The 68027-nt window shown below is 42.9% G+C and overlaps 2 protein-coding genes and 2 pseudogenes across 6 annotated transcripts; 2 read left to right on the forward strand and 2 right to left on the reverse strand.

Annotated features, from left to right (window-relative positions):
* The window catches only part of LOC138073399 (elongation factor 1-alpha 1 pseudogene), a 1379-nt pseudogene extending 1237 nt beyond the window's left edge, over positions 1 to 142 (forward strand).
* A 1585-nt stretch (positions 143 to 1727) lies between these two features.
* Positions 1728 to 10266, reverse strand: PSMD4 (proteasome 26S subunit ubiquitin receptor, non-ATPase 4). Of its 2 annotated transcripts, none has more exons than XM_068965437.1 (10): positions 10184 to 10266; positions 6029 to 6169; positions 4935 to 5049; positions 4474 to 4560; positions 4179 to 4247; positions 3750 to 3965; positions 3257 to 3365; positions 2979 to 3110; positions 2827 to 2894; positions 1728 to 1945 (listed from the first exon to the last, which is right to left on the reverse strand). In XM_068965437.1, the coding sequence occupies exons 1-10, from the start codon at positions 10207 to 10209 to the stop codon at positions 1775 to 1777; spliced, it is 1134 nt and encodes a 377-aa protein (XP_068821538.1). In that variant the 5' UTR covers positions 10210 to 10266; the 3' UTR covers positions 1728 to 1774. The 2 variants fall into 2 exon arrangements, with proteins under 2 accessions (XP_068821538.1, XP_068821537.1); XM_068965436.1 differs by having other exon boundaries at positions 3248 to 3365.
* Positions 10267 to 17326: 7060 nt separating this feature from the next.
* Positions 17327 to 56698, reverse strand: PIP5K1A (phosphatidylinositol-4-phosphate 5-kinase type 1 alpha). Of its 4 annotated transcripts, XM_068965433.1 has the most exons (15): positions 56260 to 56698; positions 39639 to 39670; positions 34357 to 34437; positions 31743 to 31873; positions 31185 to 31302; positions 30850 to 31002; positions 28478 to 28777; positions 25975 to 26180; positions 24627 to 24710; positions 23768 to 23816; positions 23479 to 23563; positions 22214 to 22360; positions 21893 to 22022; positions 19114 to 19162; positions 17327 to 18767 (listed from the first exon to the last, which is right to left on the reverse strand). In XM_068965433.1, the coding sequence occupies exons 1-15, from the start codon at positions 56339 to 56341 to the stop codon at positions 18765 to 18767; spliced, it is 1650 nt and encodes a 549-aa protein (XP_068821534.1). In that variant the 5' UTR covers positions 56342 to 56698; the 3' UTR covers positions 17327 to 18764. The 4 variants fall into 4 exon arrangements, with proteins under 4 accessions (XP_068821534.1, XP_068821536.1, XP_068821533.1 ...); XM_068965432.1 differs by having other exon boundaries at positions 18669 to 19162; XM_068965435.1 differs by lacking the exons at positions 21893 to 22022; positions 22214 to 22360.
* A 7908-nt stretch (positions 56699 to 64606) lies between these two features.
* Positions 64607 to 65051, forward strand: LOC138073840 (ubiquitin-conjugating enzyme E2 D3 pseudogene; annotated as a pseudogene).
* The last annotated feature ends 2976 nt before the right edge of the window (positions 65052 to 68027 follow it).

Raw genomic sequence — 68027 nt, forward strand, 5'->3', positions numbered from 1 at the left:
CTCTCCTCCCCCGGGCCGTTTTGCTGTGTGTAACATGAGACAGACTGTCGCTGTGGGTGTCATCAAAGCAGTGGACAAGAAGGCAGCTGGAGCTGCCAAGGTCACCAAGTCTGCCCAGAAAGCTCAGAAGGCTAAATGAATATTATCCCCCAAATCTGCTACCCGTCCTAATCAGTGGTGGAAGAACAGTCTCAGAACTGTCTCAATTGGCCATTTAATAGTAAAAGACTGGCTAACGATAACAATGCATCGTAAAACCTTCAGAAGGAAAGGAGAATGTTTTTGTGGACCATATGTTTTGTGTGTGGCAGTTTATTAGTTTTTAAAATCAGTACTTTTTAATGAAAACAACTTGACCAAAAATCTGTCACAGAATTTGAGACCCATTAAAGAGTTTAATGAGAAAAAAAAGAAAGAAATTCCTGTATGGGTGCATCAGGAGATATGTACAAAAACCACTGAGATCCTGTTGATACTAGAAAAATAACTAGAGGCAATGCAAGATCCATCTACAGGAAAATGGGGAGACTGCACAACATCCCCAGAATACATAACATCCATGAAGAATGAATACGCAGCCACTAAGTGCAGCAACTTTGAAGAACCTAAGAAACAAATTGGTTGTTAAAAACCATGTTCTGCAAGTCTCAGAGTATAGGACTTTTGTGGGGGAGGGCCTCAACACACAGCTTGTGGCATCTTAGTTCCCTGACCGGGGAATGAACCCAGGCCCTAGCAGTGAAAGAACCAAGTCCTAACCACTGGACCACCTGCCAAGGAATGCTCAAACACATTAAACATTCTTGTCAAGATTCTTTATGTATATGAGAAGACATGAAGGGAAAAAAATAATGTGAGATTCAGGATAAAAGTTCCAAGGAGGATGTGAAGAAGTGGGTTCAAGAAGGCTAGGTATGTGACTAGGTGTAAGTAATATTCTAGCTTACACTGAGCAATTTCAGATATGTTAACTTCTTTACATCTTACTTTATATATAGTTTAAGTATTTTATGTGTAAAATATTTTTTCAAATGTAATAGTAATAAAGGGAGAGATTATATGAATTGTGCATTCTATTTCATGCCCCACAAAATCCTGCCTCTAAATTTGGTGCTCCAACAAGATGAATCATGTTTCTCCTTCACAGACTTCCACCTTGTGAAAGGTCTCCAAGATCCCTGATATATGGTATTCTGAGTTTTTCACCTGTCTCCTGCTGTTTGCCAGCCCAACTAGTCTTTAAGTGACAAAAATGCCTCCACGCCATCAGCACACGCTATTCCTACTAAATGGAAACATCACCATCTCGTTTGCTGGCTGATGAACTTCCGGCCCCATTAAATGAGGGTTCAAATGTTGCCTTTGGGAACCTTCCCAGAGGCTACAAGGCTGTGGCCCTCTCTCCTCACTTCCACAGTGCCTTGTTCAGGCCTCTCTTTGGGCACTTGTTAGACGTGGGTAACTGCTTATTTACAGGCTGATCCTTTCCTAGATGCTGAATCCTCAATGGCCAGTACTGGCTTCTCTTCTCTGGGGCCCCCATGCCTCACACAAATGGCTTCCAGTAAAGTTCTTCCTAAGGAAGAACTGTCCTAGGTGGAGATGAGCAGAAGGGGAATGGTCACAGGCAAAGTTACCAGTGTTTGAAGCAAAAAAGCAAAAAAAAAGTTGCCAAGCTTTATTTAGGCCGCAGTGGTTACAGACAACACTTCCGACCCTTCCCCCTACCCCACCCGGCTTGGGCCCCTGGCCGGCTCGTCCCCTCCCTCCAGTCTCACTTCTTGTCCTCCTCCTTCTTGTCCTTCTTGCCATCTTTGGTGGCCTGGGAGGCCAGGGAGCCCATAGCATTTCGAATGGCCTCGTTGTTGGGATCCACGCCCGGAAGGTTCTCCAAGACACTCTGGAGGAATTCGGGGTCCTGCATCACGTCATAATCATCCTCCTCCTGAAAAGGGGGCAGTGTCAGCCCGGTGACGGGGGCTGGCTGCAGAGGAAGCCTGCGTGGAAGACGGGAGCGCACCGCCACACGAGCCCCTCTCCCCACTTGACTGGCCAAGGACAGGAAGGAGGGTTTAGGAAAATACCCAGTGCCTATACATAGTATGCTGGAGCAGGAAAAGGCAAGTGTTCTTGCCTTTCCAGTTCCGCTCCAGTGTTCTTGCCTGGAGAATCCCCACGGACAAAGGAGCCTGGCAGGCTACAGTCTACAACGTCACAGAGCCAGACACAACTGAGCAACTTAAGCACGTACAGAGTATGAGCTTAAAACACTTATTCCATTTTTGTTGTTGTTGTTGCATAGGCATGGCTTTCCAGATCTTAGTTCACTGACCAGGGATTGAACCCCGGGCCTCCAGTAGTAAAAGCCCTAAATCCTAACCACTGGACCACCAGGGAAGTCCCCCAAACATTAAAGTACCGACCAATTAGAGGAGAAGCCTGAGACACTGCTTTCTGAGCTCAAAAGATAAAAACAGATGGTTTTTAGGTTTCTTGCTATTAGACACCCACTCCCTGCTTTTGTTTTCCTGGAGCCTCTTTTTACCCTCCTGGAAGATGGCATCACTGAGAAGTGTCCAGACTGCTCCCACCAGCAAGGAAGGGAAATTACAGACACTTAAGACATTTCTCCAACTCTGGCCACATTCTCCTTAGCAAGGTTTACCCACAAGAAACATTACCTCCATGGGTTTCTTTCCTTCTGCTCTAGAAAGAGCTCATCTATGAAACCCTGAGACAGGAACGGTTCCAGCCCTAGCAGGCTGAGGATCTCAACACAGGGGACTTTAAGGCTGATGGCAGCATGGAGTCATCGCCGGCCCTCACCTTGGTGGGCTCAGATGTGTCCATGGCTGAGCTGGCATCCATGTCAGCTGACTCTGCCTGGCCAAACTCTGAGGAAGGAAGGTCAGTTTGCTCAGCTCCATTTCTTCCTGCAGCGTCTCTGCCGCGGCACGCCCACCCAGGCCCTGGCTCACCTGCACCCTGGAGGGACATCTGCATGGCATAAGCAATCTGCTCCTCCTCAGTCATACTGCTTAGGTCAGGGAGCCCCGTGCGGCCAAACTCCTGCTGGCTGATGGTCATCTTCAGAAGGGCATCGTCCGAGTCTAGGAAAAGGAAGACAGCGGCAGGGTGGAACTGTGCCCACCCCCTAGCCCACTTGTTTCCACACCGCCAGAACCCCAGCCCCATCTACACCAACCCTTCACAGAGCACCCCACAGTCCCGGGACTTCAGATTCCACCTCTTTCACCTTCAGTCCCGGTCGTGGCAATCCCGGCCTCAGCGGCAGAGGCGGCAGCTGCCCGCCGTGCCTCTTCCTCTTGCCGCTGCCGCTGTTCTTCCATAGACACACGCAGGGCCTGGCCAAAGGTGAGGAAAGTCAGACATTCTCCGGCCCTCAGTCCCCTGGGGCGCTGGGGAAGGCAGCTGAGGGGTGGGGACGGACTGTAAAGGGGCAGCTTCTGGTTTATACCCGTGGGGAAGCAGCTGGAAAGATGACAGATGACATAAGGGAAAAGGATGGGCTTGGGAGAAACCTGGGGTTTCGTGGGCAGAAGCGAAGACGAGAGTCTGACAGTGGTGCCCCTGGAGATTAGACAGAATTATGGGGAAGAGGGACCTAGAGGGGGTCTGGGAAAACAAGCAAGGGTCCTTAGGACTGTCTAGCCCTAGAGAAGCTAGATGCTGTGTGAGAAGGATCAAGAAGGACACCTGGGCTCTCCTGGAGGTCAGTGTTTGCTCACCAGGGCCAGCTCAGGATCAGCGCTGGGATCCACTCCAAATTCAAAGTCACTGGCACCAAGACCCAGCATGGCACCACCTTCCCCAGCCAGAATGGGCGAGCTGATGAGGGCATCGGCCAAGCTGGGCCCAGGAGGCACTGTCACCAGGTGAGAACCGGTTCCGTCTTTGCCATTCAACGTGTTTACAAAAGCGGTCAGCTTTTCTGTGTTCACCTCCTGGGGAGAGAAGAACCCGGGAGGCTCTCCTTCCCGCCCTGCCCCCATTCTCTGCCACCAGCTCCTGTCTGCAGCCCCTCACCCCCATGCAGACACTCCTCTAGGCAAAGACTGTTCTCTATTTACGATCAAAGCAGTCACTGGCCCCCAACCAGCCCTTACTCACCTCTTCCCCCAAATTGATAATGTCAACATTTACTTTCCCTTACTCACCTCTTCCCCAAAATTGATAATGTCAACATTTACTTTCTCCTTCTTGAGGCGTTTAGCCAGTTTCACCAGCTAGGAAGAAGGGGAGAGAAATGAGGAAGTCTGTTCCATACCACGAGGGAAGGTGACACACATCACAAGCATACCACTCCAAGGGCCCAACAGAAACTGAATTCTGCACAACCTCCTTTCCCCAAACTGATGGACCCAGTGCTTCTTCCTGACTCTCCCAAGAGCCAACAGAAGTCCCCTCCCAAACATGTGGTGCCCAAACTCCCCGGCTGTCACTTGGACTCACATCCTTCTCATTGTCCTCCACAGGGCTTCCCACAAAGGCAATGATTCGCATCTTGTGATTCTTGCCCTGCCGGTGCTTCAGGGCCAGCTTCAAAAGGAAGAGGGAGTTCTTGGAGTCAGCCACAGGAATCCCCCAGCTCTTTCCTATCACTCTCTTTCTTACGGCTTCCATATACCTTGAGCCTACCATCACACTCACATCAGATCTAACCCCCTCCCCCTCCCTTCCCTTCTATCTGTGCCTCTCTGTGGATAAGGAAGAGGGGTTAATTCTCCATTCTAGGGACTTCCCCTTCCAGATCCTCACCGATCATCCCACTATATCCTTTCCCCTCATTTCTCGACATCATCTCTCTTCCCTGGAGCTGGTTCTCACTCCAAGCGTCTGGGGGGGAATGAGTAAGGATGGAGGCAGAATCCCAAAGCAAGGAGGAACCGCCAGAGGGACCCAGCAGGACTCACGTGGGCCACGCGGATGCCAGTGCAGAAGGTGATTTTGCCCTTGGGCTGGACAGTGTGAAGCTTAGACAGGATGCGGCCAGTGTCTGGGGTGAGTGTGGTCAGCACTTCACAGTCACTGGAATGGGGAGGAAGCACATCTGTGATTTCAGGGTAGGACAACTGCCTCCAAACTGTGCTCAACTCATCTTTTCTTTAGAGACCGTGATGATAACTGTTCTCTATTTTTCCTAAACAAACATCTACTGTTTAGAGAGCAGATCTTCCAAGTTCTCATTACAAGGAACAACTTTTAACTATGTGAGACATGGATATTAATTAAACTTACTGCGGTGATCACTTTGCGATATACACATTATCGAATCATTATACCTTCAACTTACACAATGTTACATGTCAATGACATAAAACTAGAGAATAACTGGAGAAAACTGGAGAAAAATCTCTAATGTGTGGATATGAAACACAGAAAATAAGAAGGGGGTGATTTTGAGAGAAGCTGGCCTCTTCCAGTATTTCCCCCAACCTCTCTCATGCCATCTTCCTCTCAGGGGCCTGAGAATTCTCTACAATAGCTGGATGCTCCTTCTTCTCTCTCGTATCTTCATTTTTAGACTTATTTTCTGGCTAATAACATGAATGCTGGGATGGGCAGTCACTCACTTGAGGATTATCAGTTCCCAAAACAAATTACTTTGGGGGTAACACGGTGTGTGACATGCCCTGGGAAACTGACCCCAAACCCTTTTTATTGTCTTTAAAATATGGTGAGGACTGCCCTGGTGGCACAGTGGCTGACCATCCACCTGCCAAGGCAGGGGACACAGGTTCAATTCCCGGTCCAGGAGGATTCCACATGCCTCAGAGCACCCAGACCTGTGCGCCCCAACCACTGAGCCTGTGTGCCTAGAGCCTGGCTCCACAGCAAGGGGCGTGATGCTTTTATTTATATGAGTAGTGAAGAAGGTAGTCTAGGAAGGTGATGGGCAAAAGCAGCCTCAAGGAATCCACGAAAAGGCAGCCCTAGGCACCGCAGCGGGTCACAGACAGGAATCACCCCGCCTCCCCCGCACGCCCTCCCGCTCTGCGCCACCTACTTGGCCAGTGTGATGAGGCCCACGTTGTTCTCGGGGTTGCTGCGGGTCTTGGAGTGGCAGACTATATTGACGGCATCCTGCTGGGCCTGCAGCCGGGTGGGTAGGAAGTCCCCGTTCCGCATGTACTCACTGTTGTCCACGCTGCCAGGTTGGGGGGTGAAGCAGGAGAGATAGGCCACACTGTGAGACCTGTCTGAGACAGTCCCTCCAGGTCCAGGAACCACCCCACCACAACTCTCCCATGAGGGGTGCCACGGCATACGGCAGTGGCTCTCAGTCTTTGTGGATCAGAGGATCAGCTGCAACTTTTTTTTTAATATACACATGACCAAGCCCTCATCTAGACTTACTGACTCAAAATAACAAAAGGCAAAAAATCTTTTTAAATCTCCACAAGTAATTGTGTAAGTACCGAAGGCTGTGATCTACTAATGTACCATGTCCACCTTTTTATAAGCTGCCTTAAGTGTTATCAATCATGGTCGTGGAGAAACATGCTATCTGCTATTAAAATAGGAGTATTCCAAGGCAGGAAATCAACAGAGCAACTGAAAAATATTTGCGAAATAACACACACTTGGCACAGAGTGCAGGAAAGTGCAATCTAAATTATCTGGTTAAATGTTCAACAGCTTTGACAGCTGGACTGAACTGCAAAAATGAGGTTTCATAGATCTGGGGGTCTCACGTATTCTATCCCTATAGTTTTTCACAATCTGTAAGAATCCAAATAACATGGAATACAAGTGCCAGGTTCCCGGAGACCAAAAGAAGACAGGGAAGTGAGAAAGTTATCTACACCCCAGAAGAGAATGAATTCTTGACGAACTGAGGTCTGTCAAAACACTGAAAGCAAGCAGCATACTGAGAAACAGCTCATCTCTACTGGCAAGCTAAACGGGCTTGGAGGCGATTTTTTTCTTTAGTATCCTTCGCCAGGCAATAAACACAAACCAAAAATGATGAAGAGAGGTAATTAAGAAACTACTGGAAGACAAGTAGAAAGGGTTGGAAGGGTAGTGTTCAGGCAGGTTCAAATCCCTACTCTACTACTTACTAGTTCTATGATCCTAAGGAAGCGACTGGATTTCTCTAAAGTCCAGTTACCTCATCAGTAAAATGGGTTTTATTATACCTACCTGGATAGTGCTGGCTATGAGTATTAAACTCATGGAAAGTACTTAGCACAATGCCTAACAGTAAGCATGATACACAGACTAGTTCTTATAGAGGAAACTCAATCCATATAAAGGAGGTCAAGGGCGGACTTTACTGACCACGCTATATTCTTTTTTCCCTGATACACTGTTTCCAACTACTCTCCCAACAGGGAAATAACTGCCTTCCTAGCTTCAAATACAGTGGTGGCTAAACATATGAAACAATGGAAGCTTTGAGGATCATCCAGCTGTAATAGCTACTAAGTACAAAGGCTGTGAGCAAGACCAGCAGATGGATGAAGGCTGGAAGAAAGATGTCAGAGGAAGCCCTGGGAGGTGGGGGGGTGGGGGGCGGCTGAGAGGGAGGAAGAACCTGCTGTGCAGAACACGACAGCGGTCCTCATGCTGTCACGAGTGCATCAGAACCACTTTGAGGGTGACGGTGCTGGCAGTGTTAAAAACACAGATGCTTGCACACCTACGTGTGCACCCCTAAAAAATGCAGTTTGCTTTTCCCAACACTGAACTTTATACAGACAGGATAATACATGCATTTCCTGTGACTACTTTCACTCAACAGTAAGTAATTTTTCCCAATAAAATTTTATATCAAAATAAGGGCTGACAAAATTATCCAGCTATTCCATAAAATTTTCATTAAAAAGAAAAAAGAATACAGATGCCTATGCTTCCCTGGCTGGGAGTCTGAGCCACCAGACCAAGCAGAATCAAATATACACAACTTTCTGAGGGCCAGCAAAGCATGAGAAAAGAAGTGGCTTTCACTGCTCTTCTATGGCTGGGCTATTACAACAGGGTGCCAGTGCATCACTCTGGACCTAACCTTTCCTCCCATACCCCAAGCCAGATCAGCATTCTTAAACCCCATTTTGTATATAGCTCTGGCTCCACCAGCCTCAGAACGTTTTCAGTAGTCCTCTATTGAAGGGTAAAGGGCAGAATTCAGCCTCCTCAACCCGACATCTGTGCTCTTCTACCTGGCTGCATGCCCCTGTCTCCAAAAAAGGGAACCACCTTCAACCAACAACCTAATAATGAAGTCACGCTAGTCCATTTTCTACTCCCTAAACAAGCCTTGAGAATGTACACTTCAGCAGCTTTCCTTATGCCCTTCTCCTCACATGTAATGGCCTCTCCTTAACATTTGTCTAAGCCCCTTCAAGGACCCTCTTAAATTCTTTCCTGAGGACTTCTTAAGCATCATGGCAACTAACAGATGCAGAGTGCTGCAGTTTACAGAGCACCACGACACACACTGCCTACCCGTGCTATGAGAAGAGTAGATGTTACTATTCGCATTTTATAGCTAAAGTGAGAGATTTACTACATTCTCAAGAACATGCGGCTGGAAAGTACCCCAAACACAGGATTTTGGATTCCAAATCCTGTCCTCTTTCTACTCTTAACTTGCTTTCTTCCAGAGGCTGCCATATTTAGCAAATGAAAATACAGGGCTCCCAGAATTCCCTGGTGACACAGTGGTAAAGAGTTCGCCTGCCAATGCAGAGAACATGGGTTCACTCCCTGGTCTGGGAAGATCCCACATGCTACACAGCAACTAAGCCCGAGTGAGCTGCAACTACTGAGCCTGTGTGCCACAACTACTGAAGCTCCGGCGCCTAGAGCCTGTGTTCCACAGCAACCAGAACCCTGCAAACCCTCACCACAACAAACAGTAGCCCCGGGTCCCAGCAACTATAGAAAGCCCAGGCAAAAGCAGTGAAGATCCGGCACAGCCAAACACAAATAAAGAAGAGAAAATACAGGACTCCCAGTTAAATCTGAATTTCAGACAAACAACAGTAACTTTCTAGCGAAAGTATGTCCCATGCAATATGTGGGACATACACATGGCCATTGTGATATTAAAAATAATTGTTTATCTGAAATTTAAATTTTACTGGGCATCCTACGTGCTATCTGGCAACAGTATCTACCCAGCAAAAAGAAAACCCTTAGGTGTCTGTTCCATGCAACTGGGGATTTGTGTGTGTTTGTGTACTATTCTGTTTTCATTCTAGGCTCACACTTAGAAGAAACTCTAGAAACCTTGCAGAAGTGTGGTCCTCAGTTTTAACAGCTAGCGAAGTCAGACTGATGAGAGCTCACTGGATAAGTGCCGAAGCGTCTTTGAGTCAAATAATCCTGAGTTTAAACCTAGGCTCCACCATTTAACCTGCTGTGTGATTCTGTGTAAGTCATTTAAAACTGCTGAGACGCTGTATCCTCATCTGTAAAAGGGAGGGAGTATTGTGAGGCTTAAGTGAGATGAAGCAAATTAAATGCCTAACATTTAGAAGGTAGCTTAGTAAAGAATCTGCCTGCAGTACAGGAAATCCGCATTCGTTCCCAGGGTCGGGAAGATCCTCTGGAGAAGGAAATGGCAAACCACTCCAGGATTCTTGCCTGGAAAATCCCGGGGACAGAGGAGCCCAGCGGGCTATACAGTCCATGGAATCGCCAAGAGTCCGACACGACTTAGCGACTAAGCCACAAACACTTATAAAGTACTCTTGTAGTGCCTTTGACGGTAACACCAGGAAAAGCAAAGGAGTCAGCGACAAGTGAGTGGGGCGAGGAAGGGAGCTGAAACTCTCTTCCTAACACCCATCATTGTGAAAAGAAGAGAGGAAGGCAGAAGACAAGCACGGTGAGTCCGAGAAGCAGGACTCTAGCTAAAGACAGATGTAGGCTGGTCTAGAGAAGACGACGCTGTAATGGAGAAAAATAGCAGGGCCGGTCAATGACTGTCCGCGGACTGAGGGTTAAGCGGGGTACCTCGGGCCCGTCCGTCGGGAACTACCTCTGGGGCCCCGGGATGACTCAGGGAGTCGCTGGAGCTCCTTTCCTCCCGGCCCAAGGCCTCATCTCTTCCACCAGGCCCCCTCGCCCACCCCAGGCCCGCCCGGCCTCCGAGCTACAGGCGCCCCCGACCCAGTCCCGCTGCCCAAGGGGGCCCGAGGTGGCTCCTCACCAAACCATAGTGCTTTCCAACACCATCGTGCCTCCTTCCTCCCTCCCCGACCGGTTCTCCTAGACCACTAAACAACAACTCCTCCAATTGGCCCGGCGCGCATCACCAATCACTGATCTCGGTTGGGCCAGCTGATTCCGCCTTCATCCCCGTGTTGCTTTCTGGGAGTTGTAGGCGCCGCCAGAAAGAAAAAAAAAGTGGGAGCTGTTTGGGGCGGAGGGAGGGGCCAAGTAACACAAAAAAGAGGGCCACACCTCCACCTGCCCTGCCATTCAGGTTTTCTGGTGGCGTTCCTTGCAGAGAAGAGCTAAGAAATAACGTGAAGGAACTTCTGAAAGTGCTGAGGCTATGTCTATTCCAGCATCATCGTTTTTAAAAACTGAGGGAATGACTACTGACTACTGACTTTCCAGCTCCCCCGGTTCCCCATGGCACTTTGTTCATCAAACTACTAAGCACTTATACCTCTGAATTGGATTTGTTTGTATATCTGTCTTTCCCATTTCATTAAGGGCAAAAGAAAGTGAGTGTTAGTCGCTCAGTCGTGTCCCCCCTCTTTGAGACTCCATGGATTGTAGCCCGCCAGGCTTCTCTGTCCGTGGAATTCTCCAGGCAAGAATTCTGGAGTGGGTGGCAATTTCCTTCTGCAGGGGATCTTCCCCAACCCAGGGATCGGACCGATCTCCTGCACTGCAACCAGGTTCTTTACCGTCTGAGCCACCAGGGAAGTCCCCATTAAGGGCAAGAGAAGTGTCAATCTCTGCTATCCCTAAGTCCACTACAAAGCCTGACATATGGTAGGAAGGCAGAAAAAAAGTTTGATGAATCAATAATTTTAACTAATCTCCCAAAGAATGGGAGACAACCTAGTCAATCACTTTTGCTTTTTAATCAAATCACATTTTAGCGACTTCCCTGGCATTCTAGTGGCTAAGACTGTGCTCCCAGTGCAGGGGGCCCCAGGTTCAATCCCTGGTCAGAGAACTAGATCCCACATGCCACAACTAAGACCCAGTGCAGCACCCCCCAAAAAAGAATTACATTTTAAAATGTCTTAGGGATTTCCCTAGTGGTACAGTGATTAAGACTCTGCACTTTCAGTGGAGGGGCTGTGGGCTCATACCCTGGTGGGGTAACTAAGATCCCACATCTGTCATGGTATGGCCAAAAAATAAAAATAAAATTATTTTAATTAAAAATGCCTTGGCTGGAAATTCCCTGACAGTTCAATGGTTAGGACTCTGCACTGCCACTGCAGAGAGCACCAGTTTGTTCCTTGGTCAGGGAACTAAGATCCTGCATGCCTTGGCCTGGCTATAAATAAATAAATGCCTTGGCTTACCTACACACACACTCCAAAGAAAAACTGGAAATTCCAGGTGTCTATTTTGGAGGAAGTGGGGGAAGGAGCAGAGGACCCAGACATGACTACAGAGATGGTAGATGGAGATGCCAAGTGTGTTGGGCTCCAAAATCACTGCAGATGGTGATTGCAGCCATGAAATTAAAAGACGCTTACTCCTTGGAAGAAAAGTTATGACCAACCTAGACAGTATATTCAAAAGCAGAGACATTACTTTGCCGACTAAGTTCCGTCTAGTCAGGGCTATGGTTTCTCCAGTGGTCATGTATGGATGTGAGAGTTGGACTGTGAAGAAGGCTGAGCGCCGAAGAATTGATGCTTTTGAACTGTGGTGTTGGAGAAGAGTCTTGAGAGTCCCTTGGACTGCAAGGAGATCCAACCAGTCCATTCTGAAGGAGATCAACCCTGGGATTTCTTTGGAAGGAATGATGCTAAAGCTGAAGCTCCAGTACTTTGGCCACCTCATGTGAAGAGTTGACTCATTGGAAAAGACTTTGATGCTGGGAGGGATTGGGGGCAGGAGGAGAAGGGGACGACAGAGGATGAGATGGCTGGATGGCATCACGGACTCGATGGATGTGAGTCTGAGTGAACTCCGGGAGTTGGTGACGGACAGGGAGGCCTGGCGTGCTGCGATTCATGGGGTCGCAGAGTTGGACACGACTGAGCGACTGAACTGAACTGAACTGAAGTGTGTTGTAGACATTACATAGATATTGATAAAGTTTTAATGGATATGTTCAAAAGTTATTGGTGACCATTAAAGGTATAGGAGTAAAATCTCTGTATTACTAAGGAAAAAAAAATCTGTTACTATAATCATAGACAGGAAAAGGAAGAAAAATAAAGCATAGGAAAATCATTAGTGAAAAGTTCAAATATAAACAAAATATGAATGTAAGACATACCAAACTGACAAAAGGTAAAAAATAAAAGGAAAGGAAAAAACTACATATCAGGCAATAGTAATAAAAGAAAGCATGTGTAGCTATATAAATATTGTACAAATAGAAACCAGGGTCTCCTGAATTGCAGATGGATTCTTTACCAGCTAAGCTACTTAGAAGTCCAGGTATATACCTATTGTACAAATAGAAATCAACACAAATCGGTGAAGTCAAATCCAAAGTATTTCATAAAAGATAAGATTCAACAACAAAAAATGTTCTGATTTAATCAGGATAATGCAACTCTAAAGACAATTTGAACATCGGGAATTATTATAAATTAGTATTCTTCTAAAATGTATAAGTAGATAAACATTCAGCCCAAACTAAAGGAAGTGAATAGGAAGTGAATTAATACTGTCATCACTGTTTTGGGATTCATGATGTCTATACAGGGAGGTTGTCTGTCACCATCTCAGCTTTAGTCAGATACTTAACAGATTGTGACCAGTTTTTAATTACACTTTGAAAAGTCCTTGTAGATATTGCAAATACAAAATAAGGTGGTCATAAAAAAATGAGTTAGTAAATAGGTCCTATATGATGGATTTGATTCAACCTGGAGAATGCAGAATTTATACTCTCTTTATACAGATGTCCTGTTAGAACTATGTCAGAAGCTTTTCAATGAAGAGATATGTGAGTTGCAAGAATGATCATGAGATCATGAGAGGTGAAATCTGATAGGATCAGAGTTCAGTAAAACAAGAGCTCCAATATGAAAAAGAGCAAAAACAGTTCATTTACCTATGGGTCAGACACTATTCTAGGCACTTGGAAGGGAACAAAAAAAAAGCCTGCCTTTGTGGAGCTTGCTTTCTATGGGGGAAGGCAGATAATAAATAAGTCAGTGTTGAATAATGATGAAACTAGGGTGGATGTGTGTGTGTGTGTGTGTTTATATAGAAACAGGATATTAGGGAAGACTTACAATTGAAAAGAGAGCTGAAGGACACCTGGGGAAGAGAGAAAGTGCAAATGCTCCAAGGCAAGAGTGTATTTAAGAACACAACGGCCAGCAGGGACTAGAGCAGAGGGAGAGAAGAGATGAGACCAGAAAGGCAAAGGGAGAAGAAAGGTCGGATTACATATAGCAGTAAAGATTATTTTAAGGACTCTGAGATAGGAGCTGCAGGAAAGTTTCCGCAGAGGGTCTGTGTTCTAACAGATCACTCTGGTTTCTGCATTGAGAACAGACTATGGGGGAAAGAATAGGATACAGACCAGTTTGGAGACCATTTCAATGATCAGGTATGATGGTGGCTTTCTGTAGGGTGGCAACAAGATGTGAAAATAATGACATATGGATGAATTTCGCATATGTCATAAGATACACAACTTAGGGATTTCCCTGGCAGTCCAGTGGTTAAGACTCCATGCTCCCAATGCAAAGGTCATGGGCTCGATCCCTGGGTCAGGAAACTAAGATGTCGCATGCTGCTTGGCCCACCCCCACCTCTCCGAAATTCTAAGATACAAAACTTTAAGAATTTGCCGATGGATTTGATGGAGGATGTAAGGAAAGGGGGTGTTAAGGGGTTATTAGAGTTGGTTCTAAGCAACTATTTCTGAAGATGGGCTAGGAGGGGCAGGAACCAGCAATTCAGTTTGGGACATATATTAGGTTTAAGATGCTTATTAGACACCTAAATGGAGATGTCAAGTACGTGGGTAGATATGAGTTTGCAGCTCAGAAAAAAACTCTGGGCTAGAGATAGAAATTTGGGTTTTTAGTTGATCATGAGGTGATGGGGGAGTTGGACAAATGATACAGGGCCTTTAGGACTTTGAGAGTGAAGGTGGACTAAAAGAAGGGGCCCTACGATGGAGCCCTGGACTTAATCATACATCTTGAGGCTAGAGAGAAAAGGAGGAGCCAGAAAAGAGGATGGAGACGGAGCAGCGCGGCAGCACCTTGGTAAGAACAACCAGGAGGAGGCACGTGGTATCCCAGAAGCTAAATGAAGAAAATATTTATTTCTAGGAGTGAGTAATAAACTGTCAGATGCTGCTGACCTGTCAAGTAAGATGAGGACTGATATATTTAGCAACATGAAGGTCATCAGTGACCTTAGAGTTCAAGACAGATTGTGGGGTCAAAAAGCTATTTGTAAAAATTCATTTCTGAGACAAGTTTTCTAACTTTGATCACTGGATGTTAAGGAATTACTAATTTTTAAAGGCATGATAATATTGTTGTATTGTACCTTTAGCTCTTGACCTATATGTTGAAGTGTTTATGCATGAAACGATACGATGTTTGGGATTTTTTTTATTGGGGTGTAGTTGCTTTTGTCTGGGATTTTAAAAACAGTTATTTATTTATTTCGCTGTGCCAGGTCTTAGTTGCAGCATGTGGGATCTAGTGCCCCGACCAGAAACTGAACCCAGGCCCCCTCCACTGAGCAGTCTTAGCAACTGGACCACCATGCAAGTCCAGGTGAATCCCTGTGCGGAACTTAACGTAAGCCTTTGGAGGTGCAGAGAGAAGGGAAGGGTGGGGTAGAAGGTATAGATGAAACAGATTGGCCTTATTTACAGACAAGCAGTGAAGCTGGGTGATGCATACATGTCAATTTACTATATTTTTAGCTTGAAATTTTCCATAATAAAAATTTTTTAAATTCTTTTTAAAAGAGAGGAAAAATTGGAAACAGCTGATGCATTTAGTGAACTTTTAATGGGCCTCCTACATTGGGAGTGCAGAGTCTTAGCCACCGGACCACCAGGGAAGTCCCTTTGATGAACTTTTAAGAAATAATTTTACAAAAGATACTGATTTGTTTTTGTCTTTGAAAAGCTGAAGAATGAACAGTTTAATCTGAAACCTACTTTAACTAGCAACTCTTTGTTTAAAGAATGAATGAGACTCCAACTGTGGTAAGTAACTTGTTTGACTAGCTGAGATTGACATGTTCAAGAGTAAAACATTAGACTAGGATTTCCAGGTTATATATCCTATAGTTTGATTTTCCTCATTTTTGGAATAGGCCCTACTTGCAAGTGACTATAGATGGCAGGGTACAGCCGTAAGGTAGTAGCTGCTGCTCGCCACTAGAGGGGCCCTCTGACCATCAGAGGGTATCTAGCACACCCAGCAGTTGCCTGGGTAAGTTGAAGAGTGACAAGCTAAGATCAGCAGCAGGATCATTTTTCCCCTAAAATATGTTGATTTAATTCCTGTTTGGGAAAAAGTCTTCTTATCCAGTCTAAAGGAGGACTGAGCCTCTGACTTAAAATTCAAAACTGAGAATCCTCAATTCCTCCTTCATTCCAGTTAGTTGTTCTATTATAAAATTTATTACCATCTCAATTCTCTTCCTTCCTCTCCAGTTGGTATTGCCATCATCCTAAATGCACATTACTTCACACCTAAATTATCCATCTAACTTGTCAACTTTTTCTATCTGCTGTGATAGAACTGTCATCAGATTGGCTTTGGAATTCTTTTACATCTCACTTATGGACAGAAACATCCTACATTTCCCTCACTGACTGCAGCTTAAAATAAAAACCCCTCAGCTCAGCAGCCAGGGTTTCCAGTGCCTCCACCCATACTCATTCCAATATTCTCCCTCAGATCTCCCTCCACCGCTGCTTTCACCATGGCCTCTTCCTTGCTCTCTGCAACAGGCCATTCTGCTGGGAGGAGAGACAATGCTGCTGTCCTCGACTGCCAAGCGCTCGTGCCCGTTCTCATACTTCTAAGGCACTTGTGCTCAAGTGAAACTTTCCCCAACACTTCAGGCCCACAATAACCTCTAATTTTCCTTCTTTAAAAAAAAATATATATATTTTTGATTGCACTGGGTTTTCCCTGCTGTGCATGGGCTTTCTCTAGTTCTAGTGAGTGGGCACAGGCTTAGTTGCCCCTAGGCATGTGGAATCTTCATGGAGCAGGGGTCGAACTCACATCCCTTGCTTTGGCCAGGGGCATTCTTAACCACTGGACCAGCAGGGAACTCCACTTCTAATTTTCTTCCTTATTTTATGCTCTGTACCCCTCTTTCAGAAATCACATCTCAGGTACTCTTTCTGTGTGCGTGTATGTTGTACTCTTCTGGACTCTGTAAACCCTGTAAGATCAATTACTTTTAACCTTCAACTACCCAGTGCATTGACTGTCCTTACTCATTAGCTGCTGCATAACTGTAGCATGATCTTAACAAAGTAGGGAATAGTGGTGTGGAAGGAACACCATAAGCTCAACCTCACAGAGGTTAGAAAAACACATAGCTGAGGAAAGCAGTCTTTATGCTTTTCTAAGAAAACTTGGGGCCAAGTTGAGGGAAGGAAAGGGAGAGAAATCTCGGGCCAATAAATCTTAGCTTGCTTTTCCCACTGTCCCTCTCCTATCCTCCTAAAGCCAAGCAAAATGTTGAGCTTTGGATCCCCAAATCCCTAGGCAACAGACCGACATTAGTTCCTTTTCTAGCCATTCACAGCTTTTCCTTGTCAAGTTTAAGTTGTTAAGATGGAGGAGGTGGCCAGAAGGTAATGAATGAAATCATTTCTCTCAGCCCGAGTTAGTCCAAATCTGGAGTGAGGAAAACTGGAAAGGATTCATTCATTCCAGGCAATATGAACAAAACAGCCTGGAGTAGAAGTGTGGAGCAGATGGTGTACGAAAAAGAATCAAGAGGAAGCAAGAAGTCTAAATAACTGACAAAAGTTTAATGCATTAAAACCAGATACTTATCGCTTTTATACTGTATTTGCCATTTCCGAACAATACAAAGTAGAGGCAAAGAGTGACACTTCATAAAAATGTTGACTCCCCATCCCCGTCCTTAAGACCCAGCCTCCCTCAAATATTCCCTCCCACCCCTGACAGAACTCTGTCCTGAATAAAACACTTAAATACATCATAAATAGTAAATTATGAAAAAAAAATAGCAAGAATTGTTTCTTTCCTTCTTGTAAAAAAGAACATGGCAGCAAAGACAGGCAGCCAGAAGCTGGCTGGGGGTGTCTAATATAGACAGTTACTCGGGGTGTGGACCAAGCTGCTATCAAGGCAGGGTGGGGTGGAGGGGGCAGTACAGGGATGGGCATCAGCCAGACTCACCAGGACCCCTCTCCCCTGACACAAGGAGGAGGGTCAGACGGTGAACCCGGGGAGAAGAGGGGTTACCCAGCCCCCATTTCCACGTTCTCTGCGTGAAGAGAGGCGGCAGGGAGCGGGGCACAGCACTGACTGCACTAAGGCAAGAATCTGCTGGCTCCCTATGCGTTTCAGAGAACACTCTCTAGCCTCACAGTTACCTGTTCAACAGACAGGTATCCCCGTCTCCTCCGCTCCACTAACGGCAGAACACTGCAGGAAAAGGTGGAAGAGCAAGAAGACATCTCCTCTGGAGAAGAAATCTAAAATTCATTTGATAAGTCTTCATATTTAGAAAAACAAGCAGAATACATTTCAAATTGCAAAACAGTAATAACGATTATGGCCTGGCAGTGAGTAGCGTTCTGCCTAGGAAGGGTTCTGACCTGTGAGCCCCAAGACTGCACCACTGTTTAACAAAAGGGGTAAAGACTACCCCGTGTCCCACTCTCTCCATTCCTTCAGCCTTAAGAAATTCATTAAGAGAGGAGGAGTTAAAGAGGAGCTGCTTCACATAGCAGTCACCACCTTGTTTCTCAAATACCAGGGCTCTTCTGAGGGAGCCCTGTGAATAGGCATCTCTCCAATACTTCTGGAGTTTTGATCTGAAAACTGGTTTGAAATTGTGTGCTATTTTCCTTTTCCTTTTTAAGGAAACAAAAGGAGAGGGTTGGGAGGTCAAACATCCCCCCAAAAAATCTTTACGAAGATTACAGGCGTCTTCTTCCAGAGAACGAGTTAAGGTAGGGATAATGTACCAGCCAGTCTGTCCTGAGGAAATTAAAGAGTCCAGCTCCTGATGAAAGGTTGATGAGGGGGGAAGAAAATCGCCAAGTCCAGCAATCCCACTTCCAACAGGAAGAAGGGGGATCTGAAACCATTCAGCTGTGGAAGCCAAGGCTGGTGAGCTTAAAACTGGTTTCACCCAACTTGGGAGTGGAGACGATGCTGCTGTCCTCAACTGTCCCAGCACTAATGCCCATTCATAAGGAAGGGGAAGGAGAAAAGCTTCTTCTTCGGGGGGAGATGGAGAGCTCTCCTAGCTTCCACTGCACTCCTTTTTTGATGACCAAGAAAAAGAAAACTCAGCATTGCTGGGTCAAGGGCTGACATCTTGGGATCACAGAGGTGGTTGAGTCTCGCTCCAAGTCTTCTGAGGATTTTTGCTCACTGAAAAGGTAAAGGGTATAAAGTTAAGGACGTGGAGTATGAGATAAGGGGACAGCAAAGGAATTCAAGTTAATTTCAACCTAGATGGCAGACCTAAAAAGTTTCCTGCTAGCCCAGTCTCAGCTTCCAAGTACACAGTACCAAGTACACAGTACCAAAACAAAACAAAACAAAAAAACAAAACTCCCCCCAACCCCGCAAAACCAAAAAATTTTAAAGTAAGATTTAGGGGAAGGGGGGTACCCAGTCCCCCTAACCCTGACAACTACTTCCTTGCTCTACTCCATCAGTGATGCTGTTTATCCTCTTTCAAAGCAGCCACCTCCCCCACATCCCAGAAACTTACATGGATGAACTCTGACTCTGGAACTTCATGTTTTTCCAAGAGGGTTGAACTAACAGGAGTGGGAAAAAAAACCGGGCAGAAAGAAGAATTAGTAAATGAGAAAAAGAACTCTCAGGTCAAATCTCAGACTGCTTCTCTGTATTTCACTGGGAATAAACTTAGAATTCAGAAAGAAGGGACTAAGGAGTTACCAGATCTGGAAGCACATTCTTTTAATTAACAGTTTCTTGACTACCATAAAATACTTCCTTAACACCCTCCTCTACTACTGCTTTCAGCCCCCAGGTGTGGTAGGCACCTAACAATCACTGCTGCCTGACAGTCATGCCATGGTGTCATTTTCTCCTCGTGAGTGTGGGCTGAACTTGGTGACTCTCTTCTAGTGAAGAGAATGCACCACAGGTGATGGAAATCAATTCTGAGATTAGGCTATGTAGCTTCTTCCTCTTGGGCACATGCTCTCCAACTTGTTTGCTCTGAGGAAGTTGTTGCAATGCTGTGAGATGCATTATGGAGAGGACCATGTGAAAAGGAACTGAGGGAATACCACCAGCCAACAGCCAACGAGGAACCCTTAGCCCAAAAGCCTGCAAGAAACTGAATCTAGCCAACAACCACGTAAGCTTGGAAGTAGATCCTCCCCTCTGGGCAAGCCTCCAGATGAGACCACACTGCTGGCTAATAGCTTGACTGTAATCTTCTGAGAGACTGAGCCAAGGGCACCTAGCTAAGTCATACCCAGATTCTTAAGCCACATAAAATCTGAGATAACAGTATTTTTTGTTTTTAGCTGCTAAAATTTGGGGTAACTTATCTCACAACAGGTAATACAGGTTTTTGTACCTGGGAATGAAATGCTGCTGTAATAAAAATCTAAAATGTAGAAGTGGCTTTGAAAGAGAAAAATGGGCTTTGAGGATAGTTTCAGTGAAAGTTTTAAAAGTGTCCTGAAGAATTCTGGACTATAAGGGGTTTGCCAGTAAGGGCTTAAAGGGAAGTGAGAAAAATCTTACTGGAAATTGAAGGAAAGGGGATCTTTGCAATGTAGTGGAACAAAGTGTAGTGACAATGTCATCTATACTTATGTGGGAAGTAGAATACATGCCTAATGAACTGGGTGAGCTAGCTAAGGAGATCTCTAAACTAAGTGCTGAAGGTGCCACCTGGTTTCTTCTTAATGCTTACAGTAAAATATGAGAGCAGAAAATAAACGACGGGAAGGACTAGGAGACAAAAAGAAGCCAAGGCTGGAAGGTTTTGAAAATTCTGAGCCTCTCTAGATAGCAAATGATGCTAAAATTAAGAAATGGATAGAATCTAAGGCACTGCCAGGAGAATGTGGTCTACAGATGAAGCCACGGGTGTGACTATAAAACAAACATCTGTCAAGAACTCACAGTACTATTCAGTCACACGAAACAACATTCAAAAGATTAAGGGTATGTCTCTCAGATCCTCTCAACTTGAACAGGATCTCTAAGAAGCATAGAGCGTATCAAGAAGGTATTTTTGGGTATGGGTTTGGCCTAACAGTAAATCCCAGTGAGATTCATAGGAACCCCACAAAATCTCTGAGGGCACTGTAGCAACAGAAACACTGTCCTGCTTGGACTAAAAGAGACAGAAATAGTACACAACGAAGAAACCACTGGATCCTCAAAATTCTGGCAAGCAGGCTAAGAAAATGACTCAGCTGCAAGCACATTCTAGTTTTCATGAAGACTCAAAAGGCAAAACCAAGAGTCCAAAGGTAAAGCCAAAAATCATGAATTATTCTCATGCTTTGAGACGTGATAAAAGAAAACTCCAGCATTTGCTGGATTTTAGGCTCCTCTGTGCCTCCTGTACTCCCTTTTTCGTGCAGGAATGTGTAATGAGGTTATCTCTTGTTTGTCTCATCATGGTATGCTGGTGTGTGGGGAGAAGATAGCCTGTCTCTTTTATTAGTTTCATAGGTCTAAAGTGATCCCTACTTCCTGATACATGCTTAGGGACATCCACTCTCACTTGCCTATGCTAAGTGAAGCAGGCTGCCATATTCTGAGTTATCCTCTGGAGAGGCTCAGGTGGCCAAGAACTTAGGGAGGCCCCCAGAAAACAGCCAGCAAGGAACTAAGGCCCTCAGTCTAGCAACTCACCAGAAACTAAATCCTGTCAAAGAGCACATAAATGTGAAATGAAGCCTCTCAGTTGGGCCTTAAGATGAGCCTAGCCCCGGCCAACATGTGACTATCATGTCATGAAAACCCTTGAGCCAAGAACCCAGTTACACTGCACCTGGATTTCTGACTCACAGAAACCTTGATATACGTTTGTTGTTTTAAGTCACTAAGTTTTGGGGTAATACATTATGATGCAATAGATGATCAACACACCAAAAACAAAACTAACTCACAATCCACATAATGGATCCTTTTAAAAGGCTGACTATTCACTGCCTTCAGTGCCTAGGAATCCTCCCAGCCTTAAATCCTAAGCTACGAATTCTCACTTAAGTCATCAGGAAATGAAGCATTGAGTAAGATATTCTGATTGAGTACCAGAAGTTTGTACATAAGGGTTTCCCACCACCCCCTAAAAATACAGAGATGTTGATACACTTTTCCAAATCACTAAAGATGAGCTCTTAGGAAGACGAACGTGCAAAAATATAGTGAAGAACAAAAGACAATAAAATCTGGGGAAGAAAAAAAAAAAAACCAACAGAATTACGGAAGTTCTAAAAGACCTGAAGAGAGAGATGAGAAGATTACATGGAGAAAGAGGCCAAGGAACCAACCTTGTAGTTAGCGTTTGCAAAGTCTCTCCCACTACAGGTGAGAAATAGGGGTCAGGAATAGTCGAGACCTCACTGATTTTCTCCAAAGGTGGAGTCTGAGGTAAAACATCAGGACGACCCAAGTGGACGCCTGGAAAAAAGAAAGAGGAAGAAAATCAATAAATCAAAAAGAAGAGAAAATGGGGTGGGGGAAATAAAGGAAAAAATATGTTGGCTTTTCGTGAACAGGAATGGGGACAGAGGTCCTAAGCAGAAAGAGATGAGGGCCCAGAAGGGAGGGAGGGAGCACCCACACACGGGGACTCCAACCCAGGCGCTGACCTGGCTCCACTTCCGCCTTTGTTGTCACTTGTGCCTTGTGCTCCCCAGAGACCGGTGGCTGGAAACTTACGCAGGAGTTGCCGCTGGGGCCTGCTCGCCGAGAGAAAGATGAGCCAGACCGAAACTTTTTGGAAGGAGAGGACTTCACTTCAAAAGGGAAAGAGAAAGCCTACTTAGCACCTACCTCAGAAACAGTCACCAAGACATAAATACAACTTGCTAGTGTCCCCAACAAAAACCCAAGGTTGTCCTTCTGCAAAGCAGGAAAAATGGTTAATGTCAACAAAGATGGGCTCTATGAACTGCTTATTAGAGGAGGGGCATCTCAGTTCATGTCACTTTGGAAAAGAAAGCAGAGAACCCAGAGGAAAGAGGATGCGTACTTCTCCCCTCCTACAACCTTGATGGCTTTGCTTCCACCGGATGACATGTCTCCTAATCCTTTTTAATAGTAGCCTTCAGTCAAACCAGACACTCTGTTATCTTTGTAGAACCTGACACACATAGCACCATGACGATACTTTACACTTGTTTATATGTCACTTTAAAAAGACTCTGAAAAGACTGTTCTATGTTTGTTAAGACTGGCACGCATAGGTCCTCTTTGCCTCACTGAGGGACCACTAATGGCTATGATGAGGAGATGGAGATAGGAAGGAGTTGGAATCTGCCAGTGGCAGTAGCATGGAAGGTTTGGAAAGAAGAACACTGGCACTCCCCAACTCCCTCCCCTAGGCTGAGACTCTAGCAAAAAGGTAAAACCCACAAATGAAATAAGATAAGAGGAAACTGAGGGGGCAAATCAAAAGTGAGACAGACAGAAAGAGGAGAGCCTCTAGCTGACTAATACCTGCTAAGCACACATAAGTAAATGCTTCTCCAACCTTCTGATCCTAATCTGAGAACTCCATGGCCTTGGGGACACAGTAATATTCTTGCCTATCTCTGTTCACAGAAGTCTGGCTTTGCCTACCTCAGCCTGTGGCACGGATCCTACACCCACAATTAAGGATTTTTACAATCCCACTAGTTTCTCAGAAATGCCCCTCACCTCCACGACACATGTAGGGATTGCCAGGGGGGAAAGTAGCAACTTGGTAATGACTAGGGCAGAGTGACTGACATAAGGATGGGCAGCAGCTCTCAGGGGATGTGGGTAGAGGAAGAGAAGTCTCTGGCTTTGGCAGCTCCGTGACAGGGGAGTCCTGCCCCCACCTCCTGAAGTAAGAGAGCCATTGGAGGGTCATCTGGCAGAAGCCACTTACAGGGGATCTTCTTAAAAACTGTAGTGCACATGAAACGCTGGAACCGTTCAGCGTAGAAGCTGGGGCGATGCACTGACACGGTGTCCTGCAGAGGAAAACAAGATGGCTGGAGTTAGAGACGGGGAGGCCCAGCAAGAGAATCTCTAGTCCAAGGGCCATTTTTCCCCTAGGCTGAGACCCTAGCAAAAAGGTAAAACTCACAAATGAAATAAGATAAGAGGAAACTGAGGGGGCAAATCAGAAGTGAGAGAGACAGAAAGAGGAGCGCCTCAAGTTGACTGCTACTCACCCCATCATGTACCAGAGCTTTCCAAGAATGCTCCAACTTCTTAATAAACCTGTCCAGAAAAATGTATACATCATGAATTCACATTAAATGAATGACCTTATAGATTGTATTTTACAGATTTGAGCAATCATAGTAGAAAAACTTGAAAAGACAGAAGCCAGGAAAGCACTCCCACTATTATGCTACAGTTTTCAAAGAACAGACAGGGTAGTGCTTATTCAGCATGGAGATCAAAGATGTTTTTAGAGTAAGTCAACAATCCTTTCACTGGAAAAGGCTATTTAATACATCCTGGCAAGTCAGGGACAAGAATATTTATTGTAAAAGGGGAACTGTAGAGACAGACAGGCAAGCCTGGAGGGAGGTCAAATATTGTCCAGTCCTCACTAGTGTCTGAAATTTTACAGGAGGAAAACTGAGGTCTAACATTTCCAGCTCTTCCCTCACTACCATCCACTGCTTTGGTCCCACAGGCTAATACTTTTCACAGAACAGTGACCCCTTTGTTTTTCTTCCATGGAAAAGAGGAATGTGTTTCCAATTGTATCCCAACATGGAGTATGACTCATCTCACAGGTTTTCCACAAAGAGCCAGCAGGATGGCGTATTCCACCCTGCTGCTTCTGAGAACTGACTCAGCTTTCCACAAAGGTGTATCCTATGTTTGCGAGATGGTAGGTAAGGAAGTCAAGAGACAGGCATAACCAAGGAAATAAATCACCATTTGAAACTCAGTGAGGCAAGCAGCCAGACTGCAACTTATTGTTCTTGCTTCAGGAAGAATTTGGTGACAACCCATCTAAAAGAGCAAGGTGAGTAAGTCGACATCCACTCTGAGCCCGGGATTGATGTTCCTCACCTGTAAGACTGTAGAATGTCAATGATCCCGATATAAAGCAGCAGCCTTTCCCCTTTACTATTCCGGGCCGGGATGCCACCCATACTGGGGAAGACAAGAGGGAAAGAGTAACAATATCTTCTGGCTAGCAGGCAGGAGCTTCTGCTAAATTCAAACCCAATCAAGAGCTATAACTGAGACCTAAACACAACTGTCCCATTTCGCATAAACGGGACAAGTGAGAGCCTTCACCCAACCCCAACCACTTTGGAGTATATATATAATATACAACTTCTTGCTCTCCAAATTTCATTTGCCTGCCTCTCCCACCCCAATTTCACCAATAAGAATCTAAAATTCACCTCCTACTCAGCAATTTTAGGACTACTCTCCCAATTAACTCTAAACTTTCTTAGTACTCTCTCTTTTTTACCCTGCCATGTGTCTGGTGGGATTTTAGTTCCCTGATCAGAAATCAAATCCAGGCCCTCAACAGTGAGAGCAGAGGCCTAACCGCTGGACTGCCAGCAAATTCCTCCCTAGGAATTTATGCCCACTAAGACACTCTTCTTGAGAATCATGATAAAGAATACTTTAAATGAAACCACCCAAAAGTTACTTCAGTAACTACACTTCTTTGGCCCACGAATGTAACAAAGATGCCTTCCATAAAAAATTGAAAGTCGCTTAGTCCCGTCTGACTCTGTGACCCCACGAACTGCAGCCTACCAGGCTTCTCTCTCCATGGAATTCTCAAGGCCAGAATACTGGAGTGGGTAGCCTTTCCCTTCTCTAGGCGATCTTCCCAATCCAGGGATCGAAACCAGATTTCCCGCATTGCAGGCGGATTCTTTACCAACTGAGCCACTAGGGAAGCCCCAGAATACTGGAGTGGGTAGCCTACCCCTCTCCAGGGGGTCTTCCCAACCCAGGAATCAAACCGGGGCCTCCTGCATTGTAGGCAGATTCTTCACCAGCTGAGCTAGTTCTTGAGAATCATGATGAAGAATACTTTAAAATGAAACCACCTGAAAGACATCTGATACTTCAGTACTACTACTTTGATCCATGAATGTAACAAAGACACCTTCCATAAAAAAAAGTCTGTAAGAAATTGTTTTTGATGAAGTTCTTACAGTTTGCAGGTATGTATCTAAGACTCTGAGCTCCTTTCAAGTTTACAAATCCCAAATTTAAGAATCTTCCTTTCCTTCTACATTCTTAGGAACGCTCACTCTATAGTTCTGCAAGTATTAATGTTGACCTCACTGCTGAATAAAGGCTACTCCTTCTCAGAAGCTGTGTACCCCTCTCCAGAAAAAAATGCTTTGAGCCTACACACTCCTTCCTGGTGCCCGAGTCCACTCACTGGTCATCGGTCTCCACGGTGCCACCTCGTCGAGCCTCGCCCTGGATAGATTCCATGGCTGTGGAATAGAGCGCCTTTTGGGGGGCTGGTCGGCGAGTGTCAGCTGAATACTGTGTTTCGCTGCCTAAAGGCTCTCGTTGTGCATGATCTATGTTATGGATTGACACCAGGAGGCTATAGTCCATTATCTTGAAGCTCTGCAGCACCTAATGGAAGGAAAAATCGTGATCTGAGCCTTGGGAGGTAGAATCTTTTTTCAGGATCTTACAGCTTTCCTGGTCTAACTACTGGAGTCACCCGCCAGAGCTAAGCACAGGATTATCCTTTGCTCCTCCTACTCCTTGGAGAACAGTACATTGACCTTCTCTGCTCTCCCATCACTGATACTCCTTCAGCTTTCCTTCACCAGAGTAAATACAAATTAGAACACAGCCTAGCCCACAAGACCTTCTTTGTTTGTTCTTTTCTTGTGTCTCTTCATGAAAAGAACATTATATACTCAATGAAAGAAGAAATATGTATCTGAGCTCAAAAAAAATCCACAGGAGGGTCAGGTAGAAGCATACTCTGTGACAGTGCAGATCTGTGGCAGGACCTTATATGGCCAGCTTCAACTCGGTTTAATATCTGCTGAAGCCTCAACATCTGTAGGTAGGCTCTGTGCCTGCTTCTGTGGATACAGACACTTAAGAGACCATCCGTCCTCATGGATATCATAATTTAGTAAGGGAAATAAACATAAATACAATACAGTCTAGTATGTGTAATAATGGAAGTGCACACATGGTTGAGGAATACTATAGAGGAGGTCAGGAGGTATATAAACAGGTTTATGAGGGATACATTAGAAAGAAAATAAGTGCATGTAAACAAAGGAAGGAAAGAATAATGCAATAATGCCAAGGCCTGGAGGCATGAAACAGCAGGCCATGAGCAGATGGCTATCATCTGGTGGTGGTGTTTAGTCAACAAGTCATGTCCGACTCTGTGACCCCATGGACTGCAGCAAGCCAGGCTTCCCTGTCCTTAATTATCTCCTGGAATTTGCTCAAATGCACATTCATTGAGTCTGGTGAGGCAAAGTGTAGGTGTCTGGCATATAAGAGAGGGTGGGAGGGGCAGGACAATGCCAGGCCTGATGAGCCATATTAAAAAGTGTGGACTGTCTCTCCAGTTCTCAACCTGCTATACTTCCACCAGTTCCAGTAGCTCACTTTGGTGGTACAGCTCACCCAAGGCTGTTTTGATAGGTGGGTAAAGGATAAAGAGAATACAGGACTGATTCTTATGTGTAATTTATAAAACCTCTCTGCTCCACTAAGTCTCCAGTCCTCACAACCAAGAAAGTCAAACTAAAATGGGCATTATCCTGGAGGAAGAGGCAGAGTACGCGGAGGAAAGCAAGGATGATAACACTATGGACTGAGCAGGTGACGATCCTGCAAAAGCAGCTTGCAAAAAAAAAAAAGATGTGGAAAACAAGAGAAAGATGTCACAAAACCCAAAAGACGTTAAGAAAGTGAAAACAATCAACTGTCGAACACCACAGAAAACTCAAGGAAGGACTAAGAAGTACTCTACTTAGCGTCCAAGTGGTCATTGGAGACAGCAAGTCAACTGGAAGCAGTGCGAGCAAAAGCCAGGACATAGAGGCAGGAAGGCAGGCAAGAGACGAGAAAGGCAAAGGAGAAAGGAAGGCTTCATTATATGAAGACACTGAAAAAAACTCCTAAACTTTAAGTTGATGATGGGGGCAGGACGAAGGGATGCTACAGAAGTTGAGGTAGCTTGTTGAGAAACAAGGCTAGGGGGATGGGAGTTACAAAATTGTTTGAGGAGAGTACCAATCACTTGGCATCTCTGAGAGAAACAGGAAATGCATTAATGAGCAATACTGACAGCCCAAGTGGAACTGGATATCATAAATCTATAGAGGAACTTCCCTGATGGTCCAGCGGCTACCACTCCATGCTCCCAATGCAGGGGGCTTGGGTCTGATCCCTGGGCAGGGAAGGAGATCCACATGCCACAATTAAAGACCTTGCATGCAACAAAAATCGAAGATCTAGCATGCTGTAACTAAGACCTGGTACAGCCAAATATATAATTTTTTTAATGGTATTAAAGAATCTGTAGAGATGCCAGTATACATAGCTGTGTGATTTTTTTCTAGCAGCACTCAGCTTCCAAGGTATAAATTTGAATTGGCAGGCAGGATCAAAATGTGAGCAGTATTAGTATGGAAACAAGGAGAATGTATGATTATGAGGCCCAGGACAGGTAGAGAGAAAAAAAAGACAGGGAGGGGAGTTAGACTAACAGAGAGAAAGTAAAAACATAAAGGCATAAATGATCTAATGTAAAAGATACTGTAAATGAAGTCTGACACATACTTTATATATAGAGTCCCATCTCTTACAGATTAAATGCCTTAGAACCACCAAACTGTTTTAGTCACTGAGATTTCTGGTGCCTGAGAGAGAAGGAAATATGACAAACTCACCAAACAGTCACGCTGCAGGGTCTTGCATAGAGCATTGTACATATCAGCATCCAAAAAGAGACCATCAGGGATGTCTTGTAAGAAGTCCAGATCTTTAAGGGTAGGGAGAGGTTTCTCTCGCTCTTTTTGGGACGCTCGCCTTTTGTATGTTGAGCCCTTGAGGTCATACTTGATATGCATCTTGACTGACCGTGGTAAGAGATTGTTCATCACGACAATTCGAATATTCTTACCACCTGCCTGCACACAGTACAGTCCATAGAACTTAGGCAGCAAAGTCCGAGGGTTCTGGTTGAGGTTCTGAGGGCAAGAAAGTAAAAAAGAAGTAGAAGAGCAAGTCAGCTGATTTTCAATGAAACTCAAGGACAAAACCTGCTACCCACTTTCCTCTGCTCATGGGATTTCAGATACAATCTGCCTGCCCAGAAGCCCATATTGTAATTGTTTTAAAATCTCCCAATGTATCTATCTTAATAATGGGATCACTACCAAGCCAAGTAGCAGATCCTCCAATACACTAAGCAGTCAGGATACTACCAATATGATGAATATATTCCTTTAGAGAGGTTTAAGGGAAGACAGCACTGAAAAAGTCTTAACCCTTAGCCTTCTTTATAGTATATTTTTGTTGAGTATGATGGGAGGCAAAGGAGAGTTCCCTAACTTCTCCAGCACCGCCAAGAGGTATCAGTAAGAATGAATATAGTACTATCAAGAGAAGTAACCAACCTCATTCCCTGATTTAGGAGCTGGACTAAGAATGGAAAGCAAAATCATCATTGAATAAAAACAAAAATAAAATAAATGGGATCTAATTAAACTTAGAAGCTTTTGCACAGCAAAGGAAAACATCAACAAAATAAAAGGAAATCCCAGAATGGGAGAAAATATTTGCAAATGAAGCAACCAACAAGCAATTAACCTCCGAAATGTACAAACAGCTCAAGCAGGTCAATAACAACAACAAAATACAACCCAATCAAAAAATGGGTGGAAGATCTAAACAGACATTTCTCCAAAGAAGACAGATGGCCAAGAGGCACATGAAAAGATGCTCAGCATCACTAATTATTAGAGAAATGCAAATCAGAAAAACTACAGTGACGTATCACCTCACACAGTTCAAAATGGCCATCATCAAAAAATCTACAAATAGTGATAGAGAGGGTGTGGAGAAAAAGGAACCTTCCTACATTGTTGGTGGGACTGTAAACTGGTACAGCTACTAATGGAGTATAGTATGGAGGTTCCTTAAAAAACTAGAGTTACCATATAATCCAGCTGTTATCAATCCTGGGCATATATCCAGAGAAAATCATAATTTGAAAGGATACACATACCCCAGTGTTCACTGCAGCACTATTTACAATAGCCGTGACATGGAAGCAACTTGTATGTCCACCGACAGGAATGGGTGAAGATGCAGCACACATGTGCAATGGGCTGTTCTGTGTGCGCGCTCAGCGGTGTCCAACTCTTTGCAACCCCATGGACTACAGCCTGCCAGGCTCCTCTGTCCACGGAATTTTCCAGGCAAGAATACTGCAGTGGGATGCCATTTCCTACTCCAGGGGGTCTTCCCAACCCAGGGATCAAACCCACATCTCCTGCATCTCCTGCATCGGCAGGAGGATTCTTTTACCACCTGCGCCACCTGGGAAGCCCCACAATGAACAATTACTCAGCCATTAAAAAAAAAAGAATGAAATAATGCCATCTGCAGTGACACAGATGGACCTAGACTGCCATACTTGAGTGAAGTCAGTCAGAGAAAGACTAATATATAACACTTTTAAGTGGAATATAAAGAAATGGTAAAAATGAACATGTTTCAAAACAGAAGTTGAGTCATCGATGTAGAAAACAAACTTGTGGTTACCAGAGGGAAAGGGAAGGGCATAAATTGGGAGACTGAAACTGGCATATACACACTACTGTAAATAGAATAGATAATTAATAAGAACATACTGAATAGAACAGGGAACTCTGCTCAATACTCTGTAATGACCTATACATGGGAATAGAACCAAAAAAAAAGGAGACATTACGTGTATGTATAACTGACTCACTTTGCTGTACGTCAAAAACTAACACAGCATTGTAAACCAACTATACTCCAAATAAATATACAAACATCACTGAATTTTGTCTTGGGTAGGAAGATCTAAGCTAGGTTATACTTAAAATAGGACCGATAAACAAAACCCCCTTTAGCCAGAGAGAGACAAAAGAGATGGGACCAAAAGCACAAAGATGAACTACATCCCTAAGACAGAAGCGCTAACATTGCTTTCCCCCTGATGTCAGCCTGCCCAGCCCTGTCCAGGAGTGGAGTGGGCAGCTCGAGCAGTTGGTGCTCCTTGTCCTCTCACCATGTAGTATCCTGGAAGCAGCTTCTGTAGAAACTCTGCCTCTTTGTGCTGGACTGTTTTTATGATGAATTCGTCATCGCTGGACACATAGAAGAGGGAACCACTAGCCCCAGAGTTGCAGAGTTCAATCAGCGGTTCATTGCAGAGGGAGTACTAGGGCCCAAAGAAAAGAGAGCAACAGGTTCAGAGATACCAGGGCTTCCCCTATCAGAAATCAACTACAGGTACAATTCTATTCTAAAACAAAAAAATAAGAGCAAGAATGTGAAGAGGTCTTCCTTTGGAAGTACTCCTCTGATACTGGAGTCCCAGAGTCCTGAGGTCCGGAAGCTTACCAAATAATCATCAGGCCGGATACCAAATAACTCCCGAAAGTATCGGAAGGCAACAGGTGCGTAGGTCTTGAATCGAAAGTCATTGTAGTGATGAGCAGGGGTCAGGTTGCTCCCTTCACTGTGGTGTTAAAAAGAAGAAGTTATAACTTATCAGTCCCTGTAATTTAGGGAGTCCACAACCCTGGGAAGACACACAGTCACCCAAAGGCAAGTCAATACATCCTTCCTGAGAGAACCAAAGGGACTGGATGAGTCAGTTACGTAATGAGACACAGGTGCAACACAGGGATTAAGACATGAAGCAGGGGATCATATGCCCCCTATCCAATGCCCTGAAGTGCTTCTCAGGGCTCAGGCCACAGGCCAGAGGCTCACAGAAGCATCCAAAGGATAGCATCTGCTGTCCAAATTCTCCAGTCTCATGTCACACTGATTAATATCAGGCTAAGGATTGGATGCATGCCTAAATTAGGTATGAATTTCTAAAATGTCCTAATGTTGATATAAAAAAGTCACATTTCCCAGGACATTCTTCTGAACATTAATTAACCACTGTACCTCGGGAAGAAGATACTCTCCACCACGTAGAAGTCTTGCATGAGGACATCTCGCTCTGGTTTGGTACTCAGGCTTCCTACAGTGTGAGTAATGCCTAACTGGATGGCACCTTTTAAGGCTGATGAGGTTGTCTGAAACAAGAGGAAAGTTTCTAGTATTAAATCTGATTACAGCAGTAAAAACTCAGGAGAGAAGAACCAGAAGAAACAATGGAAAGCAAATGCCCTTCCAGTGGTTCATTCTAAACTGGGGCAATCCAATTTCCCCATCTTCATGGCTCCACATGGCAGTGAAGCCTGAAAAGACTGGACAGGCATGACGATACAGAGTAGCAAGGTGTGACTACGGGGGCCAGCCTTCACTAGGCAAAGTGTTCCTCCAACCACATCCACATCTGGAAGATACACTGAAATGAGAGAACAGTCTCAGGTCTCACCCCAAAGGTTCCTGCCCCCAGAGCATACGAAGTCCTCCAAGTATTTTACTCATCGGATATAGAATGTTAACTAAAATTAAATGATATTCTGACTGACTGAAGCTCAGTCCTCTAAGACCAGGCCTGAGTGATGTCCCAAGGCCAACAGAGTGGCAAAAAAAAGGCTACTAAAAAGCCTGAAAGATTAAAATTATTTCTGAGAGAAGTATTTAGCTTTACTAAATACTCATGTGTGTGCTTACTCCCTCATTTGTGTCCGACTCTTCGTGACCCCATGTACTGCAGCCCTCCAGGCTCCTATGTCCATGGGGATTCTCCAGGCAAGAATAATGGAGTACGCTGCCATGCCCTCCTCCAGAGGATCTTCCCAACCCAGGGACTGAACCCAGGTCTCCTGCATTGCAGGTGGATTCTTTACCATCTGAGCCACCAGAGAAGCCCATTATCATATTATGGTCAAAATACAAATATAAGAGCTCCATTCTTGCAATCAGGATTCCAATGTCATGAGGAAATGTCATATTAAATAGATCTGTGCTATCTAATACAGTAGTTAGTAGCCACACTCAGCTATTTAATTCTAAGTTAATTAAAATTAAATTTAACTTAAAAATCACTTCTTCGGTTTTGCTAGACACATTCAGGTATGATTAGTGGCTACCACACTGGATAACACAGGTATAGCACATTTCAATCACCATAGAAAGTTCTATTGGATAGTTTTGTTCTAAGCAATTTCCCTTATCCCCAACCCTTACCAAGTATTACTTGCCTTTCTACTTAGTCCTCATGGGGCATTAAAATTATAATTAATTTTTTAAGTGCTTGTCTCTCTTAGACTAGAAACTCAGCTTGTCGTCTCAGTTTTCAGCACATAAAATGAGCTCAATAAATGTCTGTTGAATTGATCTGATCTGGGCAGTCTGATCCCTGACGGAGAATGCGTGAGTATACCTCTCTCACTTCGGACAATGCAGTAAGACAGAAAACAGACACAAGAAAACTGACGTGGGCCAGACAAGGTACAGGTGTCATACGGGGGTTTAACACTCTACCGCAGGAAACCTAAGCATCTCCAATTAGTCCAGAACTGAAGAACTGGATCGCCCCATGATGCTCCTCTTCTGCTTTCCCTTCACCAGTTCAATTTCCTCTTCTTGGTTATTACTACTATCTTTTCAATCCATTTCATATCTCTAGCTCAAAATCAGGTGCTCTAGGCCGTATCCACCAACTGAAACTATAATCTTAACAAAACCCAAGTGCTTCCCTGACGGCTCAGTGATAAATAGTCTGCCTGCCAATGAAGGGGACACAGGTTTGATCCCTGGTCCAGGAGGATCCCACATGCCATGGAGTGGCTGAGCCTGTGTGCCAAACTATTGAGCCTCTGCTCTGAAGCCCAGGAACCACAACTACTGAGCCCCTGCGACAGTTACGGAAGCCCGTGAGCTCTAGAGCACATGCTCTGTAACAAGAGAAGCCACCCCAGTGAGAAGTCCACACACCACAACTAGACAGTAGCCCCTGCTCACCATGACCAGAGCAAAGTCCACAAAGCAACAAAGGCTCAGCACAGGCAAAAACAAATAAATAAACATTTAAAAAAAAAAAAAAAAGGACACACAAAGAAGAGAAGAAACACATCTGACCTGTCTGTATCACCAGGCTGAACTGGATCCAGCCTTTACTTTATGTATACCCAGCACCAGAGTAGACAGAAAAACATCAAAACACATGGTTCCCCAAAGCTAGGTTAAAATGGCCTTGAAGGCTTATTGTTATTTGTTTGTTTAGTTACTAAGTTGTGTCCGACTCTTTGTGACCCCACGGACTGTAGCCCACCCAGTTCCTCTATCCAAGGGATTTGCCAGGCAAGAATGCTGAGGTGGGTTGCCATTTCATGTTTATATCTTAACAGGGAAACACAACTGCTTCAGCTCAGTGAAAATTCATCTAACATCAGATTTGTCCATTAAGAACATTCTTATTTAAACACATATATAGGTGGTTAGATAATTCACCCTTTGTGATGTAAATTCTAAAATTCAAGTTGTATGACGGCTATTGTGCAAAGGTTTAGGGTATCAAGAAATGGGATAGAATGTGGAGTATATAATCAAAGAGACAAAACTAGCCCTTCCTGGAATAAGATGAAAGGGTTCCACTCAGACACACCTTTTTATATGTTGTCTCTCCTGAGGAATCAACACCTCGGTGACCTATTTTCTTCATGGACATGCCAGAGGAATAAGCCACCTATAATAAGAAGATTCAACATTAGTATATAATTTCCACATAACACATCAAACTGCTACCATGATGGTATATCAAAATAAAACACTGAACATACCCTTTTTAGGATCAAGAACATTTTATAAAATCTTCTGAAGATCTACCCCATGCAAACACAAAGTTACAGTGTTGCTACCCAAAGAATTAAGTCGCTTGCTCAGTCGTGTCCGACTATTTGCAACACCATGGATTGTAGCCCACCAGGCTCCTCCATCCATTGGATTCTCCAGGCATGAATACTGGAGTGGGTTGCCATTTCCTTCTCCAGGGGATCTTCCCAACCCAGGGATCAAACCCAGGTCTCCCACATTGCAGGCAGACGCTTTAACCTCTGAGCCCCCAGGGAAGCCTAAAGAATTACAACTAAAAGAGCACTCCAAAAGGACACATATTTCATCTGTGGTCCTCAGAAAAATGACAAAGAATATTAAAATGATTATCACTGGAGAAAAGCAGAAACAGGGGAAGTAGGAGATATTAATAGCAGCCCCAGGAAAAAGGAGAGACTCCCAGTATAAAAAAGCAAGACAGAAAAAGAGCTTCATAGACCCAGACTCCTTTCACAATTACTCCTCCTTTAACTTTCAACCCAACCTGAATACTCTCTGCTCAAACTGACTTCACTAGCAGAAATGAACTAGCCACTACCAAATATAAGTACTGTTCAGTTCAGATATTAAAAGGCTAAGGCAATGAGACAAATTCTCTAAGAAGAGGGCCTCCCTGCCTCGAAGAGCTTCCTGAGAATATGATATGGCCTTGTTTTCTACTCACCTGACACCCTCAGAAAAAAAGGAAGAAACAAAACCAGTGGAGTAGAAACTAGAAGGCTATTCTCCACAGCCAAGATGCCAGCACAATAGACATGAAAGTATTCTTCATGATGCCACTATTCATTCAGTTAATAAACCCAAAAGGCAAAAAGACTATTGGAAATAGCATGTTACCATTTTAGGACCTGATTTAAGTTCTACTATTCTTACTCAGAATAGTAAGGCTTCCCTGGTGGCTCAGAGGTTAAAGCGTCTGCCTGTAATGCAGGAGACCTGGGTTCGATCCCTGGGTCGGGAAGATCCCCTGGAGAAGAAAATGGCAACCCACTCCAGTATTCTTGCCTGGAGAATCCCATGGACTGAGGAGCTTGGTGGGCTACCGTCGGACACGACTGAGCGACTTCACTTTCACTTTCATTCTTACTAAGGCCCTTAGTGGAGAAAACCCTCAATAGATAACCTGACAGACCCTGGAAGATGTTCTGAGAGAAAACCCTAAAATCCTATGCCAAAAGGGTCCACATTCCGCCCCGTCACAAACCCCAGGAGAGATGCAAGAAGTAAAGAGAAAGTTGGGAAACACATCATGAGAAAAAAATTAAACAAATATAACATACTCTGCACAAAAAAGAAATACAGGAAACCAACAGCTTCAGTATGGTTAAAAGAAGTTTGCCACATTCACTGAAGCTATAATATCAGGAGGTATTAACAACAAAACAATAGAGTGAGTTTTAGTGTCAGACTGGCTTAGAATCCTAACCTTCTTAATGCCATATTATTAATTATGAGAGCTTGGGCAAGCTAAATAACCACTAATCCTCACTTTCTTCATCTATAAAACATGGATAACAACAGCAGCTACGCTAATAGAGGTTCTTTGCAGGATTAAATAAGAATACTTAGATACATTATTTACATTTTGGTACACTACATACATGAACTATATGAAAAAGCAAAAAGATAAGACACTGAAAGATGAACTCCCCAGGTCGCTAGGTGCCCAAAATATGCTACTGGAGATCAGTGAAGAAATAACTCCAGAAAGAATGAAGGGATGGAGCCAAAGCAAAAACACCACCCACCTGTGGATGTGACTGATGAGAGAAGCAAGGTCCGATGCTCTAAAGAGCAATACTGCATAGGAACCTGGAATGTTAGGTCCATGAATCAAGGCAAATTGGAAGTGGTCAAACAGGAGACGGCAAGAGTGAATGTTGCCATTCTAGGAATCAGCGAACTAAAATGAACTGGAATGGGTGAATTTAACTCAGATGACCATTATATCTACTACTGTGGGCAAGAATCCCTTAGAAGAAATGGAGTAGCCATCATGGTCAACAGAAGAGTCCGAAATGCAGTACTTGGATGCAATCTCAAAAACGACAGCATGATCTCTGTTCGTTTCCAAGGCAAACCATTCAATATCACAGTAATCCAAGTCTATGCCCCGACCAGCAACGCTGAAGAAGCTGAAGTTGCACAGTTCTATTAAGACCTATGAGATCTTTTAGAACTAACACCCAAAAAAGATGTCCTTTTCATTATAGGGGACTGGAATGCAGAAGTAGGAAGTCAAGAAACACCTGGAGTAACAGGCAAATTTGGCTTTGGAGTACAGAATGAAGCAGGGCAAAGGCTAATACAGTTTTGCCAAGAGAACGCACTAGTCATAGCAAACACCCTCTTCCAACAACACAAGAGAAGACTCTACACGTGGACATCACCAGATGGTCAACACTGAAATCAGATTGATTATATTCCTTGCAGCCAAAGATGGAGAAGCTCTATACAGTCAGCAAAAACAAGACAGGGAGCTGACTGTGGCTCAGATCATGAACTCCTTATTGTCAAATTCAGACTTAAATTGAAGAAAGTGGGGAAAACCACTAGACCACTCAAGTATGACCTAAATCAAATCCCTTATGATTATACAGTGGAAGTGAGAAACAGATTTAAGGGACTAGATCTGATGGAGTGCCTGATAAACTATGGATCAAGGTTCGTGACACTGCACAGGAGACAGGGATCAAGAACATCCTCAAAAAAAGAAATGCAAAAAAGCAAAATGGCTGTCTGGGGAAGCCTTACAAATAGCTGTGAAAAGGAGAGAAGCGAAAAGCAAAGGAGAAAAGGAAAGATATAAGCATCTGAATGCAGAGTTCCTAAGAATAGCAAGGAGAGATAAGAAAGCTTTCCTCAGTGATCAATGCAAAGAAATAGAGGAAAACAATAGAATGGGAAAGGCTAGAGATCTCTTCAAGAAAATCAGAGATACCAAGAGAACATTTCATGCAAATATGGGCTCAATAAAGGACAGAAATGGTATGGACCTAACAGAAGCAGAAGATATTAAGAAGAGGTGGTAAGAACACACAGAAGAACTGTACAAAAAAGATCTTCACAACCCAGATAATCACAATGGTGTGATCACTCACCTAAAACCAGACATCCTGGAATGCAAAGTCAAGTGGGCCTTAGGAAGTATCACTACAAACAAAGCTAGTGGAGGCGATGGAATTCCACTTGAGCTATTTCAAATCCTGAAAGATGATGCTGTGAAAGTGCTACATTCAATATGCCAGCAAATTTGGAAAACTCAGCAGTGGCCACACATGACTGGAAAAGGTCAGTTTTCACTCCAATCCCAAAGAAAGGACTAGAGAAGGTCAGTTTTCACTCCAATCCCAAATAAAGGCAATGCCAAAGAATGCTCAAAGTACCACACAATTGCACTCATCTCACATGCTAGTAAAGTAATGCTCAAAATTCTCCAAGCCAGGCTTCAGCAATACATGAAAACCGTGAACTTCTAGATGTTCAAGCTGGTTTTAGAAAAGGCAGAGGAACCAGAGATCAAATTGCCAACATCCGCTGGATCATGGAAAAAGCAAGAGAGTTCCAGAAAAACATCTATTTCTGCTTTATTGACTATGCCAAAGCCTTTGACTGTGTGGATCACAATGAACTGTGGAAAATTCTGAAAGAGATGGGAATACCAGACCACCTGACCTGCCCCTTGAGAAACCTGTATGCAGGTCAGGAAGCAACAGTTAGAACTGGACATGGAACAACAAACTGGTTCCAAATAGGAAAAGGACTACATCAGGGCTGTATATTGTCACCCTGCTTATTTAACTTATATGCAGAGTACATTATGAGAAACACTGGGCTGGAGGAAGCACAAGCTGGAATCAAGACTGCCGGGAGAAATATCAATAACCTCAGATATGCAGATGACACCACCCTTATGGCAGAAAGTGAAGAAGAACTAAAAAGCCTCTTGATGAAAGTGAACGAGAAGACTGAAAAAGTTGGCTTAAAGGTCAACATTCAGAAAACTAAGACCATGGCTTGTGGTCCTATCACTCCATGGCAAATAGATGGGGCAACAGTGGAAACAGTAGCTGATCTTTTATTTTGGGGGGCTCCAAAATCATTGCAGATAGTGACTGCAGCCATGAAACTAAAAGACGCTTACTCCTTGGAAGTAAAGTTATGACCAACCTAGATAGCATATTCAAAAGCAGAGACATTACTTTGTCAACAAAGGTCCATCTAGTCAAGGCTACGGTTTTTCCAGTAGTCATGTATGGTTGTGAGAGTTGGACTATAAAGAAAGCTAAGCGCTGAAGAATCGATGCTTTTGAACTGTGGTGTTGGAGAAGACTCTTGAGAGTCCCTTGGACTGCAAGGAGATCCAACCAGTCCATCCTAAAGGAAATCAGTCCTGTGTGTTTGTTGGAAGGACTGATGTTGAAGCTGAAGCTCCAGTACCTTGGCCACCTGATGCGAAGACTGACTCATTTGAAAAGACCCTGATGTTCGGAAAGACTGAAGGCAGGAGGAGAAGGGGACAACAGAGGATGAGATTGCTGGATGGCATCACTAACTCAATGGACATGAGTTTGGGTAAACTCTGGGTGATGGTGATGGATAGGGAGGCCTGGCGTGGTGCCATTCATGGGGTTGCAAAGTTTGGACATGGCTGAGCAACTGAACTGAACACTACATGTGGTACATTTAAAAATGCTTAATAGTGACTTCCCTGGTGGTTCAGTGGCTAAGATTCTGTGCTCCCAATGCAGGGGGCCCAGGTTCCATTTCTGGGCAGAGAACTAAATCCCACATGCGACAACTAAGACTGATGCAGAGAAATAAATTAAAAAAAATAAAAATACTCAATAAATCTGAGCTGTTGTTAATATTCATAATAAACTGTGATAAAAGTAGAGCTGTATAATCACTAGCCTACCAAAGAGATGTGAGAACCATACCTATCAATAGATTTCAAGACCCCAGTAGGGGGGAAATAAGGATGTCATAAACAGGTATCCTTCTATCCCACAATTAAAGTTTTAGAACCACTGTATATCAGTATATAAAACTCACCTCAGATGCCATGGGTCTCTTGATTCCAGATGCTGTTTAAAAAAAAAAAAAACATAACTATAAATATGTATACACACTTGCATGATCTCTATCAAGCTCACTGAAACAATTAGGATTTGAGTCAAACTAAACCTGACAATGGGTTCCTGCCTCAGTGATACCAGATCCTTTTGGATAGGGATTTTAAATGTCCCTTCCTCTTCCTCATCCATACAGAGCCCTTATACATATTCCAGCCTTTTTCTAGTTTCTTTTTCTTATCCAAGTGTTCATATTTTCTCTAGGAAATACATCTGTTCTTGATACATTTAACCATCAGAGCCCAAAGTGTCTCATTTGATACCATGGTTGAAAGAGAAAGGGCATAAGAGATACCAGAGTTAGCGGACAGCCTAGACTTGACTAATAATTTTTCCTGTAGAGCTAAAAGGGTAAGAAGCTTTAGAGCATATCTATGGTGCTTTGCACTTCTAGTAATTATTTCAGAAAAAAAGGTAAAAAGTTGATCTACAGAAGCTTTATTTACAACAGCCAAGATATGGCAGCACCTAAGTGTTCACCAACAGATCAATGAATAAAGCAGCTGTGGGTGTGTGTGTGCGTGTGTGTGTATCTGTATGCAATAGAATACCACTCAGTCACAGAAAAGAATGAAATCTTACACTCTGCAACAATGTGGACGGCTCTAGAGTATTATGCTAAGTGAAATAATTCAGAGAAAAAGAAACACTTTATGTTATCACTGCTATGTGAAATCTAAAAAATAAAACAAATGTATGTAACAAAAACAGACTCACAGAGAACTAATGGTTACCAGTGGGAAGTGAAAAGGGCAGAAGGGCAAGCTGGGGTAGGAGTAAGAGACACAAACTATTATGCATAAAATAAATAAGCAAATAAATAAATATTTAGCAAGGATATATTGTACAGCATAAGGAAATATAGCCGTTACTATGTAGTAATTTTAAATGGGGTATAGTTTATAAAAATATTGAATAATTAACTGTATACCTAAAACTAAAATAATATTGTCAATCAACTATCCTTCAATTAAAAAAAGAGTTGGTCTGTAGAGATGAAGAAGCTATGGATGGGAAAATGCAATGATGAAAAAGTGAAAAAGCATTCAATGCAGGTAAAACCTGATTCTATACCCTTACATCTTCATCTTGATCCTGCTGTAAATGCAACAGGAATTTGTTGTTTACTCACTAAATATTTCATCAGTGGAGATGTATAAGATATGTGTGTAGTTAAATATTATTTATGACTTTTATCAGTTTAAATATAGAAAAGATTTCAAGAATATGTTTAGAAAGTGACTAAAAGACCACTATCCATACAAAACTACTCCAAAAGGTTAAATCTTTTTTTTCTTAAGGTTAAGTCGGTTCTTAAGGGTATGCCATCCTAAAGACTTCACCCATGATCACTCTGGAGACACATGATCAATCAGGCAGACAGACCTTTCTCCCCTTCATACTGAAAACTGTTGGTCTTTTTTCTTCAAAGACTACTAATATATTACTTTGATCTAGCTCAAGAATTCAAAGAGAATAAAGATTAGCCACATTAAAGAAAATTTAAAAGAATCCAGGAACTCCCCTGATGGTCCAGTGGTTAAGATTCCACCTTCCACAGCAGAGGATGCAGGTGTGACCCCTGACTGGGTAACGAAGATCCCACATGCCACGGAACAACTAAGCCCATGTACTGCAACTACTGAGGATCTACACAGCGAGAGAGTCCGTGTATCACAACCAAAGAGTTCACATGATGCAACGAAGAGCCAGTGTCGTGCAACTAAAACCTGATGCAGCCAAGTAAATAATAAATTAAATAAATTTAAAAAAAGAAAGAAGAATCCAAATGGGACAAATCCTCAATAACATAAGTTAGTAGCTGAGTAAGAAAATCTCAGTTCTGGCCCATATGTAAGGTTTAATGGTAAAAGCATTTTTAGTACCAATAAACAGAGCAGCAAAATTTCCTTAATGAGTCAGAGCAGCAAAATTATGGGGAACAGATGGTTTTCATTCCTCTTTCCAAAAAAGGAGGTAAGACAAATGTCATCTAGCTGTTAGGAAGATGTGCTGCATAAAATGACCCAGAAAATTAGAAAAACAGCAAAGCCCAAAAATCTATGTTTCTTGCAGGATGCTTCATCTTCAATCAGGTCAAGTTCAGGTAGGCAAAAGACCTGGAACCTAGGACTGGAACCGTAAGCTAAAGCTTCCAAGGAACAATAAGTCAGCACAACTCAGATTCAAGATTAAAACTGCTAACTTAACTGTAAAAGTTAAGGCACTCACTAACAAAAAATTAGTCAAACCCTTTGAGTCTTAAAACCCTTCATTTGAGAGCCAACATGCTGAGCTGGGTTCAGACCCCTGTTGTGTGTGTGTGTGTTAGTCATTTAGTCATGTCTGATTCTTTGCAACCCCATGTACTGAAGCCCACCAGGCTCCTCTGTCCATGGAATTCTCCAGGCAAGAATACTGGAGTGGGTTGCCGTTCCCATCTCCAGGGGATATTTCCAACCCAGGGATCAAACCCGGATCTCCCACACAGACTGAGCCACAGGGAGGTCCTCAATTCCCTGTTACTACAGGCAAATTATTCTCTATTAATAACTAAAAAAGAAGAATCTGTATTAGAAGGTTTATGTAAAGATTAGATGAGACAAACTAAATCAAAGTACTTCATGGACTGTGATGTGCTACACAAATATGTTGTCATATGTGAGTTCTATGGAAGAGCAAAGTTGGGCCCTCAGGAAGGTTTAATGTTCAATTACCTAGACCATCATGAAATTCTAATTAGCACCTCAAAGTTCTTGGCTGCTCCCCAAACCCTTAGCCTCCTCATATCCCCAACAAACCCTTGTGCAAGTATACACACAGCAGTAGAACTAGTGATGCTCAATGAAGAAATACGCATTCTTTCAGCTGAGAAAACAACACTGATTCTGGACTCCTTGGTCAGTACTTGGCTTATTTCTTTCTCTTTTACCCCAAAGGAAGGGGTTTGGAGGGATCTGACAGAACCAAGAGCCAATGTCCAATTCTAGGCTGACAGTTTCTCCTAGAACAGAACAACCTCTTCATGTAAGGAGTCACTGGACCAAGTTAAACAATGAAGCAAAAAAGCAGGTAAGTGAGTTCAAGGCAGTGTGTAAGTCTGGGGCTTTCTTACTCCCTAAAAAGTTCTACCTTGCTACCTTTCCTAGTTTTATCTCATAAACACATAGCTCCAGGGCTGCTACACTCTTGCAAAGTACCCAGAATGAGGGTGGGAGGACTTAACTCAGTGGAACATGGTGCCAATTACTTAGCTATCTGCAACTGCAAAACTTGGATTAATCCTCAAAACACTACAGCTGAGGCAGTTGGAAGGATACTGGGGTCTGAATAATAATACGATTGGGGTCCAGTGGTTAAGAATCCATCATGCAATACAGAGGACACTGGTTTGATCCCTAGTCTGGGAAGACCCCACATGCTGAAGGGCATATAAGCCCGTGAGCCACAACTACTAAGCCCATGCACCTAGAATCTGTGCTCAGCAACGAGAGACGCCACTGCAGTGAGAAGCCCCTAAGAGTAGCCTCTGCTCACAGCAAGCCAATGTTTAAGGAGAATGAGATTTATCCCTAAGTTAGGATAAGATTAGAGTATCAGTCAACAGAAAGTTTGCTTTCTAGCATCTGTGTAAAAAATACTCTGATAAGTATAAACTATCATCTTATAATCCATACCCACAATCCATATATAGCATCCTTTTTTTGGGTGAGGAAACTGCAGGTCAAGAAGCAACAATTAGAACCAAACATGGAACAACAGACTGGTTCAAACCCTGGAAAGGAGTGTGCCAAGGATGTATCCATTGTCACCCTGTTTATTTATCTTCTATGCAGAGCACATCATGCGAAATGCCAGGCTGGATGAATCACAAGCAGGAATCAAAACTGCAGGGAGAAATATCAATAACCACAGATGTGAAGATAACACCACCCTTTCGGCAGAAAGCAAAGAAGAACTAAAGAGCCTCCTGAAGGTGAGAGAGAGTGAAAAAGCTGGTTTAAAATTTAGTATTAAAAAAACTAAGATCATGGCATCCGGTCTCATCACTTCATGGCAAATAGGTGGGGAAACAATGGAAAACAGTGACAGACTTTATTTTCTTGGGCTCCAAAATCACTGCGGACAGTGACTGTAACCATAAAATTAAAAGACGCTTGCTCCATGGAAGAAAAGCTATGACAAACCTAGGCAACATATTAAAAAGGAGAGACATCACTTTGCAGACAAAGATCTGTCTAGTCAAAGCTATGGTTTTTCCAGTAGTCATGTACAGACACAAGTGTTGTGCCATAAAGAAGGCTGAGCACTGAAAAGTTGATGCTTTCCAACTGTGGTGCTGGAGAAGACTCTTGAGAGTCCCTTGGACTGCAAGGAGATCAAACCAGTCAATCCTAAAGAAAATCAATCCTGAATGATTCATTGGAAGGACTGATGCTGAAGCTGAAGCTCAAGTACTCTGGCCATCTGATGCAAAGAGCCAACTCACTGGAAAAGCCCGATGCTGGGAAAGATTGAAGGCAGGAGGAGAAGGGGACAACACAGGATGAGATGGCTGGATGGGATCACTGACTCAATGGACGTGAGTTTGAGCAAGCTCTAGGAGATGGTGGAGGACACGGAAGCCTGGTGCACTGCAGTCCATGGGGTTGCAAAGAGTCGGAGACAACTGACCGACGGAACAGTAACTGCTACTGAGTTCCAATGTTAAATTTCCTCCTCCTCAGGGAAAAACATTTCCTTCATGATCATGTAGCTCCTACTTATTAATAGGCCCTGGACCAAGAAGCATTTAAACGAAAGGCTAATGTTGCTCCACTGGCAGCAAAAAATAAAGCCATGATTAACAGGTTGTTTCAGAAAAATAACTGTTTAAACAGCTTAATTCTAAGTGGGTCAATATATGATGCAGAGCCAATCATGGTGATTTCTTCAAGTACCAGTTCCTCTGTGGAAAGATGAAAATGTAAAAAGATCTATGGGACATAAACAAGGACCAATGTGTAAAACTGTACTCAATTACATATTTACTAATAAAGACTGGCTTGTTGTCCACTAATAACTAAACAAACAAATAGAAGACCTAGAGAAACAAGGATATACTCACTTTGGGTATTTTTAAAAAATTCTGACCAAGGCAGGCTCAATCTGGCTGAGATCTATAGATATTAATGAAAATTGATTTTTAAATAGAACAAGTTAAGAACTTAGTCCCTTCAGCCACATATGAACCTATACACCCATTTAAGCTAACAAATCAGTAACTATTTATATTAAACAAATAATTCAACAAGAGCCTTTGAGATTTTAACCTATTCTTAATGTGAAAGTTGCTCAGTCAAGTCTGATTCTTTGGGACCCCATGGACTCTACAGTCCTTGGAATTCTCCAGGCCAGAATACTGAAGTGGGTAGCCCTTCCCTTCTCCAGCGGATCTTCCCAGCCTAGGGATCGAACTCAGGTCTCCCGCATTGCAGGCAGATTCTTTACCAGCTGAGCCACAAGGGAAGCCCAATTCTTAACAGTAAGATGTATTTAATCTATTATAAGTAAATAAACAGAGCATAAGGGATGTGCTCAAAATTAAAGAGCAAAGGTAGTGACAGAGACAGAATTGGAATTCACATTCCCAACCTCCCAGTTCAACTCTCTTTCTTCTAAACTATATTTTGTTTTCAATTTCCTGGCCACTCAGAGTCTAAGGGGGAAAGAAAAGCACCAAAGGAACAAGAATGCTTTTACAGACTAAATAAATCTTACAACTGCTAATGGACGGTATGAACACGTATTTTCTTCCCCTGAGGTTTTCCCTTCCCTTCCCACTTTCATTGATATGAGGATAAAGAGTCCTCCTTTGGTTTCTCTCAACGGAATTAACAATGCCACTACTCTGCTCCTGCAGCAACCGTCATCAATGTCACTGGCAAAAACAGCAGGAAAGTACCTTTCTTTTCTTTCAGTGAGGTTCTACTTGTTTTGAAACAGACAATGCCAGTATTCTAGAGGAGCAGCAGCTGCCTTTCAACACTGGTACCTGACCGAGCAATTTCACAGATCTTAAGGTCCTCACTAGCAGTACAAAGTACCTCTTTTTTTCATAAAAAGACACGAACAACTTTAACAGAGAGAAAGTTTTTAATTCTTCTCAGATTAAGAGTTTTCTTTTTGGTGTCAGTGGGACCATGACTCAATCTGATTAAAAGCGTAAGAGTTATGATCACTGAATCTGCAATGACAAAAAGAGGGCATCTGATAGGCACTCTTGTTGTTTCAATGATTTTAGAATTGACTGTACAATCAATCACCAATCCTTGGCAAAAATCCACATTAACTTCTACAATATTTTCTGAAAGAATGATCAGTAACTCCAGGTATTACACATGGAGGAGCTCAGAATTCTGACAGCCCAAATCAGAAGGGCAAGTTCCCCTCTGCACTATTCTTTGTTGAACAAATATTTAATCTTGTTTAAAGTCCAGTTAGTTCACACACAGACTTTTAGAGTAGTGAGAGAGCAGTACGGTATTGTGGGTAGGGATGTGGACTCTGAAACCAGCACACCTAAGTTGGCTAGGCTTTAATACTAGGTCTACATTTACTAACTAGATAACCTCGACAAGTTGGTTAAAACTCTCTAGGCCGTGGTTACCTCATCCATAAAATGGAGATATAATAACATGTACATCATAGGATAGTTATGAGAACTAAATAAATCCCATATAGCACTTAACATGTAATAAATGCTCTGTAAATACTGGCAATTATTATTATCATTGTGAATTATAAAACCCCATCTACAGGATAAGAAGGGTCAGGGAAAATGAGAAGTACAACAGAAAGGGAAAAGAAGGAGAGACACATTTACTGAAACAAAAGGAAATGGAGTTATGGGAAGACTTCGAGGGAGACAAAAGATAGTCAATGGATTCATCTTATATTGTGAAACTGTGAGAAAAGAAGTTGCTATGTTAAGGTAGCATTTTTTTTGGAGAGGGTAGAGGGAAATGGAAGCTGAAGTCAAATATTTCTTTGCAGTACATTCACAGCCTTCTCAAAAGGCCATGCACACTACTTTAAAAAAAAAAAAATTGCAATTGTTATGGGGAAGAGGAGTCCGCTGCTAGTAACTGTAAGGAGCTCATGCTTCTTCAGCACAGATACACATCAGATCTACCTCTCTTACGGCTGACCCCACAGCACAGAAAGTGGAGACCTAAATGAGGAAAAACAGAAAATTATCGCTTACTTCTGGGGTTCTACTTGCTTACAACAGAACAAGCATATTTTTTTAAAAAACCCACATTACATCTCTAAAGTTTAAAATTATTAACAGGACCTGACCTGATCCCCAGTACCATACTGTGAAATGTGAGAAGATTTTCTGCAGGTAGAAATCAAAAAAAAAAAGGTGGCAGCTTTGGCAGAAAAACTCCAGGAGTGATCACAAAACTTGTAACCCAAACAACTTCACTATTGCATGATTTCAGATTGGCAAAACAATTTCAGGTATAAAGCTCCTTGCACACAGGCTTCTATCCTTTTAAAACAGAATGTGTATACATTTCACTTGAGGGTCTTCCATTCGTGAGGGCAATTTGGTAATATCTAGCAAAAACCCTTTAAAGCAAATATGTACCATTTGTCCCACAAGTGAGAATTTATCCTAAGAAAATAACTGGTCAAGTGGACAAAGACATATATACAAATATATTTATTGTAGCACTGTATGTAACAACTATAATTGGAAAGGATCCAAATATACAATATAGGTGATATAAGTTGTGGTATAGTCATAAAATGGAATAGTATAGAACCATTATCTTTATGTTCATTTATGGATAGGCTGTCACAATAAACTGTTTAATGGAAAAAGCTAAATAATTATATAGTACAGTATTTCTAAAACACTTATCTATAAAGTCACATGTATTTATACACATAATAAATGTCCAGAAGATTATAGACTAAAATGTTAAAATATGATGATATTGGATAGTATGATTAAGGTGATATTCTAAGTTCAAGTTTCTATTTTTCCTTATCTATATAAATTTTCTATAACAGGTAATTTAACAATTAAAGAGATATGTGGGAATGGCTTTATTGTTCTGTTTTATAACCCATTTTCCCCAGTAAACTAGTGCTCAAAGTTCCACACATACAGATCACCATCAATCCCCTCCCTACACACTAACTTGAGCTCATTACAACATATTATGCTGCTACAGAGATAGACTAGAAGGAAAAATGTGAAAGATGATGTCTAGAAAGCTGCTGACAGTTGCAAGCTACAAATAAAGCATCACTCCTATACACTCACTCCCATTCTCATTACTCTGAGATGCCCATACAACCTGAAACAAGCCTGTATCAGCGCATATGCTAACAGGTTCTCTCTGAAGAATTTCTCTTTCATATCCTTTAGAGTATCAATATTCACCCATAAAACAGGTATCCCTAATTTCAGCGTTATCTCCTGGATATTTGAAAAATAAAGATCTAGCCTCTAAATTATGAAAATTAGCTGAGAAATCTTTAATGTTACTAAAATAATTTCAAGACAACTGAACCAGCCAGTTAAGTGCCACAGAGGAAATAATCCAATCAATTCTTGCTAAAATACAAAGTTGAATCATTGTACTATGTCACAGAAAATTTTTCTGAGTAACTCTGAATAGTCTTAAGGAAGCACTCCATTTTGGTCCTTAGTCCCAGCCTAAATTGTGTTTGTGATGAAAAAGGTACCAAAGGGGCTGGTTTCTGGTCACTTGGCAAAACATCACTAGGACTCTCCATAAACTGGTCTGCAGCTACTAAAGCACTGGCAGCTATGACTTACTATTGAGAGCAAGGAGAAAATGTACAGGAAGAAAAGAAAATTAATACAATTCTGAAAAGTGTGAAAAAGATAAACTTTAGAGGAGAAATGAGTTGGCCTTAAGAGATAATCAAAACAGAGATACTTTCAGACAGTACACAGCTCCAAAATAAAGAGTTGTCACTCCCCTCCCCCACTCCCCTTCAGCATGTGGAACAAGAGTTGGCCTTAGTACCAGAGCCTCTCCCAGTGCTTTCAGAGCAGAAACATTTCCGTCAAAGATGAGATGACATCATCTTCCAGATGAGAAACTAAGAGGCAGCCTGTAACTGACTTTAATGCGTGAAGTACACACATAATTTCAGGATGCTAGAACTGGGCCGGATGTGCATTCCTCAGACGAGTTTTGCCTGAACAGGTCATAAAGAGATCCCAGAGACTTAGCTTAATGAGCTACCAATAAATCTGTCAATTCCTATAGAAATCAGAAAGAGACAAGCAGGCTTTTGGGAAGCAAAATGGTAATTCTGAGGGGGTATTTTGGTTGATAATATTGACAGCCAGAGATTTTTTAAAAAAAGCAAAAACCTGCACAAGACAGTCATCACCCGGTTATTTGCTGGACTATCTTAAACAATCTCTCCAGTCCTCTTTAACCTGAAATACTGAACGCCACTTTAATTATACCCCTGCGTGTAGGAGGCACAATAGGTTATCCAAATGAAAATACTCAGAAATGCCAGCCTAATGAGAAACAGTGCTAAGCACACATCTCTAAGGGTAGCGTTGGGGGGTGGGGGCCAGGCACTGTTACCATACCCTCAGTAAGAACTAAACCAAGTCAATCATGAAAATCAAGCCACATCTTAGAGAAAAGTTAAATTTTGTTAAGTTCAGTTCAGTCGCTCAGTCGTGTCCGACTTTGCAACCCCATGAACCGCAGCACACCAGGCCTCCCTGTCCATCACCAACTCCCAGTGTTTACTCTAACTCAGGTCCATTGAGTCCGTGATGCCATCCAACCATCTCATCCTGTCATCCCCTTCTCCTGCCCTCAATCTTTCCCAGCATCAGGGTCTTTTCAAACGAGTCAGTTCTTCACATCAGGTGGCCAAAGTACTGGAGTTTCAGCTTCAACATCAGTCCTTCCAATGAATATTCAGGACTGATTTCCTTTAGGATGGACTGGTTGGATTTTGTTCCTAGCAGGTGTCAATTTTTATTAAGAATTTTCTAGAAAAAGGTCTGAAAAGCAAGGATGCTCTTAGAAACAAAAGCTCAAAACTCATTGATCTACCAGTCCTGGGGTCAACCTGGCTCGGCTAAGAGCCAAGTAGCAAGAAATGAATCACAAATTTACTAAGACTCATCGTGATAACATACAGACTTTATGCAAAGTCTTTGCCACTATTAACAATGTCTTTGAACCTCAGTTTCCTAATTTGGAATATAAGAGGGTTAAATTAAAATATCTCTACATTTCCCTTTAATAAACTTTTGCTTCTAGTTCTATAAGCCACATTTCATGATTCTCAGTCCACAAATATGTATCTCTTAGCACTAAAATTCTGGTTGAAATTTGGGGGGTGGGGGGTTGGATATCTGAGTCCTTCTTTAAAAGACCTGAATCTCTTAGATAAGCCAATCCAAAGCTAAAGAGCAGTTAAGATTTCCAGCAGTTCACCACCTCCCAATTCTATTTCCAAACCTGGTTCTATCTTAAAAAAAAAAAAAAAGCAGTATTGCTGGCCTGAAACATACACTGAGCTGAGAAAGTAACTTAAATAATATCACAATGGGTATTAATTGTCCCAACAATGCACTTCAATCACCCCCCCAGACCCTAATGCAAGAAAATCACAGAGATATGACCAAGTTACTTCTCTACCATTTCTTTTATACAGATTCTTGTCAATGAGAACTTGAAGTTTACCAGGCATGTTACGCAAGGAAAGCTAGTATTAAGCTATTCATATATCCTTAAAAAAAAAAAAACAACTCTTCCCATTCTCTCCCGGCAACCTTTGCTCACTCCCCATCAATGTTACTGATCCTTTGAGATGGTATTTATTCTGGGTTAACTCCATGAAGCTCAGTTTAATACACAGCAAATAGTAAGACATACTTACTATTTGCCTACAAGGAATTTACCCTTCTCTCTCTTTTTGCCAGTCTTCCTCAGACTCCAACAATAAGGGGACTTTTGGGGAATCAGATATTTAAAAATTAATTTATTCTGATACAGCCATTACAAATAAACAGAATTATTTAATAGAAGAAAAAAGAAAAATAATCAGTGGCAAAGTTTTAAAAGATGGAGGAGCTGAGGCACAAAACTTCAAACAGAAAACATTAAAACAACAGTTCATAGGAGATATGAATAAAACAGGATCAACACATATGTAAAAATGAAACAATGTTCTCTTTTGATAGGAAAGGGTGGAGAAGTGAAGTGCAACAGGGGAAACGAGCCAGGAAGGGGTTTCCTCTAGGAAACACCATCAGTCCAATCACTCTCTCTTTGAGACTGAATGATGGGCTGGGGTTTAGAACACAAAGAAACAGATTCCCTCTGCCTGGCTATTAGAAAATAGCATACTTCCTGAAGTATACTTGTATCCTTGATCAAGAGGACACACTCAGTAAAACGAAAAACCAAACCGACAAGTTGGTCTTTTTGCTTTCTTCATGTCAAGTAAGACTATGCCGAGATTCTACTAAAGTAAACATCCAGCTTAAAAGGTTAAATACCCCCCAATCTCAACTCAGAACTTCTCACCAGTTACCTGAGTTTGGCCTGGTGAAGCTGTTCAATTCACAAGCTGTAGTTTCCATTATTTTTATTTAAAAAATAGGCTGATGAAACATGTAATAACTAGTAGCTAGCACATATTTGAGTAGTTATTAATCGGAAGTTCTACATCAACTCAGAACAGCACACAGAAATTAACAAAACAAAAAACAAAGAAATTAACAAAACATAATATGTATTTTGATATTCAAGGCTAATTTGTAAGTACACATTACCAATTAATAACAGATACTGGATACCTATTAAGTCTATATAACTATACTTGACCCTGGGCTTGAGCAGTCATGGCAGAAATAAATGGATAATTAAAAAACAGTGACATTCTGATGTCAGTTTTCTGGAAGAATCTACCAAAGTGACAAAATAAAAAAGGAGGTGGATGTAAGCCCTCTGTGGAAAAGCATAAAGAAAAATTTCTCCTTACTTACAAAATACCAACCAAAAGGATACTTGTTGATATTCTCATTACATGGCATTCTGTTCTGTCTTTACATTTCCAAACTCCAGTTTCCCCCCCCAATAATGTGGCTTAAGTTCCTTTACTTTTCACTAGTATAGAAAAATTAAAGGCAAAGAGATCAGTCTACAAATGGCTTACACTGTACACAAAGAACACAGACAAAAAACCCTCAACAAAATTCCTACCATTTGGAGTTCTCAGATTACAGCATACATTTACTGGTGGAGCTCTGCTGGGAAGGCCAAAGCCACCAGAATCAAGGACTGATGAGACTGGCTCTACCACAAAAGTTCTGGGCAAAAATCTTTCCTTCCTGTGTTTTTTGGGGTCTCCCTCAGCAGTTTAAGGGAAAATCAGAAAAGGAGCTATAAATGTTACCTCCAAATCATCTGTACTTATGATAGAATCATTTGGTAATGTGTGACAATTTCAGAAATGTGCTGGTCTGAAGCAAAATGAGCTACAGGTTCATGATTTAATAAGGTTTCAAGTCCTTTTTCTTAAGGGAGTCACACATGATTTTATCACAGCTCTTATTTTAGGGGCGCAAGGGACACTTTAATACTCTAACTTTACTTTTTAATTCTTCCACCAAATTCAAATCAAGTCACCAAAATAGAAACTTTACTCCCTTTCTGGCAGTAAAAAGACTTGGTGGCTTATTTTCAAATTCTTGATGAACTAGTAAAACTGCAAACAGGGGAACAGGCTCTCTATACTGTCACTAGCGTGACAGATGGCAACACTGTCAACAGCATCTCGTCAGTGCTTTTATTTTTTAAGTGGTACCACTGACCAAATAATGAGGCTAGGACAAAAAGGAAGAAAAGGAATAAATTTCCTTTACACATCGAACAGCTGAGCACAAACTTCATCATCTTTTATTAACAAAGTATAAGAACAAGGAAATGATGATGGTGCCTGTAAGATTGACATTAATTTATAATCACCTCCCTCTAATCCAAACATGGTAATTACTCCGTTGGAAAAGCTCTCTCAAACATCTCTTAGAATGTATGGTTTGCTTTAACTTCTGTATCTAACCTGTCAGCAGCATAAAAGACCAGCTCCAGCTTAATGATTAAATAATATAGATGGGGGTTAATACTGGCAGGAAGAACTGTTTTAAATTACCAATCCTTTCTAATTTGAATGCCAAAAGATTTTGAACCTTAAAAGGTTATGAATGACTTATCTAAAACATCAATCTGTCCCTGAATCCTAACATTCTTATTTTGTATACACTGCCAGAGAACCTTACCTTTAGGATTTCAGTTTCACCAATATTTAAGTGAGTTCACCTAAACATCTAAAGACAGTAAGTTGATTTTAGAATGATTAAAACACAAACTACCTTTAATTTCTACAAAGCTACCTTTTTAGCCTTTAATAATTTCAGTTCAGCTCAATTCAGTCGCTCAGTCCGACTCTTTGCGACCCCATGAACTGCGGCACACCAGGCCTCCCTGTCCATCACCACCTCCTGGAGTTCACTCAAACTCATGTCCATCGAGTCGGTGATGCCATCCAGCCATCTCATCCTGGGTCATCCGCTTCTCCTCCTGCCCCCAATCCCTCCCAGCATCAGAGTCTTTTCCAATGAGTCAACTCTTCTCATCAGATGGCCAAAGTATTGGAGTTTCAGCTTCAGCATCATTCCTTCCAAAGAACACCCAGGACCTATATCTTTTAGAATAGACTGGTTGGATCTTCTTGCAGTCCAAGGGACTCTCAAGAGTCTTCTCCAACATCACAGTTCAAAAGCATCAATTCTTCCACACTCAGCTTTCTTCACAGTCCAACTCTCACATCCATACATGACCACTGGAAAAACCATAGCCTTGACTAGACGGACCTTTGTTTGCAAAGTAATGTCTCTGCTTTTGAATATGCTATCTAGGTTGGTCATACCTTTCCTTCCAAGGAGTAAGCGTCTTTTAATTTCATGGCTGCAGTCACCATCTGCAGTGATTTTGGAGCCCCAAAAAATAAAGTCTGACACTGTTTCCACTGTTTCCCCATCTATTTCCCATGAAGTGATGGGACCAGATGCCATGATCTTAGTTTTCTGAATGTTGAGCTTTAAGCCAACTTTTTCACTCTCCTCTTTCACTTTAACAATTCAGGAGACCATAAACCAATTTATTCCTGCCAATGCCTTAATTCCCCTGGTACTATCCAGACAGACCACCACTCTCCTCCAATCACAAAACACATTCTCAACAGCCTTTTTGGCATCTGAATCAAACACCTTATCCTCTTCAAAAACATATCCTTGAAATGAAACAGGAAATATTCTATTAAATTCAGTAAGCAAAAACTTAAGTGAACATACAGATATGCGAAAGAAGTCAACACTGTGTATCTGCACACAATAATCCCATGTTTTCAGGAATATTTATGAGAATTTTTCTGAATTTCTTAATCCAACAGTTTCAATATTTGCCAAAGAAACAGAGAAAGAGGGTGAAAGAAAAAGTTAAAAAAAAAAAGGAATCCAAAGCTATTTGTTTTTAGTCACTTTTAATTTTTAGCCATTTTTGTATCTTGACCTCACATATGAACACAATAAAGCCAAGAAGCTGTAAAATTGACTGAAATCTATTATTTTATTTTCTGGTGCAAACACAACAGCAAAAAACATTTACACTATCTGAATAACTTCCTGCTAGTCTTAGGATCTGACAGAATATATAAAAACATACAAAAATATCAAATAGTAACACCTAAAACTAGTAGGACTATCTGAAGTAGGAGCAAAAACCTGAAGACATCACTATGTGACAGAAATATTTTCTTTTACTCCTAAATCTGTCCACGTGGACAATATTTTCATGAGATAGAGGCTGAATTAAATTGTGGGATATAAACACAAGGCTTTTAACATTAAGCTGTTTCTAATGCCTGACCTGATAGTTAAGTCTGCTTAAAGACTGTACACAACCATTCTTGTTCCAGCACTGGGGGAGAGGAAAAGAAGTTTTAAATTAAGAAGCTACTGTATTTAAAAACTTTCATTTTAACTTTATCCTTCTTCACACTTAGAATGCAACAGTTGTTGTTCTGGCCCACTAATCTTTTATAGGAAAGGCAAAAACCACCTCTCAAAAAACTAAAAATAGATTGTACATAAACAGAACTCCAGTTTGTGAAGAAGCTATTTATGACCAAGTATGTGCTCACCTGAACTGAACAGGAAAAGGTGGAACCCTCTATTTAGTCAACTCAAAACCAGTAGGATGCAATCCCAGGATTAAGCAAGTGTCAATGTCTCGGGTAGAGCATCCATCATCTGGCGGCCTCTCCTGTTCCCAGTGTATAGGTAACAGTCACTGTGGAACCCCAGACATTTCTGATGGAAGCTCTAGAACAGTTTCTTGCTCAAACTCCACTCCCCCCTCCACCATACATCCCAACACCACACATTTTCCCCTCCTACACGCAATCTGTTGCCTTTCTTGTGGGCTCCTTGGCTCTCCCTCAATCTTCAACAGTTTCTAACTACTTTGAGCTAGATTCCCCGGCTCCCTTCTCCAAGTGCCAATTTCGTGCCTAAGCATTCTTCCAGTCCATTTCCTATTATGCAATATTCCTACACAGCACTTAGAACCATCCCCACCCTATCCTTTTCAAGCCTAATTTCCTGCATCACCTCCCTCAACTTCTGCTGCAATTCGAGACTCCATCGTTCCGCCTTCTCCATCTGTTTTCAGTTTTTTAAACCCTGCTTTTCTACATACCTCAGGCTCTCTTCAAAAACTTCCCATTCCTTCCCAAAGCTGGGCAGTCAAGAGATGGGAGTCTCCAGAGGAGGATGTTTGATAAAACGTGTAGATGTATCTGTCCGTGCGAGCGCGCGCGTTTTGGGGGGAGGGGAGGCACGAAGTGAGAAGGAATGGCGCATTAGGGGGAGGCTCTCAGGAGCCTCCAATAACTCATTCCCACCCCCAACAAAATCCCCAATTCCCTAACGCCCCAGCATTGGAAAGCATCCCATAACGCTTCCATACCTTTTACGTCCCATGGTTTCTCTTCCACGTTTTTGTCCAATTAACCCCGCAATCAAAGTGGAGTCAACCTGCCTCTCACACTACGTAATTCCTCTCTACTTACGAAGCCTCTATTTACTCTTTCTCTACTCCCTTCGATTCCCTCTTTCCTCCCTACTCCCACCCTCAATCTCCATCCTTTTCTGACCCTACTCCTTCAAAGTCCTCAACTCGGTCTCCCTGAAGACAGCCAGTGTTTCTGACAGCTTCCCTTTTCTCAGTCAAATCCATCCTTTCCTCACATTCCCTCTGCTTGCTCTGAAAGCTACATGAAAGCCTAGTTCTCGGTCCTCCTTACCGGCAACGCCTCAATCATGCCCAGCTACAGGTGCCCATCCTGGGTCTCGCTCTTCCTGCCATCGCACAGTCATCAGCCCCCAGCCCACGCCACGCCCTGATTACCTGAGGCCGAGGTGCAGGGAGGGACGCCGGAATCCGAGGATGAAAACCCTGCCGCCGACGGCCCAGAGGAGGCAGACGCCATCTTGGCAGCCCCCTCCCCCTCAGCGGCCTCTCTTTTTCTATCGCGCTCTTCCTCTTCTCGGAGTCGAATCTTCCCCACGTATCTTCACAGAACCCGCGTTGTGCGGGGCACCTCCCCGCCCCCTCCGGGGCCTCTCTCAGATATGCTGCGCCGGCTCCGGGACCAACTCAGGGCGGAACCATTAGGATGGCATGGGGGACAATTCTCGTCTCGCACCGTTTTAGCAACTTTAACCCCTTTCCGCAGGAGCTACTTTCCCCTTTCACAACAGAGTAAGCTCAAGCGGCTGCCGGGAAACTGCGTCTGGATCAAACCACACCTAAAAGAAAAAGGTGGGGAATGAGAAGTCCCTGCGGAGCGAACTCCCCTCCCCCTTCTCCCTAGCCACAGCCTGTTTATCGCCCAACCCCACCGCTTCACTCCCGGTGGCCAAGGAAATCCGGGCATCGCGCATGCGCCCAACCTTCTTCTCAGCGGCCACCCCGTCCAATGGGGGAGGAGGGCGGCCCTGAGAGGAGGCAAGCCAATCAAGAGGCTGAGTTTGGTCACGTGACACAGGTCCCTCGCGCCTTGGCAAATCCAAGGAAGGAAGACAGTGCGGCTCTGTCTACGGTGGCTTGGTGAGTCAATATAGAAGGTAGTCTTAGACGGGACTAAATCGAGAACTCTGAGCTCTCGAAAAGAGTGTGCTGGGCTGGCATTCACAGCCCAGGAAAACCTCCCGACTGAAGCGCTGGTGTCTAGTCAGACAGTTAAACAGTTAAGTATCACAAAACATCACATGCCACCAAGTATTCTTCCGACTTTACTGCCTTGTTTATTATTTAACAAGCGTGCGTGTCTTGCCTTCCTTTGAATGACATTTGAAACAGATCCACACTTTGCCTCAAGCGCAGTGCTGGGCACAGTGATGGAGCTGAGTAAATATGTGATAAATAAACGAATGAAGACCTGTTTAAAAGGCCACGGAAGACGATCAGAAACATAACAGTCTTCCTGTGATCCGAGCCCTTAGCCTCTCTGTTACCTCTCCAAAGGTCACTGAGACTCAGAGAAATTCCCCTTTCTAGTCTAATCTTCGTACTAACCCCAATCAGTTTTAATAAAATACCCTGGAGATTATGAACCTTGATGGGAAATATGAAGACCTATCTCTGAACAGACTAAACTGCCAGAGAGTAAGGACTGTTTCATTCTTGTATTTACAGCTCCTCCCATGATGTAACTCTGTACGTAGTAAGGGCTCAATAATTATTTGTGGAATGAATAAATGAAGATGAATGGGGTTAAAATCCTGGGTATTGCAGCCCCCAACATGGGCCTAGTTATTCTCTACCGAATGTCTTCTGGGTCTTTGAAAGGGAACCTAGTATCTGAACGTCCAGAACATAATTCCAAGCATTTACCTCTGCTTTCTACTCCTCCCTCATCAAGACGTAAAATAATTGTTTCCCTGCTGCCACCTGCTGGGTTATTCATCTTCTTTTTGGTAGTGAAAGTAGATCACTTCAAATGCTTGGATTGCCTCTTACCCTGATTCACCAAGGCATAGGTCAAGAGAGGGATCACCTTCCTTGAATTTGATCTATGAATTAGATTTCAAGCTTCCTGAAACAAGAGACCCCTGTATTGTAGTTTCTCAGGGGACTTTGTTTCTCCTTTATGTACCAGAAAATAGCCACTATTACTCCTACCATCTTGTATTATGTCAGTCTGTTTACTTGTTCTCCCTCAAAGTCCGTGAACATTTCAGGGCAAAGATTACATCCTGTCCATTTTTATATCTCAAACGTCTAGAACAGTGCCTGGCACAGAGTAGGTGCCCAATACATGTCTACTGAATATATGAATGATTGAAAGCAAAAATCAAAAAGGAATTAACAGTGTTTTCTACGTGTGTGCTTAGTCACTCAGTCATGTCTGACTCTTTGCAACCTCATGGACTGTAGCCTGCCAGACTCCTCTGCCCATGGGATTCTCCAGGCAAGAATACTGGAGTGGGTTGCCATTTCCTTCTCCAGGGATTCTTCCCAATCCAGGGATAGAACCCAGGTCTCCTGCATTGCAGGCAGATTCTTTACCATCTGAGCCACCAGGCATAAAGCCAACAGTTTTTCATATTTTCCCCCAAACCTTGTCTTTCCCTCCACTACAGCTTAATCCCTGGGCTGGCTTCTGAGTCACAGAGCCACTCTTCCCCATTAACATTCCTTGCATAGCAGTACTCTAGTGATGTGGCAGTGTGTGGAAACAGGAGCAAAGCAGGACACATTGGCCTGGTGCCCCCGAGAAAATGGAAAAGGGAGTTTACCAATATATACTTTGGAAAGAGGAGGGCAATCTGATGATCTCAAAATAGGGCCCCACATACAAACTTGAAGGACAAAGTGTATACACAGACACACACAAAGACACACACAGCCTTACTAACATGACATTCATGCCTTAGAACAGTACCTCAGGTCAAAATGGAGTGGTTAGTTCAACACAGAGGCAAAATAAGATGATGATACCTTATTCACTCGATTAGTCATTAATTAATTCATTCATTGATTTAGCTATGTCCTCAACTATGGGAAATTCTGGCATATACAGATGATAAAGTCTCTGCCTGCAAAAAGATCAGACTAATGAGGGACAGACACAGAAATCATTAAAACAATGGGTGGGTTAGTGGGTTAGTCACCTAGTTGTGTCCGACTCTTTGCGACCCCACGAACTGTAGCCCATCAGGCTCCTCTATCCGTGGGAGTCTCCAGGCAAGAATACTGGAGTGGATTGCCAGTCCCTTCTCCAGAGGATCTTCCTAACCCAGGGATCGAACCCAGGTCTCCTGCGTTGCAGGCAGATTCTTTGCCATCTGAGCTACAGGGAAGATCTCTAAAACATAATAGGTGCCATCATAAAGTACGCATAAATGCTGTGTTTTGAAAAACATTTTCAGAATAAAAATGGGGAAGAGAAGTTGATGCATTCTTTTTTTTAAGTAATTTTTATTGGAGTATAGTTGCTTTACAATGGTGTATTAGTTCTGCTGTACATCAAAATGATATACATATATCAACTCTTTTTTAGATTTCTTTCTCATTTAGGCCATCAAAGAGCACTGAGTAGAGTTCCCTGTGCTACACAGTAAGTTCTCATTAGTTACCTATTTTATGTATGCATGCTAAGTCTCTTCAGGCATGTCCAACTCTTTGCGGCTCCATGGCCTGTAGTTTGCCAGGCTCCTCTGTCCATGGGCTTCTTTAAGCAACAATACTGCAGTGGGTTGCCATGCCCTCCTCCAGGCAATCTTCCCAACCAAAGGATCAAACCCAAGTCTCACATTTCCTGCATCAAGCAGGCAGGCTCTTTACCACTTGCGCCACCTGAGAAGCCCCATTTTGTGCTTAATATTATCTATGTCAGTCCCAATCTCCCAATTCATCACACATCCTCCTTATCCTCATGGTAACTGTAAGTTTGTTTTCTATATCTTTGACTCAATTTCTGCTTTGCAAATAAGTTCATCTGTATGATTTTTCTAGATTCCACATATAAACAATATACAATATTTGTCTTTCTCTTTCTGACATAGTTCATTCTGTATGACAATCTCTAGGGCCATCCATGTCAATGCAAATGGGATTATTTTGATACATTCTTGATGGCTCCACAAACTATTTGAGATTGGAACTATTCCCGAGGTTCTAGGAGGCATGATCTCAATGGTTCTAGAAAGTTTGGGAAGAGAGGAAGGGTATGTGAGAAGACATCACTGTATTATAGAATTGGAATTTTGCCAGATAGACCAGAAAGAGATTTTTAAGGAGAAGAAAAGCATAGAGGCACTACAGAGAATTGGTGTCAGGGAAATGATGCTAGAATAGGATGATGTGGCAGGAGTTGAGGCCATGAAAAGCAGGGAGAGGCTGAATTACGAAGGATATGACTGTGATGCTAAAGCTGAAACTCTAGTACTTTGGCCACCTCATGCGAAGAGTTGACTCATTGGAAAAGACTCTGATGCTGGGAGGGATTGGGGGCAAGAGGAGAAGGGGACGACAGAGGATGAGATGGCTGGATGGCATCACGGACTCGATGGACGTGAGTTTGAGTGCACTCTGGGAGATGGTGATGTACAGGGAGGCCTGGCGTGCTGCGATTCATGGGGTCACAAAGTGTCGGACATGACTGAGAGACTGAACTGAACTGAACTGAAACATCTATGTGCTTACTAAATACTGTGCTAAGCAGTTTATAAGGATTACATTTCTTAATCTTCTCAACCACCTTAAAGGAAAGATTAATACTTAGGTTAATACCTATCACTCACACTTTGCAGAAAAGAAAACTAAAATTCTGTGAGGTAAAGTAACGTGTCCAAAGTCATGAAGTGAAGTGAAGTGAAGTCGCTCAGTCGTGTCCAACTCTTTGCGACCCCATGGACTGTAGCCCACCAGGCTCCTCTGTCCATGGGATTTTCCAGGCAAGAATACTGGAGTGGGTTGCCCTTTCCTTCTCCATAGGGCTAGAATTTAAGCTCAAATGAAAGCTTACGTCCGGCTGGCTCTAAAGCTATGTTCCTAATCACACTACTATTCTGCCACAAGGATTTTGGACTTTATCCTGTAGTCAACAGGGAGTCATTAAAGACTTTTGAGTAGAAGAGTGACAAAATCTGGGTTTTGAGAAATGTTTATTAAAAAGGCCTCAAGGACAGTCGTCCTTGGATGGGCTCAAACCACCAATCTTTTGGTTAACAGCCAAATGTGGTAACCAGTTGCACCAACACTGTACAGGAGGCAGTGACCAAAACCATCCCAAAGAAAAAGAAATGCAAGAAGGCAAAGTGGTTGTCTGAGAGGGCTTTACAAATAGCTGAAAAAAGGAGAGAAGCAAAAAGCAAGGGGAAAGAGTAAAGATAAACCCAACTAAATCCAGAATTCCAGAGAATAGCTAGGACAGATAAGAAAGCCTTCTTAAGTGATCAGTTCGAAGAAATAGAGGAAAACAATAGAATGGCAAAGACTACAGAGCTCTTCAAGAAAATTGGAGATATCAGGGGAACATTTCATGTAAGGTTGGGCACAATAAAGGATAGAAACGGTAGGACCTAACAAAGGCAGAAGAGATTAGGAAGAGGTGGCAAGAATACACAGAAGAACTATACAGAAAAGGTCTTTGGAGAAGGAAATAGCACCCCACTCCAGTATTCTAGTCTGGAAAATCCCCAGCAGAGAAGCTGGCAGGCCTCAGTCTATAGGGTTGCAAAGAGTCAAACACAACTTAGTGACTGAGCACAGAAGGAGGTTTTATTTCTTCTTTGGGTAACCACTCGTTTGCACTCAGAAGAATCACAATTTATAGTTATTTTAATGTGCATTTATGTTATCTTAAAATATAATGTTTTTTATCAAACGAGTTGATTTAAGTAGTAAATGTCCACATTTTAAAACTAAAGAAAAAAAGGTCTTAATGGCCTGGATAACCACAATGGTGTGGTCATTCACCTAGAGTCAGACATCCTGGTGTGTGAAGTCAAGTGGGCCTTAGGAAGCACTGTTGTTTTTCTTCAGTCACTAAGTTGTTTCCAACTCTTTGCAATCCATGGACTACAGCATGCCTGTCCTTTACTATCTTCCAGAATTTGCTCAAACTCATGTCCATTGAGTGGTGATGTCATCCTCTGTCACCCCCTTCTTCTCCTGCCCTCAGTCTTTCCCAGCATCAGGGTCCTTTCCAGTGAATCAGCTCTTCAGGTGGTCAAAGTACTGGAGCTTCAGCTTCAGCATCAGTCCTTCCAATGAATATTCAGGGTTGATTCCCTTTAGGATTGACTGGTTTGATCTCCTTTCTGCCCAAGGGGGCTCTCAAGAGTCTTCTCCAGCACCACAATTCAAAAGTATTACTTAGGAAGCATTACTATGAACAAAGCTAGTGGAATTGATGGAATGCCAACTGAGCTATTTCAAATCCTAAAAGATGATGCTGTGAAAGTGCTGCACTCACCATGTCTGCAAACTTGAAAAACTCAGCAGTGGCCACAGGACTGGAAAAGGTCAGTTTTCATTCCAATCCCAAAGAAGGGCAATGCCAAAGAATTTTCAAAATTCCGTGCAATTGCATTCATTTCACATACTAGTAAAGCATGGTCAGAATCCTTAAAATTAGGCTTCAGCAGTATGAACCAAGAACTTCCAGATGTATAAGCAATAAGCTGGCTTTAGAAAAGGCAAAGGAACCAGAGATCAAATTGCCAATATTCATTGGATCATTGAGAAAGCAAGGGAATTCCAGAAAAACATCTACTTCTGCTTCACTGACTACACTAAAGCCTCTGTGTGGATCACAACAAACTGTGGAAAATTCTTAAAGAGATGAAAATACGAGACCACCTTACCTGTCTCCTGAGAAACCTGTATGCAGGTTAAGAAGCAACAGTTAGAACTGGACAAGGAACAACAGACTGGTTCAAAATTGGGAAAGGAGTATATCAAGGCTGTATATTGTCACCCTGCCTGTTTAACTTATATGCAGAGTACTTCATGCAAAGTGCCAACCTGGATGAATCACAAGCTGGAATCAAGACTGCCAGGAGAAATATCAGCAACCGTAGATATGCAGATGATACTACTCTAAATGACAGAAACTGAAGCGATACTAAAGAGCCTCTTGGTGAGGATGAAAGAGAAGAGTAAAAAGCTGGCTTAAAACTCAACATCAAAAAAAAAAAAAAATCATGGCATCCAGTCCCATCACTTCATGGCAAGTAAAAGAGGGAAAAGTGGAAGTGTTACTGAAATCGCAAATCCATGCGCCCGATGCACAGTGAGGCCCATAAATACTAAACATAAGAGTTTGGAAGAGAGAAAGGTTTATTACAGATTCATACAAGAAAATGGGTGGCTCATATCCTAGAACCCCAAAGTTACTGAAAGCTGTCCCTTTAAAAGGAAAAGGTGAGGGATGGGCATGGTTAGCTGTTGCAGACTTCTGGGTGTCCAATCCTTTGTTCTCAAGGTCAGGTCATGGTCAGGTAATGATGTTCCTGAAAATCTCTACCAGATGAATGTTATTCTCTGTCCTGACGAGAAAGGGCAAAGTCCCAAGGCACAACTTTTACCCTCCAAGGTCCCAGTCCTGGCTAAGAGGAGGCAGATCTCAGTTGGCAGCTCCTTCAGGGCCAGGTTCCCATATCCTGCCCAGCTGTCATCCCTGAGGGAGCCAGGCATCCAAGCCAAGTGGCCTCAGTCTCCTCAGGCCATCCAAATGGGGAGACCAGGTCTCACAGACTGTGACGCATACAGACGGCCACTGCTGGTGGGTCACAGAGATGGGAGAGGTTCACTACTTCTCAAGTCCTGGGCCATGGCTAGTGGAGGGCCTTAGTGAGGGCTCTGGAGCTCTGCAGGACATAGTCCTTGGGCTCACTAGTCTGCTCCCTGGGCCCTCCAGCTCACCTGCTGGCCCAAGGGTGGGTAAGCTGAAGGGCCTCCAGGAGAAGGCCTGCATCTGCCTTTTACCTCACTCTCCATCTGATGACCACCACCCCATGGACTCCCTAGTCTGGGCTCCCTAGTCTGCTCCCTGGGCTCTCCAGCTCACCTGCTGGCCCAAGGCTGAGTAAGCTGGAGGGCCTCCAGGAGAAGGCCTGCATCTGCCTTTTACTTCACTCTCCATCTGATGACCACCACCCCATGGATTGTTGACTGAATCATTTCCCCAATGGTCCCCTGTTGACAGTTACCAGTGGGCAGGACCCACTGCTGTGCTAACCAATAGCTGACCAGGACCTGTTGCCTAGTAACAGGGCGCAGAGTAATGAGGCACAGCAATGCTACCTGCTAAGGGCTGTGCTCATCCTGCTCTGTTAGAGAAGCAGTAACAGACTTTGTTTTCTTGGGCTCCAAAATCACTGTGGCTGGTGACTTCAGTCATGAAATTAAAAGATGCTTGCTCTTTGGAAGAAAAGCTATGCTAAACCTAGACAATATTGAAAAGCAGAGACATCACTTTGCTGACAAAGGTCTGTCTACTCAAAGCTATGTTTTTTTCCAGTGGTCATGTATGGTCGTGAGAGTTGGACCGTAAAGAAGGCTGAGCGCTGAAGAAACCAGCCTTGGGGTTCTTGCGAGATCCACCTCCTCAATACCAAGTGCCTGTGTCTGGCAGAGCTGATGTGAGATGAATAGACAATCCTTCCCAGTTGCTGGGATAATCATGAGCTGGACCTTCCAGCACACACCGAGATAGTGAGGAGCCAGACAAAAAGCACAGACTATGGTACCGAAACAGACTAATAAGGAACTTAGTGATTTGGCCTGTGACCCTCCAGCACAATGTTCTGCAAGTCCAGTTGGGGGATGATATGTTTCACTGGCAAGTCACAATTATGGGACCTAATGACAGCCCATATCAAGACAGTGTATTCGTTTTGGCAATTCATTTGCCTACAGACTACCCCTTCAAACCACCTAAGGCTGTATTTACAACAAGAATTTATGATCCAAATATTAAGAGTAATGGCAGCATTTGTCTCGATATTCTAAGATCACAGTGGTCTCCTGCTTTAACTGTTTCTAAAGTTCTTTTATCCATTTGTTCACTGCTGTGTGATCCAAACCCAGGTGACCCCTTAGTGCCAGAGACTGCATGGATCTATGAAACAGACAAAGATAAGTACAGCAGAATATCTCGGGAATGGACTCAGAATTATGCCATGTGATGCTACCTTAAAGACAGAATAACCTGTATTATAGTTAGAATAAACTTTAAATTAGTGCTTCTTTTCTGATTTTCTTACCGGGCTGCTCTCATATCAGACCTCATCTTTTTTAATTGTATTTTTTGTTTACCTCCCTCCAGTCACATGCCCATCTGTGAAGACTTAAGTTCTTCCAGCTTTGGACAATAACTGCTTTTAGAAACTGTAAAGTAGTTACAAGAGAATAGTTGCGCAAGATTCAGAATTTTTTAGAAAATGTAGCATGTGTACTATGTAGCCAATGTGTTCACTCTAACTTGGTTACGAGACTAGAACCATTGCTCACTGCTCTAACATGCTGAAGAATCATCTGAGAGGGAGGGAGATGGAGGCTGAGTTGTTGCATCAAAGGAAGCAGGATTATTCTAGCAGCATCCATCCTTGTTTAAGCATTCCACTGTTAGAGATTTGAGGTTACGTGATATACTTTATGCTCATAACTGATGTGGCTGGATAATTTATTGAATTTATAGCATCAGCAGAACAGAAAATGTGATGTATTTTATGCATCTCAATAAAGGAATGACCTGTTCTTATTCTACAGAGAATGGAAATAGGAAGTCAAACACACTTTGTATTCGAAAATAGGGTCTCAAACATTTTAAAATTTTCATTTAAATTGTTAGGCTTGGAGCTATTAGTTAATCTGTCTTCCAATACACTGTTTAATATAGCACTGAATAAATGGTGCAAGCTGTCAATGGATGAGTGATCAACTAATAGCTCTGCTAGTAATTGATTTATTCTTTTTCAATAAAGTTTCATAAACCAATGAGTTTAGTTCATTTCAGTCGCTCAGTCACGTCTGACTCTGTGACCCCGTGAACCGCAGCACGCCAGGCCTCCCTGTCCATCACCAACTGCTAGAGTCTACCCAAACCCATGTCCATTGAGTCAGTGATGCCATCCAACCATCTCATCCTCTGTCGTCCCCTTCTCCTCCTGCCCTCAATCTTTCCCAGCATCAGGGTCTTTTCAAATGAGTCAGTCTTCGCATCAGGTGGCCAAAGTACTGGAGTTTCAGCTTCAACATCAGACCTTCCAACGAACACCCAGGACTGATCTCCTTTAGGATGGACTGGTTGGATCTCCTTGCAGTCCAAGGGACTCTCAAGAGTCTTCTCCAACACCACAGTTCAAAAGCATCAATTCTTTGGCACTCAGCTTTCTTTATAGTCCAACTCTCACGACCATACATGACTACTGGAAAAACCATAGCCTTGACTAGACGGACCTCTGTTGACAAAGTAATGTCTCTGCTTTTTAATATGCTGTCTAGGTTGGTCATAACTTTCCTTCCAAGGAGTAAGCGTCTTTTAATTTCATGGCTGCGGTCAACATCTGCAGTGATTTTGGAGCCCCCAAAAATAAAAAGTCAGCCACTGTTTCCCCATCTATTTTCCATAAAGTGATGGGACCGGATGCCATGATCTTCGTTTTCTGAATGTTGAGCTTTAAGCCAACTTTTTCACTGTCCTCTTTCACTAGGCTTTTTAGTTCTTCTTCACTTTCTGCCTTAAGAGTGGTGTCGTCTGCATATCTGAGATTATTGATATATCTCCTGGCAGTCTTGATTCCAGCTTGTGCTTCCTCCAGCCCGGCGTTTCTCATGATGTACTCTGCATATAAGTTAAATAAGCAGGGTGACAATATACAGCCTTGACGTACTCCTTTTCCTATTTGGAACCAGTCTGTTGTTCCATGTCCAGTTCTAACTGTTGCTTCCTGACCTGCATACAGGTTTCTCAAGAGGCAGGTCAGGTGGTCTGGTATTCCCATCTCTTTCAGAATTTTCCACAGTTTATTGTGATCCACACAGTCAAAGGCTTTGGCATAGTCAATAAAGCAGAAATAGAGGTTTTTCTGGGAACTCTCCTGCTTTTTTGATGATGTTGGCAATTTGATCTCTGGTTCTTCTGCCTTTTCTAAACCAGCTTGAACATCTGGAAGTTCATGGTTCACATATTGCTGAAGCCTGGCTTGGAGAATTTTGAGCATTTAGCTGTCTGGATTAATCAGTATAGGAAACAATCTTTTGTAAATGCAAAGCTGTTTTTTGTATATACTGTTGGGATTTGGCTCATTGTTTGACACCAAATGATGATGTAAAGTTTAAGAGAGTGAATATTTTGCATGTTCAGTTAAAAGTGCACAGTCTGTTACAGGTTGACACATTGATTGACCTGATTTATGCAGAATTAATAAGCTATTTAGATAGGATAGCTTTACTATGCTGCACATGATACTGGCAGCCTGGGAGTTCATAGACGGACTTGGGACCCAGCAGTTTGAAACATGTATGTGGAGTTAATTTGTTTTCCAGGTGCAACCCCCATCTAACTACAGTTTTTCTTCACCTTGTACTCTTGACAGCTGAGAAGAGCATAACATGGGAGTAATAATGGGTCAAAATTTACCAAAAAAGTACTATTTTGGTGTGGGAGTTGTCACAAGGCTATGTGGAAGTGACTTGAACTATGAGGGATATTGAGGGTTTTTTTAATGAACTGAATATCCATTAAAATGGATTTGTTCAGCCATTTACATTAATGAACATTTAAATCCAACAGATGCCATTTCAGGTGACAACAATGAATGAATAAAAGTCAATGCTGTTGAAAAAAAAAAACTATAGTTTTTCCAGTAGTCATGTGCGGTTATGAGAGTTGGACCATAAAGAAGGCTGAGCGCCGAAGAATTTATGCTTTTGAACTGTGTGTTGGAGAAGACTCTTGAGAGTCCCTTTGACTGCATGCAGCTCAAACCAGTCAGTCCTAAAGGAAATTAACCCTGAATATTCATTGGAAAGACTGATCCTGAAGCTGAAGCTCCAACACTTTGGCCACCTGATGCAAAGAGCGAACTGATTGGAAAAGACCTTGATACTGGGAAAGACTGAGGGCAGAAAGAGAAGGGAGCGGCAGAGGGAGGATGAGA

The sequence above is a fragment of the Capricornis sumatraensis genome, chromosome 2 (assembly GCF_032405125.1).
Source record: "Capricornis sumatraensis isolate serow.1 chromosome 2, serow.2, whole genome shotgun sequence".
NCBI lineage: Eukaryota > Metazoa > Chordata > Mammalia > Artiodactyla > Bovidae > Capricornis > Capricornis sumatraensis.

Bases quoted from the DNA above. Each gene is read 5' to 3' on its own strand.
- PSMD4 (XM_068965436.1), bottom strand. From the start codon at position 10,209: ATGGTGTTGGAAAGCACTATGGTTTG. The intron at 6,170-10,183 runs GTGAGGAGCCAC...CCAACCTGGCAG, and splicing joins TTGGAAAGCACTATGGTTTG to CGTGGACAACAGTGAGTACA. The intron at 3,366-3,749 runs GTGAGCAAACAC...ACCTTTGGCCAG, and splicing joins CTGATCCTGAGCTGGCCCTG to GCCCTGCGTGTGTCTATGGA.
- PIP5K1A (XM_068965432.1), bottom strand. From the start codon at position 56,341: ATGGCGTCTGCCTCCTCTGGGCCGTCGGCGGCAGGGTTTTCATCCTCG. The intron at 26,181-28,477 runs GTGAGTTTGTCA...TCCTTCCATTAG, and splicing joins CCCTGCAGCGTGACTGTTTG to GTGCTGCAGAGCTTCAAGAT. The intron at 22,023-22,213 runs GTCAGCGCCTGG...TCTTTTTTCCAG, and splicing joins AAAGGCGGAAGTGGAGCCAG to GCGTCCACTTGGGTCGTCCT.